At 41.4% G+C, this 72,089-nt stretch overlaps 2 protein-coding genes and 1 long non-coding RNA gene across 6 annotated transcripts in view; all 3 read right to left on the minus strand.

The window, feature by feature from the left end:
- Nucleotides 1-5,613: 5,613 nt before the first annotated feature.
- On the minus strand, nucleotides 5,614-44,657 carry C1H6orf89 (chromosome 1 C6orf89 homolog). 4 transcript variants are annotated; one of them, XM_063140824.1, is made up of 9 exons: nucleotides 44,582-44,608; nucleotides 40,368-40,564; nucleotides 34,574-34,780; nucleotides 33,407-33,572; nucleotides 15,870-16,021; nucleotides 15,626-15,765; nucleotides 13,390-13,516; nucleotides 12,255-12,378; nucleotides 5,614-11,207 (listed from the first exon to the last, which is right to left on the minus strand). In XM_063140824.1, the coding sequence occupies exons 3-9, from the start codon at nucleotides 34,760-34,762 to the stop codon at nucleotides 11,122-11,124; spliced, it is 984 nt and encodes a 327-aa protein (XP_062996894.1). In that variant the 5' UTR covers nucleotides 34,763-34,780; nucleotides 40,368-40,564; nucleotides 44,582-44,608; the 3' UTR covers nucleotides 5,614-11,121. The 4 variants fall into 4 exon arrangements, with proteins under 4 accessions (XP_062996894.1, XP_062996886.1, XP_062996914.1 ...); XM_063140816.1 differs by lacking the exon at nucleotides 44,582-44,608 and adding an exon at nucleotides 42,026-42,085; XM_063140844.1 differs by lacking the exon at nucleotides 40,368-40,564 and having other exon boundaries at nucleotides 44,582-44,657.
- A 7,806-nt stretch (nucleotides 44,658-52,463) lies between these two features.
- Nucleotides 52,464-56,644, minus strand: LOC134393830 (uncharacterized). The gene is made up of 3 exons (XR_010025120.1): nucleotides 56,603-56,644; nucleotides 55,075-55,151; nucleotides 52,464-52,515 (listed from the first exon to the last, which is right to left on the minus strand). It is a non-coding gene; the product is annotated as an uncharacterized LOC134393830 (long non-coding RNA).
- A 4,406-nt stretch (nucleotides 56,645-61,050) lies between these two features.
- RAB44 (RAB44, member RAS oncogene family) overlaps nucleotides 61,051-72,089 on the minus strand; it is an 18,080-nt gene continuing 7,041 nt past the window's right edge. Inside the window, exons 6-12 of the mRNA XM_063138360.1 lie at nucleotides 70,416-70,511; nucleotides 69,935-70,018; nucleotides 68,947-69,131; nucleotides 66,673-66,721; nucleotides 66,483-66,577; nucleotides 63,040-64,217; nucleotides 61,051-61,136 (exon numbers count right to left, since the gene is read on the minus strand). Of these exons, the coding sequence (XP_062994430.1) occupies nucleotides 61,051-61,136; nucleotides 63,040-64,217; nucleotides 66,483-66,577; nucleotides 66,673-66,721; nucleotides 68,947-69,131; nucleotides 69,935-70,018; nucleotides 70,416-70,511 (1,773 nt within the window). The remainder of the gene's footprint in view (nucleotides 61,137-63,039; nucleotides 64,218-66,482; nucleotides 66,578-66,672; nucleotides 66,722-68,946; nucleotides 69,132-69,934; nucleotides 70,019-70,415; nucleotides 70,512-72,089) is intronic.

Consider the following 72,089-nt stretch of genomic DNA (forward strand, 5'->3'; position numbering starts at 1 on the left):
AATACATAAGCCTCAAACCACGGATTGACATCAAACTGAATCCAGCCCATCATTTGCAAAGGTCAATTTGAGAAAAGGGGATCCCAGGGACAGAGCCTTCTTGATGGTGGCTCTACAGCCATGGAATTTCCTTCTGGGGGAGTTCTGTCAAGCCGACTTCTTGCTTGTAGAGACGCTTCAAAGACTTTTCTTATTTCACAAGGCTTAGTAACTTTCTGCTGGTATTTTTTTTTTTATGCTAACATATCCTTAATTTGTTTACATTGTACTATTTCATTGTTTGATGTTTTTATCTTTGTGACCTATCTTAGCAAAAAATGTTTTTAAAGGTGGGATATGAATGACTGGAACAAATACATACACACAAATAAGGTTATTTAAAAAAACCAGTTACACTATCGCTCTCATTCCAGGTCTTCTGCAAAAATCAAAAAAGTAAGTAGCAGTACCAGAAAACAGTGCAGGTTTGCATATGGTGCTAGTGTTTGGAACTAGGTGGTGTGCGGGTGTTTTTGATATTTTGATTTAGCATTATGCATCGGTTAGAAAAAATACTGAATGATTGTAAACTGAGACCCTTTGTACACAAGGGTTTTATTGTACGCTTGTGAGTCCTCACTCACCGTAGTTTCTGGGTGATTTACACAATATCCTCATTGTCCAGGACCTGTCCTGTATTTTGCAACCATTATACTGGGGATGGTGGTGGTTTCCTAATGAGGAAAGTCTGGTATGTTTCTGAATGGCAGCATGAAACTACGTGTATTTGCATAATTCTGCTATACTACAGTGCCACCTAGTGGTTGTGCAATAGAGCATACAGAAAGGTGAAGAAAAAAGAAACCAGAAAACATACATGTCAAGGAACCAATCTTAATCCCACAAAGAATCCAGATGCATAAGCTTGAGTAAAGATGTGGGTTAAAAGCCTCATGTAGAAAAGCTCTAGGATGAGGCATGCAATCATACCCCTCTCCTCATATCGCTTCCAGCAATTCTGCCATGCATTAAACTTTAAAGGATCTAAAATAGCAACATGGGAATCTCCATGTAAACATGCCCCCAAACTTCCCCATTGTGAGAGTTCTGTGCATCTCTTTGTTTCACCACCTAATGCTCATTCTGCATTTCTCCCAAACTACATGTGGGGTCTGCCAAGAGAGTCATGTGCTTTTCAGGGACTGGATGCACTGAAATCAGCCTCCCTCTCATACACTTGCACACTCCAGATATGCCCTAACTGATGAAAATAAGTATTTTAAAACCTCTTCTTTGAACATGGTGTACAGTGAATGGTTTCCAGATTATCAGGAAAAGCATAACCTGTAAAGGGAAGGAACGTAAGGCATTTCCATTCATGTTGCAGCCAGTGTCACTGCTGTATTGCAGTGGGGGCAACTTGCAACCTTCCCAATGTTTTGGCCTACAACTCCCATCAGGCCTTCCAAATGGTGATGGATCTTGGGAATGGTAGGCAAAACATCTGGAGGCCCATAGATTGCCCATCTCTGCTATATTCCATCCCACAAGTGCCCACTGGTACCTCCCCTTAGGAACATAGGAAGCTGCCTTATACTGAGTCAGACCATTGATCCACCTAGCCTAGTATTGTTGACCCTGACTGGCAGCTGCTCTCCAGGGTTTCAGGCAGGATTCTTTCCTTGCCCTACCTGGAGAAGCCGGGGATCGAACCTGGGACCTTCTGCTTGCAAAGCAAGTGCTCTATCACACTGAGCTATGGCCCCTCCCCTTCACTAGTTTCCCATGAGGTTTCAGGGTCCTCCTGACTTAGCATTGTGGGTTTGAAGCTTTGATATGCACCTGAATAACATCAGCACTGCTTATGCTATGGTGCTGAACAAAAATGCTTGCAATGAAAAGTGGTTTGGAACGGCGGTTGCTTCACTCTAGGATCCCATGCACAATTGTTCATTTTGGAACTGGTATTTGTAGCACCACATTATTGAGCACAGATCAACTACCCACCCACAGACTGACGAAAGAGCCTGTCTTCCACAGGACCTGCTAGACAAATATTAGGTAAGCGTACGAAAAATGTGGCTCTCATTATTATTAAATACTTTAACACAGATATATGTGGTCCAACTTTAATAAGCTTGGTTGTAACTGGAGGCGGCGGGGGGGGGAATACAACAATGTGGCTACGTAACAGCTGCATGTGCTTTACGTTTTGACACATTATAGACTCAGAGCCAAGATGACAGGCTTTCAATGAGGCCCTGTGTTCATGCACATAAAACTTTAGGAACATATGAATTGTCCTACTGGCTCAGAGTTGCAATACTGCTATCCCAGTATATCATCTCAACAGACAACTAAAGCCAGATGTTTCAGAAGAATGCCAAGAACCCACACTGGGCAGATGTGGGCTAATCTATATGCAGGGCAGTTTCATCCAAGAGTTTAATATAGTCTCAAGGCCAAAAAGCTTTGTTTTGGAAGCATGGGACACTCTAATTCTAAAAATCCGTTGATAGCTGTCTAAACAAGTCCCTCATTGAATCTTCCTACATTGCACATTCTCAGTATTGTTTCATGTAAGAAGTTGTCCACATAAATATGTAAAGATGCTTGGACCTCACTAGAAGCTCTAAATTCTTGTGCCAGGCAAAGATACCTGAAATTTGATACAGGCATAGTACAACACACCCTGCTTGTTAGAAAAATTGGAAAGTTAGGCATTTGTTCAACCAACCAACCAACCCTCCCTCCCTCTCTCTCCAGGGGGTAATTCAAAATGTACCCCAAAGCTGTTACAGTATTTCCAAAAAAAATCAGCTAGAACTTGGTTCATAGCACCCTGGTTGTTAAAATAGGCTGTAAAAGAGATGTTTCTCTCTAGAAATTGTGTGGTAATCAGCTTACACTCTACTTACAAATTTGGTACACCTATAGTCCTACACACATTTTACTTAAAAACTTTAAAAGGGGGTCATTTTATACCCTGTCGAAACCTGAGACATGAAAAATTACCTCATAATGGTGGTCACCATTCTAGTCAATTGGGTTGTGGGTGTTCTATGGTTCCTTCAGATTTGGAAGGGGCCGCTTTTAGTAGGAAGAATCATTTATCCTTGCCCAATTCAAGTCTCGTTGGCTAACAACCTGTATGTACAACCCTTTCCAGGAATGTCACATTATTAATTTGTAATGATCCTTACAATGGATACCAATCCATGTTCTCAGCTTGGCCCACTGCTGAGCACAAAAGGAATAGTTTTGTTATTTGTTTTTTGTTAAATTGAGACTGCTTTGCTTATAAATTGGAATTGTCATAGTTTCTAATTAGAAGACCACATGTTCTTGCAATGGAATATTAATGAATGAATGAAAAATAATAAGAGGATGGGGCCCCAGCTATTTCGTGATTTTGATCTAACATCACACTGATTTATGCCTGAAAGAGAATAAGGAGCTGGTGCAAATTCTGGGGAACTAGTTGTCTCATTTCTGCATCAACTCCAGCTTTTAACTGATCATCAACGGTACTGTCTTGTGGTGTGTGTTATAGTAATATAACTTCAAAAGTGATGAATAACTTCAAAAGTGATGAATTACTTCAAAAGTGATGACTAGGTATGAATCAGACGTAAATGATTAGTCTTCTCACTAGGTGGAACAAATGAATATTACTATTGGAACTTATTGCAACCTGAGTTTTGTTGCACCTTATCTGTTAGGCTTAACCATTTCAGCTATATCTAAAGCTTTAATCAGCCTTCCCTAGCAGTAACCATTTCTGGAGGACTACTGGTAACCATTCTTGAGGGGAGGAGCCATAGCTCCATGGTAGAGCACATCTTCACATGCAGAAGGTCCCAGATTCAATCCCTGGCATCTCCAAATAGGGCTAGGAATTAATCCCACCTGAAACCTGGAAAGTCACTGTCGGTCAGTGGACCAATAGTCCAATGGAGTAATAGTCTGACTCAATATAAAGCAGCTTCTGTCCCTGCTCTTGAACAAAGAGGAACACTCCAGCATGAAATTTCTATCTGAAGTTCAATAGAGATAATGGTTTTTTACTCCCATATAGCAGAGTTGCACAACCTTGCTGGCCTTGAAGGCTGCTTGTGATGCTAGCTCAGGGTCCACACAAATGCATGCATGTGTACACACACACCAGTGATCCTGACACATGTCCTTTCTCCTGTCAGGAGCAGCAGGCAAAGAGCAATCTGTAAGAGGATTCCTGGGAGAAGGAGTCGAGAACCTTCTCTCGTTCCCTCCCGCAACAATCCTAATACAGATTGCTCTTTCAGAAAGCAATCTGTATGAGGAACACTGGAGGAGGAAATTCAGCAGTGGCAAGCAGATCAGAGCACCCTTGGGGGGCACAATTAAGGCCTTACATGAGGTCTCAGGGCTGCAGATTGTGCACCCCTGGACAATGGGCATTTATTATTATTAATAATAAATTATTTATTGCATTTGTATACTACCCCATAGCCGAAGCTCTCTGGGCAGTTTACATAAGATTAAGACACTTAAAAACAATACGCCAAAATTAAAAACTACCAAAACATACAATATACATATACATTTAAAACCACTCTACCAATAGCTTACCAATCCCAAGATGCTTGCGTTATTATCAACACACTGCTGCGAGAAATACATTTTGCAATTATTTAGTTGCCACTTGATAGTCATTCTCAAAATTGTTCAAAAGAAAAGTATACCTCATCAAATTTAATCCAAATCCATGTTATTTGAAAAAGTGGTACCAGCTGCCCCAGTGTAATATAAAGAAAAGAGCAGTCCCAAAATAAATCTATGCAATCATTATGACATTTCCAGTGTTTGAATACATTTGATTTTAAAACATGTTTTAAACTGGTCTTACATACAATTGATATATTGTATAGGCGAGTGATATATTGTATAGGCGAGTGTTGTAAGAGGCGAGTAAAATGAATTGATCCTCTCCCAATTCTAAGTTTGAAATTATTTTATACAATAATGACAAAAATCTTTTTTCTCTGTGCATTTCTCCAATAATCCTTCCCATTGGCCCCATTCAGAAGACACCTTAAACCACGGCTTTAACCATGGTGAATAAGGCTTTCTGACTTAACCAACATGGTTAAAGCAGTAGTTTAAGGTGTCTTCTGAACGGGGGCCATTGTGTTAGTTTTTACATAATAAATTACCCTCTGAAAGTGCCTATAGTGATAGCAGGATGGCATCCAACCTGTGTTTTCAAAACATCTCCTAATAGACTCATGCATTTGAAACCATTTTGTCCTGTACGTTCCACTGTTGTAGTCAAACTCAACCCACGATGCCTTGGACTCCCTTTCCTCTTTCTGACCCCAGTCTTTACCAACATTTCCAGATTCTACAGTTATAAACACTGTAATCAAAATTAGGCAGATTAATAACCTATATGTAAGTTGGCTTAGTTTTCAAAAAGCAGATTTCTTGGCAATTTTTTTAAAAAAAAAATAAAAAAAAAATAGATAGAATTCATGAATCACCTTGATTCTTCAGACCTGCAGAGAAGGGTGTGCTGAGATTCCTTTAAAAAAATTCGCAAACACTGATTTCATTAACTCATGTCATGAGGTCGCAGAGAGAAAACAGTGGCTGTTGCTAGTGAAACCGTCTCTTTAATAAGGAAGAAAAGCCACATTGGGGAAAGTGCATCAACAGTGGTATTTAATTGCAAAAAGTAAAAATTGACCCCTGACCCCAAACATACAAATCTTACTTATTTACTCTTTACAGGCATTTCCCAAATATTTACAAAAAGTTGCAATATATTACTTTATAATAGTCCATAAAACTCTGCATGAATTGCATATTTACATTCTTTCATATGAAAAGATCCATACTTGGGGGCATATGCTTGTCATACACACACACACACACACACACACACACACACACACAGAGCACTATTTCCCTGTCACCCCTGAGCCATTGTATATGGATAATAGTAAGCCATTTTATCCCATATTGTCTGCATGGACAAACAACATTTAAAAAAAAGACATTTGTTCAAGTCTCAAAAGCATCTGCAAAGCCCAACATTTCCCTCATTCAATAAAAGAGCAAATTATATCGTTTTCCTTAAAAGACCAATCATTTTCTGGAACTATATATTTCCCTATATAAAATATACCAAAAAACAAAAAAAGAAGTTGAAAACTCTGAGATCTACATGCCTTCCATTCAAAGCATTTCTTGACTTCCATGGTAAAATCATACAATCCTGAGAAAGTGGACTTATAATGAGATATCACTCATAATTCCCTAAGTGTTGGTGTAAACCCCATGTTATTATACATTTTCTTAATCCTCATTAAAAATGCAACTTTTTTGTTCTTGAGTATTCTTTCGAAAGTCCTAGTTTTTGAGTAAATCATGATTAAATGTCACACATAACCAAAGCGAACACTGTTTTTATATGTTCAAATGAAATTATCTCAAAAACGAATGGAGTTAACAAAAATGTGTAATTACAAAAAATATTTGTCATTAAATTTGAAACATTTCAGAAAAAAATTCATCTCTTTAGCATAAACGGTTTCGAAGTTATGCATATTTAAATGTGGCAACTACATTATCACACAACCCCCCACCATTGGAATTTTGTAAGACTCACTTTTCTTTGACACTTATGTCATATATAAACAAATAATATTCACTAAGCTTTTGCACTCACTGGGGTAAATAAAACCTTCCTGGCTCTGGGACTAATGGTACTACAGTAGTGATTGATCAGTCTGCAGTGCAGCTGATTGATAGCGAGGGTGCTCTCCGCCTGGCAGAATAGTGAAATCAAGGAAGGCCTAACCCCAACAAGCCCTAATTCACAATTACAGCCTGCTGAAGTTTTAGGTCCAGGATTTCTTTCAGATCTTAAGCTCTCCACTGGGAGAGATTAATCATACATTGTTCGTATCTTCTCCCATCCTGCATCAAGCTTTATGCTATCCCTGCAATTGTTGAGAAAGGCTGAAAAAGCCACTTGGCTCCCAGATCCATTTTGCTCTAGAAAAGTTGCACAGGGCCCTTTTAAAATTTGAAGACTGCCATGGTGGGAGGAGGGGTGCCATGATGATTTGAACACCAAATATCCATGAAATTAGGAGCACATAGGAAGCTGCGAAAGTCTCAGTTTGTGATTAATAGATTTCTCCCATCACATTCACCTCTTCTTGCTATTATGTCATGTCAATTCACCAAGGCAACGTGATTTGCTCATAAGGAAAAATCTTTCATTATTAAGAAACTGGCAAACAAGCTTCATATTTTGGCTTGTGAGCTGTAGCAACCACATGTGCCAACCCTCAACACCATGATGAGCTTGTCCTTAGGATTCCAGTTACAGAACTCAGGAATGCATTGCGAGTTCAGACAAACATTGATCTTTGTAAACACTGCAGCACAGCAGAAGAGACGGTTTGCTTCTCCAAATGAGACTAAGAGCAGGCCAAGGAATACAGCTACGATCACACAGGGAACCCAAAACGTTTTATGCAGGAAGGAATCTATCAAAGGCATGCAACAGTAAAAGCAATATAAAAGATTGCAGAGGTATGACAAATAGCAAGAGCCAATATTTGTATCTTTTCAATGCTGAGATGCTCTATAACAACGAGTGTCAATAAGCATTGTAAATTATAACAAAACTTGGAATTTGTCCAACTTCCTCAACCTGCTGACTTTTAGAATGCATTCAATTCTGATTGTGCATCAAACACCAATTACTTTTAGGGTGTTTTTAGGGTTTTTAAGGCTAACGTGTCTGTAGAACAATTTCTGACTCTTGAAACTTTCTGGATTAGAAAAATAATTCCCATCAGCTTTAAACCTTGTATTCTTGTGATTTCTTTTTCACACTCGTCCACTCATCTATGATCAAAGCTGAAAGGTGACAACACAATTTCTCTGGCCATTGCAGAAAGAGATAAGTGCAGGTGCTAAAACATGCTTTAGAATGTAGTTTGCATTCCAGATCAGGCAAGAAAACTCTGATCCAGTTAAATGTTCTTAATCAGCTGAAAATCAGAGAACTTGGACCTCTGATTCCTATTGAGCAATTACTTCTGCTTTTAATTCCTTGCAGCTTGTGGAAGAGAAAAGAAAATGTACTGGAAGTTTGAAAACAAATGATGCAAACTCCAGAGGGAATGGGGCTTGGACATGAGCACAGCACCTCCTAGACACAGATCTGGAAATCTATGCAAAAGACACAGTGCACGTGGAAAGCCTGTCCGTAAGCAGGATGGATTCATTCTCTCCTGTCCAACACACTAACAATTTTTGATCTGCATTTAAGTGGGAAGAGAGAAAACATTTTTTTATGGGAACACTTGTGCAGCACATGTATAAAATGGCCTTTAAAACCATTGCTCTCTAGAGGCCCTGAGGTTGATTCTAAGACCAATTGATTCCATCACCACCACCCCTGCTATTAAATAGTCAGTATCACTGACATAATTCCCTGAAACACAGGCATTTCACCACTAAAAGAGAAATGGTGTCTATACCTTTGTACATTAAGAAGGCTCTTCAATCTTTGTATTTAAGTCATCTGAAATTCTGCTTGGATCTGTTTCTTGCATTACTTGTTTGAGAAACAAACTTTGACAATGCACAGTTCAATGCTATATTCTCTGTGTAGATCTATAAAGCATTCTCTATGAATATCTACATGATTCCTTAGAAAAAACTTTAAGTACTTAAGAAACTTGCTAGCTTCAAAGTATAAATTAACAACATCAACAACAACAACAACAACAACAAAACAGCCGCCAAAGTATATGAAGTTGTCAAGCATGGAATTCTTGTTAAATCATATAGAATGAAGCCTGTCATCCATTGTCTGAGTAGCAAAGCACTGCTATACATGTCTGCTATTGAGTAGACTATTGCTAATAGCTAACTAATGCTATTGAGTTCAATGGGCTTTCCCCAGGTAAGTGGCTATAGGACTGAAGTACCTCTATTTGGGAGGAAGCTCTTCTAAACAAAGTGGGAGTTTCATCTGAGTAAACATCAATAGGATTGGTTGTGTCTTAACCAGATTAGATCAACATGATATCCTGAAATGGTTATAAATTAAAATTCTCTTAATTTAACACTAATGAAAAAGCAAACAGCACATATTTCTTACTATACATCACATACATATTTAACGATGATATGTAACTCGGATGGAGAGCAGGGGGGAAGGTTTGAGTGTGTTGTTGCTTTTCTTTGCAACCTAAAGCAAGTTTACAAAGTCTGATAGTTTCCATTATAGAACAGAAAGGGGAAGAAAAACTGATCAGCCATCTGGTCAAGGGAAATACTGGGGGATGAGGCAGATTAAATGCCAACCCTCCAAAAACCCAAACCTCCACAATGCTGCTTCCTATTTATATACCGATCTTTTAAACGTAAACAGATCTAACTCTTCATTGTCATAAGCTAGTCTCTCACTACATTCCACAAATCAGTTACACATTTTTGCACACATAATCAGAAACAGGGGGGCTAAAGACAACTTTTGTCACTTTGCATCCTACCCAGGAGAATGAGGCCTTGATTTTCATAGGGGCCATTAGCCGCTACTGTCATACAATTAATAATACATCCAGCCTACTTTTCTAACCAAGGAAGAGATATCGTTCCAATCCTTTCTTTGAAACTGACCTCTATTTACAAATTAACACATTTTTGCTTCTCATTTGGAAAGTTGCATTGTTAGCTTGTTTGAAAACAAAAAAATCCCCAAAAACTCATAAACACGTTAAAATGTATGCCCCAGACATTGCTGCTGGGTTCTGACTTCAGGCTGACACATCTGCAAATTAACTTAACACAGCAGGAACCTAAAGATTCACTCCTGGGAAGCACAACAACTCTAGACAGCACATGCTTGAAACTGATCCTCTCTAAAGACACCGGACAGATGAGCCCATGAGTAGCGAGAGCAAATGCGCAAAGTTTGGAAGGAGTTCAAGAATAATCAGCATGCATTCTAACACATCGATTAAGATGTGAAAAAACACTATCAAAACACAGGGAAAGAGGAGAGGGTAAACATATTCATGGCAACAACAAAAAAAACCTTCAGAGTTTGCTTGTTCCAATCCTGCTCACAAATCAGCATATTTTAAACAAGAGTTGGACAGTATTCAAGCAACATTTGCATGGAAGTTTTCGGCATATAATTTCCTAGGTTCAGGTGGACATGATCACAATACACAAAAATCGTTATTGATTTGGGATGCCCTCCCTTGACGCCTCCAAAAGGCCTGATTTTCAAGGGCGGGGGAATAGTGTTCAGCATGTTCTGAAAGAAAGAAACAGCCAGCCCTCTAGCAAATTTGGCTGCTTCATGCAATTATTAGTCACTTTGAAAAAATCTTGGATTTGGCATTAAACTGATCCAGACCAGGGAAGCAGCAAGAATATTTAAACATTAGTGAAGAGAAATAGAAAAAATAAACTTCCAAAGTGTTTCTCCTTGTCAGGTATATGAACCACACCTCAACTACACACATTTGAAAGATGACTACATAAAGTCACACCAGTGTTTTGTTAGGTAGAGAGATATTACGATTTTTTCATTGGAAAGTGTATCTAAATATTGTGATATTGCAGAACTGTAACACAGAACAAGGACTTGAGCAAACGCCTTCTTCACAGGACAGTTGTGTCCTTGGATCTCAGATGACATTTCAGTCGCTTGCTCCTTTTGTTGAAGTGATCCAGAGCCAGCAGCCCTGACATTACCTCTCCAGGATGTCTGGAAATGTGTATGTTGTGAGAATTCTCCCTGTAATGTCAAAAGGACCGTGTTCACAAAGAACATATTACAGATCTCCCCCTCCTCCATCTGCTTTCAAGAACACATCTACACAAAACTAGAGAGAAGTGACCCCTCTAGTTCCTAACAAGACATATGAGGGAAAGTCCAAAGTTATCTCGAAAGTCAGGAGAAGATGCCTTGTCAAAGTGCATGGCTTCCTTCACTGCAGATGCAAAGAATAAGGGGAACACATTCCTGGAAACTGTGGCTAAACTATCCTCATCTCTTTTGTAGTTTGTTCCTTGCCTTTGATCCCAAGTCCTCTTACATTGCAATGTTTTTCATAGTTTTTAACTGCCAGATCCATCACAAACAACAGTGGGTTCCAATCCCTTGGCGTTAAAGAATATTGTCCAGTAGTCCACATTTGCAAAACCTGCAGGAGGAAAAAGGAGAAGACGTTGGGTGTTTCTGACAAAGACAAAGCTCTTGATAAGGTCTTTTCTCTATGAATTGATCTTATCCTCCAAAACTTATTCATACTTTTAGACTTGATGGTGCTCTGTGGCAATTCTCCCCCTTCTTTCCATAGCATGGTAATTAAGCTAGAAACAGTACTTCCTTCAACTAAATAAAAATAAAAACAAAAACTCCCTGTCTGTATTCTATCTAATAATGAAAAGAAGCAACCTGTATATTTTTCCTGCCCCACACCAATGCTAATATGGCATATTAAAGATTAACACATATGGCATAGGTTATACACATCACTTCATTTCTTTCTTCAGAACACTAAACCTTTACATCAAAAACTCCCTGGTACCGTAAACAAAACAAAAAAAGCCAATGAATGTATTGCGGCAAGAACTTTCATAGGATAGCATCTTCTTCATCAGATGGAACCAATGAAAAATGGTCTTACTCTACAAACATCCATGCTCCAACGTATTTGTTAATCTTTACGGTGCCACAAAAATCTGTTGTTCGTGCTCCAACTGTTCCTCTTCCAATTCTACGCTCTCTTGTTTGAAATCTGGCTAAGAGGAGTGGTGCTCAATCCAGGTGGGTATGCCATAAGATTATTTAGAAGCATAGCGTCACTATGCAATATATTGTGCCCTTCCCCTAAAGAGTTTTTTTGCCTTTTGAAGGCTGCAGGACACAGAGTACAAGCTTCCCACAATGGCAGGGCATCCTTCCAGAGTACGGAAAGCCAATTTAGAACAACACCACATAGTGTATACAGAGTTCATGTTTTTTCCCGATAGACAGGGTGTGGAATGCATTTGCTCCTCAACTGCTTTTTTTAAAAAAAGAAAAGCTTAGAACGTTTAGTTGGGCAAAACTACCATGAGCTGCAAGCCATGGCTTGCCTTTCCAGCACATCGGGTACAATACATAGCACAGAACAGCTTCCAGAATGTTACAGGGAACCCATTTGCTGCAATGTAGCCTCAGCTAGGGCTGCAATATCAGTACTCACCTACATCCCCAGCTTCCAGTTCCACTGTCAGCGTCTCGCAATGTCCTCTGCACAATGAAGAAGGGGTGACATGCAAGGTAAGCCGGCCACTTCCAACCACAAAGACACTCTGCAGCCTGTATGTCTGAAAAAATATAAAAGGAAGGAAGTTCAATTATCTTCTGTGTCCTTTCAGACCTTTATTGGAAAGCAACATTCCCCCGTAAGAATGAACCCAAGGGAAATAAAGATGCAGAAGGACTATTTACCACAGGGTCTCATAACTAACTTCTAAGCACCCTGACATTTTAAACAGACTAGACGCTGGATGCCCACCTCTGTGGCCTGTTTGTACACTTAAATCTCTACTCCTGGTGGTTATTTCTATCTGTAGGGAAGGAACGTGCACATGAAATGCACATCTGGGACCTACGAGCCACCAAACATAAGGCACATTTGACAGTTGCAGGAAGTTGTTTCCTGTGCGCGCGTCTCTCCACATGGAGAGGCAACCACAGAAAGCAATGCTTTGCCTGGCGGTGAAAAACAGCTTGGGTCAAAGACATGTAGTGGGTATTACAACTGCTCCTGTGCTCAACTGTCTTTGTAGGGAGACATGGTTAGAAGAAACGGGCATTAGTGTTGCTTGTCTGGCGGTGCCCCCACCCCCTGGACCTAAGCGGGGTAGTGGGGCAAAATGCTTAGGAAAGGATCAAGGGAGTGGGGTTTGATGCTACTGACTGGGGTAGCTTCAGGCAGCAGTGCCCAACCAAGTACTCTCTTCACATCTCCTTTCCCTGGGAAAGGCAGGGGTGGGTGGGTGGGTGACTACAATTTTTGACTTGGCTAACAAGGCCAGCCAAAAATTACATACCCCTGCAACTGGGGGCTCAATCAGCAGCCCCTCTGGACTGCATCATCCTTACGACAAGTTCAGATAGCAACAAAAAGCGGATAGAGCTGTCTCCATAAAAGCTCCCGTTTTGCTGGGGGTCGTTGTTTTCTGGAGACGTTGCAAGACCCATTTCTTTTTCTAGGTGAAGTTTTCTTGTTGATGTTTGAATTAGTTTTGTTTGTTTGTTTTTTTGTTCTTGACTGCTTTAAATTATTTGGGAAAGCAGTAGAGAAGTATTTTAACAAAGATCACAACACTCACTTTATCCTGAAGTCTTGGGTGTTGGATGAGAAAACAGCTTTTCAGGGAAAACGTCTTTGGAAACATCAGTGAAGTGAAGATGGGGAAAATCTCCTGCAGTATCTGACTTTTATTCATAGGGCTTTGCCTATGGAGCATTTTAGAGAATCAGAATGCATTTAGTATCTTACAAATGACACTGAGGTTAAATATCAAAACGCTTCAAAACATACCTGTATGCATCATCCTGAGTAAGTATTATTGCCCTCATTTGGCAGAAGTGACATTTAAAAAAGCAGAGGCTAATGTACTGGGTGTAGCTTTGCCAGTGTTTGGATTAGAGTCTGGAATGCTAAGTTCAGATCACCTATCCTAACTCAAGAAAATATTATGGTCAAGGAACGAAGAGGCCAGTGCAATGATCAAATACATTTTTTAAACCTCTCTTAGAAAGAATTTCTTTTTGTCAAGGTCATTAGCAAATGAAATGCTGAAGGAGAGAAATAAAAGAAGGTGTGACCTAGTCCAATTTAACTAAAACCACATGGGAAAGTCTTTGGGAATCCTAGCCTATTCATCATTCCAAGAAAAGAGAGGGCAGGGATACATTTTAGAAATCCCAGTGGGAGGACCTGTCATGATTCATACTTAGATATCCTGCACCCAAACTGTCCATCACAAGTAAATAAAATAAGAATAGTACTGAATTGCAGAGAACACTGTATTTCACAGTTATGGAATGCCCAAGTGTGACTCAAAGCACAAACCCTTTATGCTTCTACAACACACAATCACACCGTCTCTTCCAACCTGATCCTGAGAAGGGTGCTAACTGGAAGGTTCAAGTGAATGTCAGAGAAGGAGTGGGGATACTGTATGGATATCAAAATGCTTAAACAGTATTGCAGTGGGAAACACAAGACCTGAACAGAGCTTTAGAACACACGAAGTGCGAAAAGCTATGATCTGATCCAAAAAGCTTTATATTAGAGACGTCAGGCATTAGGGACTATAAAACAAATCCACTTTAGGACAGAAAGACTTAAGGTGATAGATCTTCAGAGCTAGAGATGGAGCTGTACTGTTTTTAAATTCTACTGAAAGGTTATGGCAGTTAAGTAGCAGCGCAATCATGTGCAGTTTTACTTGTCTCCCTGAGTTCAATGGGGCTTACTACCTAGTAAGTGTGTTAAAGATAACAGGCTAAATCTGTCACTCCCAAACCAACTGCCATGCAATCTTATTAGCTGGCTCTGGAGAGAGTGATTTCAAGATAATGACCATGTTGTCATTGTTACCTCTGAAAATTTACTTCTGGGTGACTAAGGAGTCCTCCATTCATTCTCTCTGCAGTGACTCCATTTTGGGCTAAAGATAACTTTTATAATAGGAATGGGCAAAGCTTGCAACCAGAATTCTGTGGAATAATCCAATCCTCAAAATGTGGATTTCTGGGGAATTTGGGGGGAGGGGGGGAGATGTCTGGCAGTTTCCAGCCAAAACAGAAGGTTTATCTGAATCCATGAGTGACCAGGATGCCATAATAAGCCTTGACAAAGGCATCTAGGTTGTGGCATACAACGGTGACATCAATTGCATGCTAGAGCCTGGCGATTGCTGCAAAGCCAGCCATCTGTGCAGAGTGAACTTTCTCTACTGTCCCTGCATGATCATCTGGCACAGGGCAAAGGCCTGATCCACACTGTGCAGGGTACAGGCTTCACAGAGGCCACTAAGTCACAGCATATGAAGTTGTCACTGTGGTATAGCAGCATTTAGCAGCCTCTGCAAAGGCATAATAAGACCTTTAAGTATGGGAGACTCTCCAAAATCAGGAGGAACCAGTTTTGTTGCATCTCCCATCCCGTTTCAAAGTGCACATGTTCCATCGGGGTAACCCACACCCCGAATCTGCTGTCAAACTATATTTGAAAATAAAGTTGTTGACAAACCTATTTGTAATACTTATGGAATCCTACATCAGAAGAGTCCCTCAAAACCATGACCCTATAGGACATGTGCCAGATTACACACTTGAGTGGACCAACTTTACATTTGGGTCAAGATGGAACATCACAAGATAGAATAAGAAGCCTACAGGGACAACAACTCCACTTTACCCTTTCTAGTGGGCTTCCTCTCCCAACTCGTTCCCCCAAGCTTTTGGAAGATGTGCCAATGTACCTCAGCCAGGGTTACAATTGGGTCAGTTCTGGAAAGACGTAGGAAACAACTACAGCGAAGAGCTAAAACTCACCGTAAAATGTGAAATGGAAGTTGCTGCCGCAGATGGCTGTTCCATACCTCAGCTGAATCTTCTCGTATCACAAAATCTGTCAATTCAGGATACAGATACTGAAAATGATTCATTTCTGCATAAGACCGGTACTGTCCTGTCTTATAAGAAAGAGAGGAGATGAAAAGGTATTTTCATGAGCTGTCTTCTTATATGCCCAAGGAGAATGCCACATTCTGTCAGGTATCCAACATTGTGAAGTTACCTTGATCAAGACAGGCTGCGGTTGCAGGAGTTTTTCTGACAGCTGCCCTAAGTCAGCTGTCGCCACTAGACTTTTCAAAGAACAGCAGCAGGAGCAGTTGACAGTCAGAGACGTGTTCCGTCTACAATCTAAGCCCCACCAGTCTTGACACTCTTTGGAGGGGGGGAAAGGACATAAGAGGTTTGTCAACTCCAAGATTTCACTTAAGCAAATAGCAACAGGTTCTAAGCATCACACTTGTCATCATTAACCCTGCTGTGGAATATCATGAGATTAATATCTGAGGTTAATTCAATGAACAGGGATTTTAAAATTTTCATATGGGCAACCTGTAGCCTACCGGCCCATCTGAGATATCACAGTCCCATCTAAGAATAAGGGCATACCAGGAATACCTCCAGTAGGCAATGGTGGCTGCACATCCTACTTCTTTTGGATCTTTGCAGCCTCTGCTAATATTGGCGAGACAACTAAGATAAAAGGGATCTACATTTTTTTGCTAATCAAGTGCAGAGTATAGTTTAAGCTAAAATGCAGACCATTCTTGAGTATCAGGATTTTGGTTCCTAATCATTCCAACAAAAACAAGGAGAGAAAACAAGCACCTCTTTCAATTATCCCCTCCTTAAATGTTCCTATTACAATGCTACATGACACAAAATGAGTAGTTTTATCTTGTATTGGCTCAACATTTTGTTAATATAGCAGTATGAAAATGACTCAGTTTATACACAATGCTTGAGGGACCTCATTTTGATCTCTCCCTTTTGAAAAAAGACTAGTAACTACTCGTGTTATTCAGAACTATAGCTCTAGAGAAGAAAAATGAGGTTTTTGCACTATTACACTTTTAGGAGAGATATTCTCTTAAAACAAAACAAATTACAATGGTTAATTCTTTATAATTTGTTAATCTGCCTCTAAGAGCTGTACTTCGTGTGCTACCATTGGGAGGTGTATTAGAAAGATCTTAAAATTACTTGTTTGTTATTGAAAAAACTTGCATCAGAACCTAAAGGACACTTGTATCAGAACCTATTTATTTATTACATTTTTATACCGCCCAATAGCCGAAGCTCTCTGGGCGGTTCACAAAAATTAAAACCACAATAAAACAACCAACAGGTTAAAAGCACAATTACAAAATACAGTATAAAAAGCACAACCAGGATAAAACCACGCAGCAAAATTGATATAAGATTAAAATACAGAGTTAAAACAGTAAAATTTAAATTTAAGTTAAAATTAAGTGTTAAAATACTGAGAGAATAAAAAGGGCTTCAGCTGGTGACGAAAGCAGTACAGTGTAGGCGCCAGGCAGACTTCTCTGGGGAGCTCATTCCACAACCGGGGTGCCACAGCGGAGAAAGGACACTAGAACCTAAAGAACATCGTATTCTTCTTAAGCACGTGTGTGCACACACTCAAACAAAAATACTTGAAGTTTTAGCAAGAAAAAGTGCTTGTGTGAGCGCATCCCATTCCCCCCCACCAGTCTCCACCATAAACAATTCTAATGGAGGGGGAAAGAATGAAGGGAAACTGTTTGGCAATGACAGCAAGGAGAAGTCCAAAGACTCATCTTGCATGACAAAATTCAACCGCCATTAATACTTCCCTTTTTTTCTGTCAGTACATCCTGGGTCCAAACTATAACAATTTATGGTAAAGAAGGGGCATTAAAATGCTTTTGACACTTTTAAGTCTTTGATGGCCATTTCAGAAGGTTTACGCAGTTTGTAAGATTGAAGTTTAGCCCAACAAGACAAAGGCACACATTCTGTCTGGCTGTACATTAAATCACATCTGCCAAACAGGGAGCAATTTCTTTTTGCAGCCAATCTTGTCATTTGCATTCTCAACTGAACGATTCAGAAGATTTTTGTTTGCCATGATTAACCCACTCAAGTGAGTACTCAAAGCAGTATTCCAAGTGGCCTTTTTAAAAAAATCAGTCTAAGACTTATTGTTGAAGGTGTTCCTTTGCATATCAGAAAGTCTGTGACCTGCATGAAAAGTGCATTGGGAAGGGAGGGTCTAGCTTGAATCTAGACAGAGAAAGAAGGGGTGACACAGAGGAATAATAGACTGAGCAAAGAGCACAGACAGTGCAAAAGCAGGAGTACACCAGAGAATTGAATTGGAGCTTTACAAAAGTATGCATCTCTTTTTTCCAATTACACCCTGCATTCTTTTCAGATTATCACTGTGCCCAGGCACATTCTAGGGCTATTTAGGCCTCTAGCACAGCAGACCTTGTATGTGATCAGTTTGTAGATTCTCAGAACTGGGGCAGACTTGCTTACATGCTGTAGTTAAAGCATACGCATTAAAGTGTAAAGTTATAAAAGCAGCAGCACAGTTCCAAATTTGCCCCCCAACCTGCCCATCCAGTAGGTCCTCATAGGTTCCACAAGCTTGCATGCAAATAGCAATCTTTCTCAACTGTTTTATGACCAGAAGCAGTGGATCTACAAATCTGGATGAAGCTCAGAATACAACCTTTTATAGATTCTGGCAGGCATTATTCAAAAATGTGTTTCTACTTCTCAGGGCTGTAGAACAAGGGTGCAGAACAGAGTAAGTCCCTCCGCAGGCCTGAGGTCATCAGTGGGTCTGGCGATGCCCACCAATATCACCATTCCACCCCCCAGGACGTTTTGCCTTTTCTCCATGCTGGGAGAGTCATGGACTTCCATGCCTCTCCCGGCACCAAGAAAGGGACTCACACGGCATTGAGAGGAGTGGCTCTTCCCAGCACCAGATGAGTCGGGTGACTCCCCCATATGCCTCTCACTAGCTGGAGATGTTGGGAGTTGTAGTCCAACAAATTTGAAAGGCACCAGGTTGGAGAGGCTGGCATAGACCATTCACGCAAATAATTCAGATATGCATCTTGGAAGGCTCCTCTCATCAGAACTAGACGTGCGCAGAGGTCTAGTAGAGCCAGGGCTCGCAGGGATGGAATCCTGGTTCTTTTTGATTAGCATGGACACAGGTGTCATCTGCCATCCCACCAGCTCAGAATTCCCTGTCCTCTCTGAGTTTAGCAGTAATCCTCACAGCAGCTGGGGAGAAATGAATTTTCCCAGAAACAATACATAGTTATGAGTTATCCTTGCTTGCGGGTTCCCATTCAATAGCTCATTGGTGAACAGAATGCTGACTAGTTGGACCCTTGGTCGGATCCATCATGGCTCTTCTTATGTTCTTATCCCTGTTGTAAAGCAAAATATTTGGTCTTGAACAAGCAATTAAGACCCATTAGTTTTACAAAATATCTGCTGCTGATGGGAGATGAAAACTGCTAGAACTGGTTTGTTGATATATATCAACAGAGCAGTGTGTATTTTGGACTCTCCTTAGAGGTGTGGGTAAGGGAATTGTCAGGATGAGCACATGCACTTCCAACATTTATCACTATACTATTGGACAGGCTATTTCTAACTTTAATTCATTTAACATTAAGTTGCAGTGGAGGCACATATCTTCACCTGCTAGCTTAAAAGAGATTGACTCTGTTCAGATGTCATGCTAAGCCACGGCGGTTAAGCATTTTGAGATAAACATTATGGCTTAGCGTGTTTTGTGAACCATGACTAGCATGTTGTGTGAACCATTCCTAACCATGGTTGCTACTAACCATTTGCTGCTAAAGGGTTAGCAGATGAACTATGGCTTAGTGTGTTGTCTGTGCATGCAAGTGATTTGCAAATTCAAGACTAACCTAAAAGTACCATTATAAATGAGCTGCTGTTGCGATGTAGCTGAAGTAATATAATTCTGCCTTTACCTACAGAGACTATAGAGACCATATCAGTTAAAAATCTACTGAAAGAGGATTTTTTGATGTTGTTACTAAGCAGTACACTTCTTTGCCAAAACACAGCTCTCTTCACCATCATTTTGCTGCATTTTATCTGTTCTGGCTCCAGAATTAAAATTACCTTGGCCTGCTAGCCCCCAACAAAACAAAACAAAAACAAAGATTCTTAACTGTGTTGTTTCTTTTCATTTTCCCCGATGTCCAGACGTAGACTGGAGCATGTCTGTTTGTCTTTCCATACAGACCACTAGACAATTTTATACCAAGAACTAAATATATAACAACTTTATTTTTTCTGTAATGTTAGTATTCAATAATTATGAATCCCTTCACAGACAACAACATACGTAAGGCATGATAAGGAGCCAGTTTTATAGGAAAGGTAAAACTTGAAGAGCTAAGGAAGCCATGAACTTAACTCACCTAAAAAAAGATATTGTAGAGCTGGGAAAAGTGCAAAAAAAAAGGCAACTAAAATGATCAAGGGGCTGGAGCAAGTAAAGTGGAAGACATGGCAGAGGTCTACAAAATTATGCATGGTGTGGAGAATGTAGATAGGGAGACATTTTTCTTCCTCTCCCATAATACTAGAACCAAGGGACATCCCATGAAGCTGATCAGTGGGAAATTCAGGATAGATAAAAAATAAGTACTTCTTCAGACAGTGCATAGTTAAACTATGGAATTCACAATCACAAGATGTAGTGATGACCACCAATTTGGATGACTTTAAAAGGGGGGTGGATAAATTCCTGCAGGAGAAAGCTATCAACGGCTACTAGTCCTGATGGCTATGTGCTACCTCCAGTATCCGAGGCAGTAAGCTTGTGTACACCAGTTGCTGAAGAATATGGGTGGGAGGGTATGGTTGCACCATGTCCTGTTTGTGGGTCCATAGTTGGCCACTATGTGAACAGAGTGCTGGACTAGATGAACCCTTGGTCTTATGTTCTAATAGCATGGACCATAATCTAATAGTGCCCCAAAATAGTGTCCGCAACAATGTAGGAACAAAGCCAGACTATAAAACACATGGTCTTCGATGTCTATATACTAATGCCCAGAGCATGGGAAACAAACAGAATGAACTTGAACTCTTATTACATGAAGGCAAATACGACTTGATAGGTATGACTGAAACTTGGTGGGATGACTCCCATGACTGGAATATAGCAATTGAAGGATATAACGTGTTCAAAAAGAACAGAAGAAATAGAAAGGGAGGTGGAGTTGCACTATATGTTAAAAATACCTATCCCTGCACAGAAATACAGGCGGATCAGACTGGGAGCCCCATCGAGAGCATCTGGATTAAAATAAATGGGGCAAGGAATAAAAAGAACATGATAATTGGAGTCTACTACCGACCACCCAATCAAGGAGAGGACGAGGATGAAACTTTTGAGAAACAAATTGCCAGTGTTTCAAGGAAGTGTGATGTAGTAGTGATGGGGGACTTCAATTACCCTGATATCTGTTGGGAGACCAATACTGCCAAAAGCAGCCCTTCCAAGAAATTCCTGACATGTATGGGTGATAACTTTCTCCTACAGAAAGTGGAGGAAGGAACTAGAGGATCGGCAATCCTTGACTTGATATTGACCAATAGGGATGACTTAGTGGATAAAGGGGCAGTTACGGGAACTCTGGGGGAAAGTGACCACGTCATACTTGAATTCTTGATTATGAAGGAGACAAAAGTTGAGTGTAGCCATACACATACTCTGGATTTTAGGAAAGCTGGTTTTAATAAACTCAGAACTATGATAAGTAAGGTCCCGTGGCAAGTGAGCCAAATAAGAAAAGGAGTGCAGGATGGGTGGGAGTATTTAAAAAAGGAAATTTGAAAGGCACAGTTACAAACAATTCCAACAACGAGAAAAGATAGAAGACAACCGAGGAAACCAATGTGGCTCCACAAAAAGCTTAGAGATGACCTGAATACAAAAAAGGATACATATAGGAAGTGGAAGGAAGGCCAGGCTACAAAAGAAGAGTACAGACAGGTGGCGCAGAAGTGCCGAAATTGGGGCACTTTCTCGTTTTTTTTCTCCAGGCTATACCCAGTGTGATTTTTGAATGTTTTCCTTTGAAATGTAGCCAATACATTCCAGCCGCCACTCAGGTCTATAAAGCAAAGGTGGTGTCCCAATTTCTATTTGGTGCCCCGATATGACTTCCTCTTTATAAGAACTCACTGGAAGGTGTTCAATCTTCCTTTCTAAGGCCAATATTCGGAGTTCCAAGATGTGTTGCTAGTGCAATCTTAAATCTGGAAGTTGGGTTGAGTACCCTAAAATGTATAGAGTGGATACATACACTCTATTTCTGGCTCCGTTGCAATTTAAGTCCTATCCCTAATTCACTCACCTCAATGGTCGGACTCTTATAAATCTCCATGGGTGAAAGCAGTTCAGCTAAAACTTACCACCATAGGGCTCTCCCATGACCATCTGTTATCCCTGGACCTGGGCAGCACCAAAAGGATCATTAAGCAGAGACTCCTGGACATTGATACTGAGAAGCTACATCAAGCTGCACAGGGCCCATGTTCCCCGTATGCCTTGGGGCTACGGGATCACGACCAAAACAGTGTACCTCTGTATTTAAGCTGGTTATCTATACCCAAATATAGGATGGCATTTTCCCTAGCAAGGCTTAATGCTGTGCCTCCTAGGGTAATGGAGGGCAGATTTGGGAAAGTTCCACTATCAGATAGATACTGCCCCTGTAACAACGAGGAGATGGAATCTATCTCCCACGTATTATTCAACTGCAGCTTCTTTCAAGAGGCAAGAAAAGCCCTTATCCATCCTTTCACGCAACGATTACCTGGATGATCGTCCGTGACCCTTATGTCGGTCCTTTTACAGGCTCAAGATAAGCATACCACCGAACAAGTTGCTAAATTTCTTAATCAGGCAATCCTTACCAGATCAGTTATGGTGGCAGGACTTTCTTTTGCGTCTAGTACAGAACTTTAAGGAGGCTTCATGAAATCATACTCTGTTTTAAATCCATGTATTTAAAATATTTATTATGTGTTTTCATATGTTTTATTGGTCTGTTAACTGTAATAAAAAGAATTGAATTGAACAAGCAAACTAGTTCCACAAGGGCCTTTGGACTGACATTTCCCAAACAGAGCATCTGTGCCACATGTCAAATTGCTCTCCAAATGGAAGGGACTTTCAAAAGCAGTTTGAGATGTCAGAACTGCCTACATTTCAAAGGAAAACATTGAAAAATCACACTGGGTATAGCCAATCCCTTGGGTGGAACTGAAGTAGCTCTTCAGGCCCTGGACTATTTGAAGAAACTTGCACAGAATTCTATAGAAGTTGGACCGACAAACCGCAAGTGGAAGTGGAATATATGAATCTTGGTTGAATGCCCTTCCCACACAGATGATCATTTGTTCATTTTTTAAAAATATATTTATATGTACCATTCCATATGAGTTAAATCAAGCAACAAATTACCTCACGTAACATCAAATTTAGGGTTTTTTTCATGTCAAGAGCTCTGCAGCTCCAAGCCAACACTAAATGTTCTTTACAGGTTGCCTCATATTTTGATTATCTATTCTGCAGAATCTGCAATATGCATCCACGCTGCTTAGCTTTGGCAACAGCCTACACTGTTTCTTGGCATGCCTAAGTGCAAGTGTCGTGCCTGCACTGGGCTATCCTGTGCCAAATGATTTACTTGATTCAAGAGGAGTACAGTTCTGCTAGCAGATGAGATCATTACAGGGGATGTGTCTACCTTCGCTGGATTTATATCATTGCACAGATTCAACTCAATACTAACATTCTTTAAAGAAGAACTAGCATTATATAGAGGCCTGACAAAACAAAAGCCTGCACCAATGAAAAACAGTTATACTATGTTCTGCAAAAGCCGACATTGCTTTAAGAAAGAGTGATTTTCCCCTGCTAGCAGATATGCTTTAACTCAGAATATGACCATATACTGCTCACAATTGATATCCTCAATGCAGCCACTGCTCTGGAGATCTCTTACAACTTATATGTATACAATTAAAAGAAAAGCACTGGGACTGAAATATAAAGCAATTGTTATAAGTGTGGCTCATTTATTTATTTTTGCAATTGGAAATTTCTGAAAGAAATATAGATTTAATTTCAGGACTCACTCAAAAGTAGCTATGCCACCTCCTGCTTCATTTAGATGTTTAAAAACCACACTGCTAGAACACATTTTGCATCAGCAAGTCACCTAAATTAATCTATGGAGAGAGACCTGGCTGGTATGAATCTCTCACCTTGGAGAGTAGCAGACTGGCTGAGTGATTGAAGCACAGAACTGAGAAACAAGTCCCCTATGATTGTTAGCTTAAACATATACCCTAAGATTTCTAGCTTGTATAACCGGAAGGGAAATACTTCATTGTCCTCTTTATTATTCTGACATATGTCACTGGAAGATTTCAAGGAGTAAGGTTGATAAAGCCAGTGTGGTGTAGTGGCTAAGAGTCGGAAGATCTGGGTTCTAGTCCCCACTCAGCCATGGAAACCCACTGGGTGACTTTGGGCCAGTCACAGACTCTCAGCCCAACCTACCTCACAGGGTTATTGTTGTGAGGATAACATGGTGAGGAGGAGGATTATGTTCCTTGGAGGAAAAAAGGAGGGATATAAATGTAACAAATAAATAAATAAATACAGAACTGGGTTTAGTACAACATATCATGCCTCAGCAGAGGAATACTGTGTTAAATTCAATCAGTAGTTATAACAAGGATTCAGACTTCTGTGTTATGTATATTTAATAACTACTTCAATTTTTTCAGCTTCCATTTTTTGAGGGGGGAAAGGCTTTAGCTCTTAAGACTACAGACAAATGCTTAAAACCGGGCTTCAGCATGGACACAAAAAGCTCAGCCATCAGAAGTTAATTAAAAAGAAACACAATGTTTTTAAACCTCAAATTTCAAAAGTCACAAGAGTTCTACTGTCAACCTCAAATCACCCCAGCTGGCTGGAATAACACTAAACATGGTGCAGTGCAAACCAGATGTCAAACTAAATTTTTTATGCCATATACAAATTTTATGCCATTATTTTGTCTCCTGCACTCTGGGATGATCGAGAAGAGATCCTGGCCCTCCTCTGTGTGACAACCTTTCATATACTTGAAGACTGCTATCATGACTCCTATTAATCTTCTATTCTCAAAGCTAAACATGCCCAATTCTTTCAGTCTTTTCTCATAGGGCTTTGTTTCCAGACCCTTGATCATCCCTGTTGCCTTCCTCTGAACTCCCTCCAGCTTGTCTTCATCCTTCTTAAAGTGTGGTGCCCAGAACTGGATGCACTTATTTTATTTATTCCCTCTCCAAAATGCCTACTTTTAATTGAGATGGGGAAGCACAAAATGGGATCGCAGATGGCAAACAAAGAAAAGCATGCAGAGAGGGTAGGGCTGTAGGACAGCAGTAACTATGGAAAACCCTCACATGCTGACATTTTGGGCAAGTTCAGACCTCTTCCAACTTCTCTGCACTATCAATAAATGTAGAAACATATTTTCAAAACCCAGATATAAAACCATGTTAGAAATCTGTTTTCTGCATGTGTAGTGAACTTGCATCTAATTGCTTAATAATTTAATATATAAATACTATAGAATGCTCAAGAATGTATTTAAAAATTGCTTAGAATGCATCCAACACTAAGCTTTGCATGGAAAATTTTATTCAAGGTGGGGAATTTTCCAAATGTAACACCTCCATATGACCAGCTATAAACATATTCAGGATAGATAAATACTTCCCACAATTCTTAATACTTCCAATTAAAGGAAGCCAGATTCCGTCTGGACATCAGGAAAAACTTCCTAACTGTTAGAGCAGTGCAACGGTGGAATCAGTTACCTAGGGAGGTTGTGGGCTCTCCCACACTAGAGGCCTTCAAGAGGCAGCTGGACAGCCATCTGTCAGGTATGCTTTGAGGTGGATTCCTGCACTGAGCAGGGGGTTGGACTCGATGGCCTTGTAGGCCCCTTCCAACTCTGCTATTCTATGATTCTATGATTCTAAATGCAAAATGAGGGAAGAACTTTTGGCTGTCCAGATTCCCACAATAATGTGGAGCTGGTCTGTCGTCTGAAATTTCAAGCAAACTATTTAACTACTGAACAATAGCCAAAATAAAGCCATATGTTAAGAAGAACTTGCACCACCTATCTCTACAAAACCAGCCTGGCCATTTAAAAATTGTGTCAACACATGTGTCTGTTATTAGTCCTCAGGTTAGAATAATAAAAAGGCTGTTTACAATCAGATTCAGCACATTTGGCAACAATATTATAAAAATCTGATGAGAGCCCCGGAGCATCAGGTTATATAGTTCATTCCACAATGGTGTAGGGATGCTGCAGCTGGGCTGATGCAAAAGGATAACATCCTCTTGAGGCACTGGTATTTTCTGCTGGGAATTAGAAAGTACACAGTAATCTGTAATGGCAAACTTTGTGAATGCTTTCCAGCAGACCCAGTTGAGACTATCCAATGGATTTAAGTCTGAGGGGGCCCTAGAAATTAGCTGGAAGTCAACCATGCCTCAAGCTAAACTAAGCGGCCAAAAAGAGAGAGATTGTTGATGAGAATTTCCCCAGATGAACAGATCGTGCTTACCACACCCTTGTTCGTAAATTACGGCCTAGAGATAGTATTTAAGGGTTCTGAAATGCAAAGACATTCCATGCTGTTTCTATCAACCATTACCTTCCAAATGTCCATTGCCATTTATTGCAGACAAGGCTGCTATTATTATTATCATCATCATCATCATCATCATCATCATCATCATTTATTGCATTTCTATACTGCCCAACAGCTGACGCTCTTATTGATGATGCATCATCTGAAAGTGCCCAATTGCTATTTCTTCCCATCACTTTAAATCATGCACCTCTAAAACTAGCCGAGACTCTTTGCCAGGAATCTATCCTGTTTTCTCCCACAATTCCTATTTCTGTTTTTCCCAAACAATCTCAGATGAGGAGACACACCTGCCTGCATACTAATTTCTGGCCTGTATTTGCTAAGTCAAAGGAGTTTACATACGTGGGAGGGCCCAACATTGTTGGCATATCTCCATTTTACTGTCATCATCTCCTCCTTCACAAAAACAAATGGAGGGACTTCACATTAGAACACAACCTCGTGCTAAGTGTAATCACATCCCTCAAATAACCCTACTTCTCTTGGGTTTCACATAATAACTGTTTATGATAGAAGGATGGGTCTAGTCTTCTGAAATTAAAAAAAATGGCTTTCCATACACATTCCAAATTTGTTTCTCACGCTTTGAATGAGTCAGACTGATGAAACTTTTCACAAGCCGTTTTGGACTATGACATCCATGATTTCTGATTCCAGAATAATGTGCTTTCAACACTTTGGATGAGATGTTCAAAGACAAGGGGAATATACAGGTCCCACTAACTAAAATTAGAACAAAGGATGCTTTCGCTTCAGCCATTACACAATTTCTTTCTCATAAACTGGACAGAATCCAGATGTTACTTTTAATGGCAAAAAAACAGCAGCAATAACAGCTGCTGACAAGTGATAGAGGACTTTTCTTTTTTGATTATTTCAAAGGTGGCTGATGCTATTCCATATAACATTCATCTACAAAGAAGCTGACAGACCGTATAAAAGGGAATATTAATCTATCCCCCAATTTTAATAGCCAAAATATTCTGGATAGTCTTGTTAACTATCTTGGCAGCAGATAATAGTGAAAATGTCAAACTCATGGGAAGGTAAATAGACCGATTAAATATCTAAGCATCTTCTCATACATGCACCTCTCCTTGTGTTGGAATAAAAAAAAAAGAGATCTTTCTGTGGATGCTACTACTGATACTAGAAACTTTTGGGTAGTAGCCACTTGATACTGGAATTCCCATTAGCTCTTGTTTTATGTTGATTGTGATTGATATTAGTGCACTGTGATTGATATTAGTGCATTTTAAAGAGTTAAAATATATTGTAACATCATTTATAAATAAATAAATCCTTGTGACAACTTTTTCCTAAGACAGGAAGGGCCAACTTCTGTATTTTTGAGAGCCAATTAAGTACTGAAGTTATAATGCAGCAACAGACACATATAAACAGTGTTTCCAAGATATTTGACATCTAGCATGAGTCAGTCTCTGAACAGAATTCCTCTCCATCCAAGCAAAGCTGCTTAGCGACATTTGCTTTTTGTATTGTCCTTTATATTCCATTTGGAGCATACAGGTTGATATGGCAGCAGCTTTCACCCCCCTTTTATTACCTCCCAGTTTAAGAGTTGCAGGGAGCGACTATACAGCCAACGAATGCAAGACCCAGGGCAAGGGGAAGTATAGTGAGCTAAGCATATTTAAGATGCAGGCTTTCTGGAATATGGAGTTGCCAAGGCTTTGACAGCTGCCAGGCTAGAAACGATCAAAACGGTCTACAGAATAGCTACAAATATAGAAATTCACATCAGCCCAGGCCAATTCATTATCCATCAGGCTTTTCTTCAAATGTATATCAAGACACCCATGCAAAACTTAACATCCTTATCTTCAAACGACTTGTTTTCCCTGACCCTCTTCCAGAGGAGGCCTCAAGGTCTTTAATAGGACTAGATAACCCTATTCCTTCACATTCCCTTCAATTAGCTTTTGACAACCCTAAGCAAATATTTCACTAGAGATGTGAAGGCCTGGGAGGGGGGAACAGAAAAAATGGAGGAGCAGAACGAGAATATAACCTTTTTTCCAGAATTTTTGGGGAAATTTTTTTGTGGGGGGAGAACAGTTTTTTCCCAATTTGGGGGGATGGAGGGTTCCCCTCCAGCCTTTACATCTCTATCCCTCATGCAGGGCAGCTGTGCTAACTACCCCCACTCCGTGGCAGCTACATATTTAGCATGAACATCTGATGAGAGAACCTGTGGGTGCACAGTAGAAACCTTGACATGAACAGCTCCCAGACGACATCCCTGCGATATACTTGGCCACTGGTGGCAGGGCTAATCAGTGCACTCAATGTGAGGAAGCAGCTAGTCTGTGTAGCCCTGCAGCCCCCTCACCCATCATGCTTTGATAGAACACTTGAGGGAAACACCTGCATGGTGTTAGTGCATGAGTGCTATTAGATAAGCAATTAGTTCTGTGCAGGACACCGTGAAAAGTCATTGCCTTAGTATACACAGCCTTGACAGACAATGTCTGAGCAGAAATCTCATTTCTCATGTAACAATATTTATGTAAAAATACTTAGGAAACTATTTGAGCTGCACTCCTTCGCGTGCCTACTAGGCTATAAGTTCTAATGAACAAAGTGGGACTTGCTACCAAGTAATGATGTATAGGACTAGAACTCACAGTGGCGAACTACACATTACATGTGTAATGGAGCCCCAATGTTTTTGTGTTGTTTGTTTTAATGAAAAGCAGTACTGGAAGGCTTCCATTTCAAACGGAAAAGCAGCATTGGAGACACATAGCTCTTTCTGCGCTGGCCTTTTCCTCACTGCAAATTGCTCCCCAGCTGTTTTTCCCCTGACAGGTTCCAGATGCATATCTACCCTGGTAAACATGCATCTGGAACTGTGCAAAAAAATAAGCAGTTGGGCGGTGTGATTTTTGAGGGGGGAAATTACTGGTGTGGAAAGAATAAAGCACACACACCCTCCATTTTTATGTAACAAATACTTTGTCTCTTAAAAGACATGCATGAGATTTCAGGACATTCATGTTCAGTACATTTAGAGAGTTGCTTCAGAAATGAAGACTCTGAACTTCTCTACATTTTTTTTAAAATCTCACAGCCTTACCAGCACTTTCTGCTTCCGCTTTCTTTCTGGGATTGCAATCAGCTCAATTACATAGGCGTCCACGTGGTTTGAATTAAATAGTTCCTCTCTCTGCGTGCTCTGTGCACTTTCATTGAGACACCACCATCTAGTGGTAATATTGTTGCACAGCACCGAGTTTACACTTTGGGATATCCCACTTTTTGTTTATATTACCACATTATCTGCGCTACTTTTAAAAGTGGGATTTCCAGGGGATATGGCAGGAGACATCCTGTTCATTGACAACATTGTGTAATGGACCCGCAAACTTCTGTGAGTGGCCAATGACAAGTGAGCAATAAATCGCTTTTAGAGGAGCCCTATGAAACCAATAAGGGTATGTTTCTGCAGAGAGAAAAGATTTGAGCCACTATCCTTTGTTTTGTTCCCTGTATATGGTCAAAGCTTAGAAGATTCTAATTTCTGATCAGTTTATGGACAGGGAAGCCTCTGTAACTGGTATGCTCTAAATAGTAAGGCAACCTCTGATGGTCTTATGTGCCTTGGAAATGGGGGATGGAGTGTGTCACAGAGGGTTGCCATTATGGGCAAGATCCTAGCTAGGCAGAAAGATGATGTCAGGGGCAGAAACTACCATCATGGTGGGTCAGGCAGTTGATGCTTGTCACCCACTCCCACACGTTTGAGTCGTCATATTGACCTGCTTTCCCACATGCCAGGTCAGTCCATAAGAAAACATAATAATCATCCATGATCCGATTGTGGATGAGGGGGTTCATCTGGTGTGGGTGACAAAGACCTGGCTAGATGAGCTGGGAAGCCCTGACCATACCTAGCTCTGTCCACTTGCGTATTCAGTTCCACACCAGACCAAATGTGGAGATCAGAAATACACTGTATTCCTTCCATCGCCAGCTGAAGACTTCTTTATTTTCTCAGTATTTTAACACCTAATTTAAATGTAAACTTTGCTGTTTTAATTTCGTATTTTAATCTATATCAATTTCTGCTGTGTGGTTTTATCCGGGTTGTGCTTTTTATATTGTATTTTGCATTTGTGTTTTTTAGACTGTTGGTTGTTTTATTATACTTTTCATGGTTTTAATTTTTGTGAACCGCCCAGAGAGCTTCAGCTATTGGGCGGTATAAAAATGTAATAAATAAATAAATAAAATCAGGGATAGTGTTGCAGTTAATCATAAAAACTTCAATTTGATCAACAGGAAATTAGTCCTCTTGGGCACTGGGTGGAAGGGCTGAACCTCGTGCTGGACCGCAGAGGTGGGGCAGGGATGGTGTTGGTGTACTGCCTACTCTGCTGACCAAGAGCCTCCCTGACTGAGCAGGACTCTGGCATGGTCTTAGGGGACTTGAATTTTCATGCAGAGGCTTCCTTGTCAGGCCCAACTGCAGTTGTTCCTGGATGAAACAGATTATCTAGACCTATTTCAATCTGGTCTCAGCCCTGGATACAGCACCAAAAGAGCCTTGGTTGCCCTTGTTGATGACCCGTACTAGAAGACAGAGGGAGGGAAGGAGGGTGGGTTACCTTATTGACTTTTCATGCTCTCTCAATAGCTTTCAATACCAGCACTATGTTACAGTGGTTCGAAGCCTATCTGCACAGCCATTACCAGAGGATGACATTGGGAGACTGCTCCTCAGCTCTTTGGCATTTATGGTGCAAGGTTCAATTCTATCTCCCATGCTTTTCAATCTCTATATGAAACTGCTGGGAGCAGTTTTGGAGTGAAATGTCATCAATATGCAGATGACACCTAGCTCTCTCTATTCCACCAGAATTAGGAGAGGCTGTGAAAGTGCTGAAACTGTGTCTGGAGACAGTGACAAGCTGGGCAAGGGCCAATACACTAAAGCTGAAACCTGACAAGATATTCTATGAGTCGATGGTTCGCAAATCCAGAAATTAGGGATAGGATAGCACTCCCCTGAAGAAACAGGTTAGTAGCTTAGGGCTGTGCCTTGCTTCCAAGCTGACACTAGAAGTACAAGTGGCCTCAGTGGCGAGGGACACCTATGCCCAGCTACAACCGCTTGCAAACCTGGAGAGCCTGTCCTCTGTGACTCATGCTGAGCCACTGGAATAGACTCAGTCATCCCAGATAGACTATTGCAGCATGCTCTATGTGAGGCTACCCAGGAAGATGGTCTAGAAGCTGCAACTGATGCAGAATGATGCAGGCTGGCTGTTGGTGGGAGCAGCAAAGTAGGATCATATCACCTCATCCTGAAAGCACTGCACTGACTGCCAATAAGATACTGAGGGCGATTTAAAGTCTTGCTTGGCATATAAAACCCTAAACGACTTGGGACCAAAGTACATGAAAAAGTGCCTTTCCTGTTACCAACTGGCCCATGCCCTCCAATCAGTATAAGATGCTTTATTGATCTCCCACCAAGAGCAGGAGCTAGGAAGGTGGTGCCATGAGATGGGGGATTTTCTGTAGTGGCACCCCATTTATGGAACTCCCTCCGTGATGATATCAAGTTTGCATCCACAGTCTAATTATTCAAACAAAGACTGAATACATTTTTTATTAATTCAGTCATTTAGATGCTCTAAACTCCTAGTGAGAGTTATTGCTGCTCTTTTATTGTATTGTGATTTTAGGGATGTTAGTTTTAGATTTGAAGGTTGTTTTGATGGTTGTGTTGTTAGCTGCCCTATGTTCCAGAACTGGAAGAACAACAACAGGATATAAAAATTGTGAATATTTTTTTAAAAAGTTCTACATATGAAATTTTTACTTTGGGTCATTTCTAATTATCTGTAAAAATGCCACTATGATAAACAGAATGTAAAAATATGAGTCACTAAGGAAAAAGTAGGCACATTTATGCTCAATTATTATTATTCTTTGGACAATTTATGTACCACACATTCCCAGGAATAATACAAGTACTTTTTTAAAAGCAACATATGCAGCAATGATAAGGTTTTTAACCAATCTGCCTGAGAAGGCAGCATAGTAATAATGACCTTTCAGCTAGTTACAATTCAGACAGTTTTGCCCCACCCATGTGTGGTTTATATTAAGTCTTGGTGACTTATTATATCAGGATTATCCACTCCAAGACCTCCCTGCAGCAACTGAAAACTAAGTTCTATGAGAAAAGGCCAGGCTTATTTCAGGTTTCCTTGGAGTGCCTTCTTCTCTTTTGGTGAAAGAAATCCGGATTGTTCGTTCCTTAAGTTATACATTTCAATCACTTCAGCAAGGTACAAACAAAGGAGGAGCAATCTTACTCCCTATTGCCATTAGTGGCCTGTTGGTATGATTCACTTTATGTGCACTTTGTTGAACTATTTCAATAGCAACTAGTATTTTTGAAAACATTTGGCTAAGTGGGAGAAGACACAGCAGATCTCCAGGATTTTAACATTTTCGTATACAAATGTGTTAGTATACAAATAATTCTACAGCAAGTGTTAGAGATGTCATTTATGCAAAAGTACTTGATATGGCAGGTGAAGAGGTTTTCTGCATCCCAAAGAAGCCATCCAGAACGGAAGAAAGCCTGATTCAGTTGCCAAAAAGATTTGTCTAAGTTTTCTTTGAATTCAGTTTACCAAAGTGTTATTTTTAAAAACTGTGTAAGAAGAAAAAAAATGCCAGGAAAAGATTCACCTGCTAATCTGTCAGTCGTAAAAGCACAGGGGAAAAAAGCTAGAAACCCTGCTCTGGGGCAGGCTGCTAGAGCCAGGAGGAGGAAAGGAGAGAGACATCAGGAGTGCAGAAAACCTCAATAACAGTGCAATCCTCTGCATGTCTACTCAGAAGTATTTATCATATGTGTCATCTGCAATGGATCCTACTTCTGTTATGGCTAGGTAAATATATAAAAGTTTTCCTTACTCTCAAGCATATACTTCTTGGTAATGGGTAAAGGCAGCAGTCTGATGTGACTAATGAGAGAGCCCCACGCATGGGCTCTGGAAAGTGTAGTTTCAGGTGGTGAAAGGGTATATGGCTGGATCATGAAGTACGCAGTTAGTAAAACTAACCCCACGGTAACCAGTCCCTGCAAGAGAAGACAAGCATTAGATTAATCTCACTACAGTAACTAGGCATGTATACAAAGTGATTTTTTTCCCATTTCAGGATCTCAGGGAGAATGTGCGTGCGTGCGTGCGTGTGTGTGTGTGTGTGTGTGTGTGTGTGTATGAGAGAGAGAGAGAGAGAGAGAGAGAGAGAGAGAGAGAACACATGCACACAAACACTTTTAACACCAAAGTTTACAAAATAAAGGTTTAGAGCAGGGATGGACAACCTTTTTGCCCCCATGGGCTCCAAACCAGTAATCGTGGCCAGAACTCACAGTGGGCTTGTCCTCAGCCAGAACCCCCTGGTCCACCTCACAAACAAACACACATACACAGAGCTGTTTCACAGGCTATGGGAACACAACTTTCATGGGAAAGCCAGCACATCGCAGTGGCAATTTGGGCACTTGTGTGGACAAGCACGAAGATCTCACCTGGCCCACAGGTTGCCCGCACATAATTCAGAGGCTGATCATTATTTACAGTTACACAAAAAAGATGAACAATTCCCAGATGAAGCAGATGGGCCCATTTCTCCCCACCCCTCTTTAGCCCATTTTTGACTACTATGGTGCCCATGTCAGCCATTACATGACTAGCCATATTCTCCATAGGAGACATTTTGTGGGGGTGCCCACAAGTTTCTCAAATTTCTATACACGCCCACAAGTCCAAAAAGGTTGGAGACCCCTGATATACTGAACCCCCTTAGATATTTATGCCATATTTAATAATATGGCAAACATGCAGTAAGCTTTAAGTAATGAAACTAAGTCAGGAAACCAGAGACCAAAACCCTTAACAATTCTAACATTCCTCCCAGACTGCAAGCAGAATAACAAATGTTATTGGTGTGATTCATGCATTTACCTAGCCTGTTACATTGTGACTACTATGTTCCACTTTACAGTGATTTCAAATTCTAGCACACTTTTTGAAATGATTTGGGGCATTACAAGGTCATTCACAAATGACTTACCTTATAGAGAAACATCAGAAGAGGGTAACGTGGGGGTCCTCTTTGGGGCTCATTTTTTTCCAAGAGTTGTCTGATGAATTTTTCAATGGCCTTTTCTGACATACCACATTGATAACCAGTCTGTCTCACCAAGTCAATGGTCTCTGAGAGTTTATCGTAAATGCTGAGTTCACTCGCAGAAAGCTCCATGTCCTCTGGTGAAAAATCCTATTAGGAAAAATTCAAAAGTGTTACAAATCAAAATATTTCAGTGCCACAAGAAAGATGGAAGGAAGGGACAGCAATTTCCCAATCTAAGCAATCTTTCTTTATGATACAATTGCAAAGCTGGGTCTGAGAACTGGTAAGAATAACCCATTCAAACACAAGGGAAATAGTTAAGTTTAGACAACCAGGCTTTTGCATTAATTTTTGTGAACTGCCCAGAAAGTTTCGGCTGTTGTGCAGTATAGAAATGCAATACATAAATACATACATAAACCTTAAACTTTCTAAAATATAGGGCTATTTTTATTAATCTCAGTCAGGGTGGATTTAAATCACTACTCAGAAAGACTCGATTTAATCATGTGACTTTCCCCCCCCCACCCCAAAAGTGCACTCTTCCTCGCTATATTTTACACAACCCATTCTTGCTCGTATAATCTTAATATTTACAACCAGATGAAGGTTTCATTTTTAGAATAGCAACTTTTCAGATTAGTTTTACTGTTATATCAAAAAAATACTGATTTGGTTATACTATTAGAAACACATCATAGATAATTATGAAATTATTGCAAGGTGAACTATCTCCAGTTTAATAGATGAATCATTCATATTTGGACAACTTTTCTGCTGTACTTTATTGGAAGGAGAAAAATATTCTTACAGAAACCTCTGGAAGAGCATGACATTGTGAATGGATTAATGGAATTCATTTACCAAAAAATTTAAACACTCATGCTACATAATTAAAAACTAATCCTTATTTCATGATGAATAACCTTTGGACTATATCTTAAATAGAAAACTACCTTTAGATAGATTTTTCCTCAACAAGCATTTTATTTTAAAAAATCCAATTTAAATAAAAAAAATCCAATTTAAATCAAAAAATCATTGATTTTTATCCACCCTAATCTCAGTAAAATACATAATAGATCCTATAAAAACAGGATTTTGTTTACACCGAAAAGAAAAAGAGTAGGCATAGAAGCTTTGCTTTCTTTGCTAAATTTCTCTTACAGTTTTAGGTGAAACCCTAACCTTTGCAGGTGCTTCACATCTTTGAATACTGGTTGATGGGGAATAAGCCGGGGAGAGATACTGCCCTACTTGTGGACTTCCTGAAAACATCTAAATAGCCATTGTATGAAATAAGATGCTGGACTAGATAGAGCTTTGATTTGCTCCTGCAAAGTTCCTTTTGTATCTAAAGAAAGAAACTATACCATCAATCCTAGGTTTTATCAAAGGCAACAGAGAAATAATGGAAATGAAGAGGCATCTTCAGTTAATGGAATGCAAGGTAACTATCGTGTAGTGAACACAGTGTTATCTATGCCCCCTCTTTACAGATGAGGATCTGACCTACGCAAGCTATTTATAGTCAAGAGATATCAAAAGCAATACACAAGCAATGTTACAGGTCAACATTTGAACTGTCTCAATGTTTAGCATTTATTAAACATTTATTTTCGGAACAAAAAAAACCATTTAGTCAAGTCTCTTCAGTCACCCTTTCTTTTACTGTGATGGTACTGCGTTATTCATGAAACCCTTTACAAATTAACATCAAGGACAGTCTGTTCTTGAACAACAGAAAATGTCACAAAAGGACCCCAAGAGCATGAAATAACCAGAGCATTAAAGCTCTTCCTGAAGTATTCCTTAAAGTTCTGGTGTATGATGGCTCCATGCAACCACATAGTTGCATGATTGCTGTTTTTATGGGCTGGATGAGGAAAAATAAACTGAAGCTGAATCCAGACAAGATGGAGATGCTTACTGTCAAAGCCCCCAACCTGGGCTTGGAGGTGTGTCAACCAGTTCTGGATGGGGCTACACTCCCCCTGAAAGATTGTGTTTGCAGCTTGGGGGTGCTCCAGGATCTGTCGCTCCAAACGACAGCTCAGATAGATGCGACAGCAATGAGTGCCTACTATCAGCTTCGGCTGATACGCCAGATGCACCCATTCCTAGAGTTGGAAGACCTAAAGATGGTAGTGCACGAGCTGGTAACTTCAAGGCTCGACTTCTGCAGTGTGCTCTACATAGGGCTTCCTTTGTGCCTAGTCTGGAAACTTCAACTAGTACAAAATATGGCAGCCAGGTGACCATATTACACTAGCTTTAAAATCACTACACTGGCTGCAAATTAGTTTCTGGGCAAAGTATAAACTGTTGGTTATTACCTCTAAAGCCCTACATGGTTTGGGTCCAGGCTACCTGCGGGATCGCCTTCTCCTGTACAATCCGCCCCGCACACTCAGGTCCTCTGGGAAGAATTTACTCCAGTCAACAAAAACAAGGCTGACAACCATTATCCAGAGGACCTTTTCTTCTGACACTCCCAGACTGTGGAATGGCCTGCCAGGAGAGATTCATCAACTTAAGTGTCTTCTGGAATTTAAGAAAGCCATAACGACTGATCTCTTCCAGCAGGCCTACCCAGTTGAACTTTAAGATGCCTTTTAATAATAGTGTGCTGCTTTTTAATAATGTATTAGTTTTATATGTTTTGATGAATTATATGTATTTTATGGTGTTTTGCATTTGTGTTGTACCCCGCCTCAATCCAGAGGGAGAGGAGGGTAACAAATAAATACATTAATTATTATTAATATCATTTTTTCAGCAGAAGCTGTACTTTACAATTATCTCACTTTCCTTACTCATGAGATGTTGAAAGGATAAATTGTAGTCCCTGAGTCAGGCCTCTAGACCCTGCAAGGGAAGAGCCGCAGCAGCTTTGATATGTCCACAGTGCATAGTCTTATGTTCATAAGAACATAAGAGCCATGACGAATCAGACCAAGGGTCCATCTAGACCAGCATGCTGTTCACATAGTATCCCACCACCTGCCCACAGGTAACTCACAAGCAGGATATGAGTGCAACAGCACCCTCCCAACCATGTCCCCCAGCAACTGGTGTACATAGGCATACTGCCTCTGATACTAGAGGTAGCATATAGGCATGAGGACTAGTAGCATTGATAGCGTTCTCCTCCATGAATTTGTCCAATCCCTTTTTAAAGCCATCAAAATTGGTCCAAATCCAATCCAAATCCAGATTTTTACTGGAAAATCCAAGGAAACAATATCTACTGGATCACCCCCATCCACATATTTATTAACACTCTCAAAGAACTCTAGGTTAGTCAGACAAGACTTACCTTTGCAGAAGCCATGCTGATTCTTTCTCAGCTCGGCTTGTCCTTCTATATGCATACTAATTTTACATTTAGTAATGCTTTCAACCAACTTACCTGGAACAGACATTAACCTAACTGGCCTGTAATTTCTCAGATTCCCCCCTGGGTCCCTTTTTAAAAATCGGTGTTACCGAGGCCATTCTCCAGTCTTCAAGTACTGAGGCTGATCTTTTGGACATGTTACATTTATTTTTCTTTTGGAAGATCATCAATTTCATAACTGAATTCTTTAAGAACTCTAGAATGGATATCATCTGGCCACAGTGATTTATTAACTTTAAATTTGTCAGTAAGGTCAAGAATTTCATATTCTGTCACCACTATTTGCTTCAGTTCCTCAGGCTCCTTTCCTGAAAACATCCATCCTATCTATATCTGCCTTATATCTTCTGCAGTGAAGACAGATGAAAAGAATTCATTCAGCTTCTTAGCAATATCCTTATTCTCTTTTAGTACTCCTTTAACTCCATTATCTTCCAGTAGTCCAACTGCCTCCCTAGCTGGTCTCCTGCTTCTGTTATATGTACAGATTTCTTTACTGCAGGCCTTGATGTTGATAGCAATATGCTCCTCAAAACGTTTTTTGCATCTCTTCTTGTCTGCTTGCACCTCCTTTGTGAAAGTTTGTGCTCCCTTTTGTTTTCCTCATTTGGGCAAGACTTCCATTTTCTGAAAGAAGCCCTCTTTTCTTTCTCGACACTGATCATTAACCACGTTGGTGATCTTTTGGACTTGGTGCTATCTTTCCTAACCTGTAGTATACATTCAAGCTAAGCTTCTGTTATTGTGGCTTTGAGTCACCTCCAAGCATTTTGGAGGGATTTAAGCCTCTTGTCTCCCCACCCCATTTCAACTTCCTTTTTACCAGTTCCCTCATTTACGAGAAGTTTCTTTTTTGAAGTCAAAAGTGACTGTTGGCAATTTTCCACTTAAATATACGGATCACACTCTGGTCACTGTTTCTAGTTGGTTCACCAACATTTACATCTCTTACTAGGTTCTTACTAGGTTTCACTTAGGATTAAATCTAGGTTTGCCTTCCCTCTGGTCAGTTCTATGACCAGCTGTTCTGGGATGCAGTCATTTAGGGCATCAAGAAATTTGATCTCTTTGTCATGACTTGAACATGCATTTATCTAGTCAAGGGGGGGGGGGAATTGAAGTCACCCATTATTACAACAGTTCCTCATTTGGAGGCCTCCCTGATTTTATTTTCCATCTCGAGATCATCCTGAGCATTCTTGTCTCCAGAACAACCGCCTGTTCCTAAGTACTAAATTAGTTTTGGAGCTCAGTATTGTCACCCACAGTGCTTCTCTGGAAGAGTCTTCCCCTTTTAGGTTTTCTAGTCTGCTCAACACTATGCCTTCTTCAAGATACAGAGCAACACCTCCTCCAGTACACCCTTCCCTGTCCTTCATATAGAGTTTATTTCCAGAGATGACTGTATCTTACTGGTTCTCTCTGTTCCATCACATTTCCATAATGCTCACTATATCTACGTTCTCCTTTAAAACCAGGCACTCCAGGAGGCTTCTAGCATTTACATAGGAACACCTCCCAGATGACTCTGGAGTGTGCATCTTCTGCTAATATGGTGAAACATGCTGGCTATCATGTTTCACCATATTCTCATGGCCTTTTTTTCTCCTCTTCTACATTTGGGTGATTGGAAACATTTTCATCTTCATCCCCTAGAGATGACTCAACCTGAACCCGATGCTTCCTCCTATCTCCTGTCAGCTTTTTCCTATCTAGACAGCATGTGATATCCACAACCTTCACACCAGGCAGGCAATTTACCACGAGGACTACACACCCATCATAAACTCAGCGGTCTACTTGTCTAATGACTGAATCTCACACTATCACAAGCTGCCTGTTCCCCTGAGGCACATCCTCGATGTGAGAGGATATTTGGTCATCTTCCAAGTAATGGGTCCCTTCCGAGGGATCTTTCCCTCTTCCTCAGAATAACGCCCTCCTTCCCCGAGACACAAAGGAACTGCCACCCAAGGATTGGAACACTGCTATTAGGTCCCCAAAGGACTCATCCACCAACCTCTCTGACTCTCTTGGCTTCTCCTAGTCATCAACCTTGGCTTCAAGGGAATGAACTTGTTCCCTCGGAGTCAGGAACCCATTACACCAAGCACACACCCATTACTTCTGTCCAGCTGGCAGACAGTCATACATGTGGCACTCAGTACAATACAGTGGATAATCACCACACCCTTGCTAGCTTTCTCCCTTTATAACTTCTTCATTATTATTGCTGTTATTGGCTTTGTTTACCTGGAAAACTAAGTTGTTTAGTTGGGAATTTATTTAGAGTTATTTGTTTATATTTATAGCTATTCATTTACAGTAACTTACTATCAGAAGGGAGGGAAGAGTTGACTGCCCCGGCCTCCTCACACTGTTGCTAAGCTCCCATTGGTGTTTAACTTGCTTGTGGGGTGAAGCTTTGTCACTCGGACTAAGACACTGTCAGTACAGCTCTTCGCATTCAGAGATCCTGATTCAGAGCTGGGAGCTGGGTAGTTCCAGCTGCTAGATTTAGAGATTTAGCCCTAGGAAACAAACACACAGCATGATTTCCAAACAAGATGCAGAAGCAAGAATCTGGTTCAGTTCAGACAACACGTTAGTCAATGCAGTGTGAAAACTCAACTAAACAGTGGAGTTTTTAGGGGGCACTTCCCCACACAACATGTTCTAACTCCACCATTGTATGACTGTGGGCTACTGTGGAGTTAAGTAAAATCCATCACGATGTTTGACAGTTTCTCCACTCTCTCTCTTTCCTCAATCCTCCCTATTGTATCCCATCAGGCATTGCTGCGAAAAAACAATCCTGGCAGCTCTCCTAGAGTGGTACTTGCTCCTTTTGCCGCTCTTGCCAGGAAACTCTGTAGAAAGTGAGAAAAGTCAACTCAACACAACAGAAAATGCCATGGAACCCACCACCAAAAAAACCTCCACCGTTGCGTGGAGTTTTCCCACCAGACAACACATTTCTCAACGGTGGTGTAAAAGCTCTACCGTGGAGTTCTAAAACCACCACTGAGAAACGTGTTGTCTGGACTGAGCCTCTATATCACATCTCCTTTGCTAGACTGGAGTACCTGATGATGTTTGCAAACACAATAATGCAATCTTTTTTCGGGTTAGAAAAATGCTTACAAAATGGCATGGGCGCAGCGACTCAAACTCCTGTACAAATAAAAGACTGGGTTTCAAACTCTGAAAACTATTTCAGAGATGAGAATTTAAAAATAAGTGATAGAGAGTATGGGTGTGTACACCAAGGGCAACAATGCCTGTTCCACAATATTTTCAATTCTCTTCAAGATTATATCCTATCTCCAGTCTCCTTACTAGATGAGACTTACTGGATTTTTAAGATATGGTTAGTGCCATTTTATGCATCTCTGTAAAATACACAGCAGATCCTACAAAGAATAACATTTTATTTCATTTCTTTTACTTAAGCCATTGAAAACCTGAGAGCTGGCAAAGAAAGAGCCGATTTCACTTTCTTATTTAGTTCCCCCCCCCATTATAGCTCTAAGCACTGTTGCAAGTGCTAGAATAAATGAACTGAAAGTCTGTACACCAAGCACAGAATTATATATCCCATTTGTTGAACTGTCAGTTTATAATTCTAGACAGTGTCAAACGGAAGTCCTTACAAAACTGAGCACCGATTTTCTAACTCCCTAGAGCAAAATCCACTGAGCAGCTTATCATATGTAGTTCTAAGGAAAAATATGATATAATTCTACTGGTTGTTAAAGCTCATCAGTGACAAATGAGATGTGTCAGAGCTCTAACCCCTCAGACAGACAAAATATTAGTAATTGAGTATAACACTGAATATTATACTACCATGGAAAGCCAGCCCTTTTTCCACAACGGAACTCAGATATTTAACTGTTCCTACTAGAGAATAGCACAAAATGTTACTGGATTTGTTTGAGCTGAGGAAAGTATCACCCAAGTAAGTCAAGTGCCTTCAGAAAATGCCTTACACAACAGGAGCGGGAAACCTGCAGCCCTCCAAATGTTGTTAGACTCCAGTTCTCATCAGCATGGCCAATGGTCAAAGGTGATGGAAATTGTAGTCCAACATCTAGAAGGTTGTGGATTCCCTGTTCCTTAATTTACAACATGATTTTTTTAAAATACTAGTTGACATTCATGCACATACTGGTTGTTTTTTTACAGTGTATAAATCTAATGTGAGTCAACACAACATTAAGTCTAGTATTATTTCAAGTATCACAGAATTATGCCCAAGACTTTCCCTAAATGCAACTGGCTTGTGATCCTGATATCCTTGTGTTCCTTTCTAGTATATTACAGCATAAAAGAGTAATAATGTCATATGTGGCATAATGGCTTGCTCAACCCAGCTAGATTTGAATTAAACGTATACATAATTTTTGGTTGACATCCCTAATGAACCACACACTGTAGGCCCTACCATCATTTACTGATGCAGGGAAATGGACCATATGACCTTCAGAATCCCTCTGGTCTTACATTTCCACAGACATAATGGATTAAACAAGAGCAATAATCTTCCACTTCTTACAAATGCTTTTAAAAAATTGCCATACAACCTATGCATGCTTACTCAGAAGATTACTCTCGGATGCACAGAATCACGGCCACAGAGGCACAACTCCAAAGTTTTGATTGGAATGGCACATCTAAATTTTGAAGTTAGCTTTGCAAATTTCTACTGCAGTCATTTATCCACAAAGGCTTGCTGACTTTTAGTTCGGTCCTATGGATTATCATGCAAGGGCTCATGTACCAGTGCAAAGTTGCAAGGTGCAATTTTGCAGCAAGAAAGGATGCTTTCCTGGTACAGTAACTCAAGGCAATACAACTGTGCTCATGCACACAGACCATGCAAACCCTTACATAACACGCATGTGGGTGGATAAAAATATAGCACAAACTGTAAAGAGAAACTGTATAACACAGAAGTGCTGAACCTCTTTTAGCCAGAGGGCCGAATTCAATTTTGGAGAAGCTTTCGGGAACTGCATTTCAGTAATGGGTGGAATCAAAGGCAAAATGGGTGGAATCAAAATACCAAAAATAGCTCTTACTATCAGTAATTAATGCTTATGAGTAGCATTTCAATCCTGTAGAATGGGGGGGGGGCTGCACAAAAGCCAAGAAACCACCACATGACAGTTGTTTTTGGAGAAAGGGGTGGGGCCTTCTAGGAACCCCTGGAGGCCAGACTGGAAATCCCCCCTCCAAGCTGGATTTGGCCCCAGGGTCTGAGGTTATACACTCCTGGTATAAACAGACAAGAGGATGGCAATCAGCTTGCATCAGTACATGGGATGATGGCACCAACAAAACTTTACAAACAGTAATAGCATCATAACTGTAATTCCATGAGCTACCCAACAATTCTATTTTTCACAACTGCACTGCAAGAAATCCCATTATGTCCCTTACCTCAACCCTGTAACACTTAGAACTCCCTGCATGCATTTGGTGAAATGTGCTAACATCAGCATCAAATTTCCAAAACCAAAGTTTAAACCATGCCAGATTTTAAGGGAAGTATTTTATCAACACTAATAACTGAGATTGTTTAAAGCAGCCTTCCCCAACCTGGTGCCCTCCAGATGTTTTGGAGTACAACTCCCATAACCATGCTGACTGGGACTGATAGGCGTTGGATGGCACCAGGTTGGAGGTCAGTTTAAAGTAACTCTTAAAAGCAGATGTTCTCTGCAATTTTACTGTTTTAGTTTCTGTATGAGCTAGTAGTGAGTCCATCACTTTCTGGAAAAGACACCAAACATGCATGAGACTGCATAGTTGCAGGCAGGCATTCACCTACATGAAATTAATTGCATACCTAAGACACTCATCATGAATACCTTCATGCATTATGTAGCACTGTTGAGCTGGTAAACACAAGGAATCTGAGTGTCAACACACAAAAATAACAACAACAAAAGCGCACTGGACTGGAGTCATCACTTTCAGATTTGTGCTACAGAAGCAAATATGTTGGAACAAGTGTGGGGCCACAATGTTTGGAATTCAGAGTTACCCTCTAACGCCTCCAGTGATAAAGGGATTTGTATTTGTCAATTCCCCTTCCCCCGCCCAGCTCTTCGCTAACAGTGGAATATGCCCTCAAAAGTAAGCCCCACTGAGTTCAATGGGACTTACTTCCAGGGATGTAAAAGATGACAGGGATATTACACATTTGGTCACGCTAATCACAAGGCAGCCACCAGGAACATGCGGGGGGCGGCAAGGAAAGCCATGGCTACTGACTGGAGCTGCCAGCCGCAACTGCTCGGACTTTCGCCACAAACCCCACGCCCCACTCTGCCCCCGCGTCAGCCAACCTGGAACTGGGCTCCCTTGCGCCTCACACAACACCAGCGACGTTTCCCCCAGTGTTCGGGGCTATCGCCGCCGCCTCCTCCTCCTCCCGCATTTCGCCCTTCGCCTCCCTGGACCTCGAGAGTAACACCGCCCCCACTCCGGTCGCCCGAATTTGGCAGCGCCCCTCCCGCTCCCGTTCGCCAGGCTCTCACCCCATGGACCGCCCGCACGACTGCCACCAGGCTGGAGAGGCGGAAGAAGGGCACATGGGACCGAGGCGCCCGTGCACGCGAGCTCGAACCACAGGCTCGTCGCTTCCTGCTTCCGGGATCTGGTCGGAGCGAGGCCGCACTTTCGCCGCAGCACATTCGCCACGACGGCTTCTTTTCACCGCCAGCTAAAAAGCGGAGCCGCGTATTCATGTGCCGAGAGAGAGAGCTGGCCACCCCTTTATTCTGCCCCAGATTGCGCCGCCCGGCCATGTGGGTGTTTACTCGTGAGGAGGCCCCAGGTTGTCCAGGGGAGCTTATTCCCAAGTAAAGCTGCAAGCTCTGTGCACGCTTAGGCTGCAATCCTTAGTAAGTACACATGTGGGAGGAAGTCCCCAGTGCCCCATTGAATTCAGTGGGACTTACTTCTGTGTAGACATGCCTAGGGTTGTACTCTTTGCCTCCTTGGACTCACTTACTTCTTACTAAACACGCATCTCATCGAGTTCAGTGGAATTACTCCTGAGTAGGCATGCCTAAAATGATGATGATTAAGGTTGTGCTCACTTCTGAGTAAACATGCATAGGATCAGATTATAAGAAAGCCTGAGATTGCCTCTCTGTACACTCACCATATGCACATTTGCGTGGAAGAAAGGCCACTGAGTTCAGTGGGGATAACCCTCTGAGTAAATGTGTAGGATTCCAACCTTAATTGCCGCCTTTTTAGGATCCTATTGTAGCAGAATTGCTAGATGAAAATTTCAGACAATATGTACCCTGGAGCTCATCTATACAATTGGAACTTGGATGGCAACCTTTTGGTTTTTATGCTGAGGTGCTTTAAGAAGAGGTATCCCTTAAAAAAATGGGACCTCTAGCACCCTTCAGTGCAGGCCCTGGAGAAAGATGCTATGAGGCTTGTTCCACACCTACAGTGAAAATATCTGTATGTTAGTGAGCACACAGTTCCTCAAAAGGTGCTTCAAGCCTCTTCTAAATTGGAAACTACAGGCATTGCTCACACACCCAACAACCTAGATTAGGGGATGGGCCTGAGAGGTGTTTCCCCAACAACAATAAAATAATTCTTCTGGTATGGCTACTCATCTCCCATCTTGTGTTGTATTGAGCAATTTCATCAGTTAAGATGATCACATGAAATTGGATATTCTCTAGGAAAGCTCTCCTCACAATAACCTGCAAGGGGGTGTCTAAACGGCACCACTTTTGCTACAAGTCCCCCAGAGACCTACAGCATCACTGCTGTGAACCAGCATCAATAAGGTGACATGGCAGGAGTGCATGCAAGCTATCCAGCCAGGAAAATTTGCAGTGCCATTGTCACATGGCAGTAATGTATAGCAAATAGCAAATGACTGAAAACCTCCAAAAGATTTTTTTTGTTTTCTAACAACTCTGTGCAACATTGAAGCTTTGAAAACTGTAGCTGCATGTCTGCATAGCTATAGTTCATTGAATTTATGCATTATACATAATTGTCCTTACTTTCTTTCCAGAAGCAGACTTTAATGTTGCCATGACACAACCACAAGCAGAACGGTCGCACACAACACTGTTAACCCTGTCCAGTTCCTGGTTTCCTTAACCACACACTAACCACAAACCTGTTAGATGACCACCTGAATCCTTTGAATGTTCCGCCCCATATCCTAGCAATCTTTGTGCTAAGGGAGCTGGAGTTGCGCCCGCCATTTTAGTTCCATCTATACAGTCAGCAGCCATTACTTCTACTAAGTGTGCCTTGAAGTTAGCGATTCCAGTTTTCTGTGGCTCAAACACCATACACCGTTCTGGATTATTGATCCCCCACCCTTTCAGTGGCCAGGAGTTATGCCAGCAGTTTTATTTACACAGAAGGCACTCTCTCACTGCCATTTTGGGAGGGTCAGCTGTTCTGATATATGTTGTCAGCCATTTTGAGGAGTCCCGCTGCCATTTTGAGAGTCCCTCACAATTTCCCTTACTCCTGTTACCAATTTTTCAGGACTGGGTCGTATGGGATAAATGCTGGTAGGAAGTAAAAACTGGCATGGCTTCAGTACACAGCCCAAGGAAATGCATGTATCACTAGAAAAAGTGATGCATGCATTACACAGGGCCAATGACTCGAAATGGCAGCCGCCGCAGCCACACTAACACTGCAGCAATCAGGAGCAGCAAGCGAGCCTGCAGGCTAGAGCGTCCAGGCCTATTGGGGTCACTCTATACTGCTAGCTCTGTGATTTTGTGTCCTTAACCACAGGTGCATTGCACACGACACCTTAGGCCAAAGTTACTGCTGCTAACCCTGCATAACAGGGTTAGTGAAGCCGACCATAATGTGGTTAGCAGGGGTACGTGGTTAAGCAAAATGCATTGCACATGACACCTCAAACCCTGCTGCTTAACAAAAAAACTTAACCAGCAAGGTTAAAGGTGTCATCTGAACGGGCCCAATAAGATAAACCAATATACAACATCATAATTATACATTATGCTGCAGCATTTCTGGCTGCTGCCACCTACAACATGGTGACCCACGCTTATCACCACATTTCCATGTTCCCATGCTACCTATATAGCATCTTCCACCATTGCTCTCTTCAATTTGATCTTTCACTTATCACTTCCCACATTTTTGATGACCTACCCAGCACCATCATTTAAAATATGTAGCTAGTGTTTATCTCCCCTCCCCCCCCTCCCCCTCTTCTTTAATGACATAATCATTCATTTATCTTCATGCCAGTTTGGGGACTTTGGTTTCTGCAGCATTTTTATCTCCCTGTTAGGAATCCATGACAACTACAAAATTATAACCCTAGACTAGAACATTTTAGAGCCATAATGCTGCATAAATTGTTTAAACTAATGTTTCTTGTAAAGTGTGATAGTTGATAATTCCTTGCTTCTATAAACTCAAATGAAGTAACATTTTAAATCCAGCATTCTTGGTATTATTTATGCTCTATAGTAATTATCTCTGTGTTTAGTCACTGAAACACAGTTTCACTCTAGTTTATAAGTTGATTAATGATCAGTGTATAGTTTTTCTTCATACTAGTGCAATTTGCTTATAAACAAACAGCTGTTTTCATTAGAAAACTAATTTCATCGTTGTTGCTTTTTAAGTTGTTTACAGATTTAAATTCTGGAAGAAATACAAATTGGCCGAGCCTTGTTAATACAATTGATGAATTTTAAATTGTGTTTGCTGCCATCTTGTGGAGAATATTCAACCAAGAACAAACAACCTGTAAGGCACACTCAGCCTCTGCTGTATTATTTGGAGAAGAGTAGACAGAAGCAAGAAAAGCGCCACCTTCTGTATACAACTGAAAGAGTTTACTAGAAATCCTTTTTTGCCTATGTGCAGCCATGCCAGGACTTTGGAAAAACAAAGAACAGCCAGACCAATAGATAAATCACTGGAATTTGTAATTATAATTGTTGAATTGAATTTCCATGTGTTTACAACTCATTGAATGTTGTTTAAAGTACTTACTTTTAAAGAGTGCCTTCTCCTATATCAACTTGCCCATCCTTTTAGCCATGTTGGCTGGGGATGACCAGAGTTGTAGTCCAACCTATCTGGAGGGCACTGGGATGGGGAAGGCTGCCTTAGTTCAACTTATGAGGCCCTTCTCAAGTACCACTCCTGACAGAAGTGAAGCTGGTATAACAAGGGAGAAGACTCTTAACTATGGAACACTCTCCTTGAGAATCAGAGAATCAGAGAATCATAGAATAGCAGAGTTGGAAGGGGCCTACAAGGCCATTGAGTCCAAACCCCTGCTCAATGCAGGAATCCACCCTAAAGCATGCCTGACAGATGGTTGTCCAGCTGCCTCTTGAAGGCCTCTAGGGTGGGAGAGCCCACAACCTCCCTAGCTTGCTTGATGTTCACATTGCTTTCTTTTAGCCACCAGGCAAACCACTTCCTATTCATCCAGACATTTCAACTTGAAGTTTTTATCTCGTGGTTTACTTAAGTAAATTGCTCTTTTTATATATTAAAAAAACATTCAATGTGAAATGCCCTAGAATCATTTTAGAAGGGTTGATGTTTAACTCAATCAATAAAATATTGGCTCTGAATATACTATTGATCTAGATTTTCTACTTTTTATATGGTGTGTTTTGAAAATGGGTCACAGAATTATTTTTTGGTTTGAGATGTTTTAGTAAATACCTGATGATGAGCTTAAGAAGTTTCTTCAGAACCCCTTTGGGCAGAAATTTGGAATTATGACAAATCAGTCTATAACCCAGTTCCTGGCTGAACTTTCACTAATGTAAACAAAAGTACATACTGTGTACTTGTGATTCCTATTTTCTAACGTAGATTGTGGACAGTTATTTAAATTTCTTTAACAGATAAATAATATATGTGAGAAAAAATCTATATGAGAAAAATAAAGAAGGGTAAAGGTAATTGTTAAATCCATTTTAATCATAAAGACACAAGGACTGTACATTAATAATATATGGAGTTTTTTATTTAAAGAATGTATAAACCAGACCTTCATTCAAACATAGATTTCAGGGTGGTATACATAAACTTTTGAAATCAATACAATATTTAAAACAACATTAAACAGCAGTACAATAAATTTGCATTTTATTCTGCAGATCAGATTGGTATTTTGATGCCCTTAGCTTCTTAGTTTCTTCTAGGTGTAACATTAATGATCGGATTCTTTGTTTATATATGTAAAGTGCAATCCTATGCATGTCTACTCAGAAGTAAGGCTCATTGTTTTCAGTGACATTTCTCATGTAAATGTGTATAAGATTGGAGCCTTTAAAATTAAGAACTACTTCTGCTTCTTACCTTACCAAGCAGCAGCTCTAGATGCTATAGATTAGCTCTAGATGTTAAGCAATTAAATTAAGAAGACCTGCAGTTCTAATTGTCTCTTTAACTAGCAGCCAAAGAGAGAGAGACTGGGCCTCTTCTTTCCAGCTTTTTCATTTCAGATTTCTTTTGTGTATGGGTGTGTAGAAAGGAAAAGAAATTGTAAGAGTTTGAGATTTTAAATGTTATGAATGGTTAAATATTTGTTCTGTTTAACACAAGGAAAAATCCAATGGCCGCATGAGTGAACTTCTGCTTGTTCAATGGGTCTTTTTTCTCCTTTCCTCTCCTCTGCATTCCCCTGTCCCACCCGAAATCTGCTCCAAAGGCTCCCCTAGCCCTTCAGAGCAGATTTTTAGGACACATGGGGGCTGCAAAGGGGAGGGGAGCGGTCCCCTCCCATTCTGCTGAGAGAAGCATTTGACACTGCAATCTTTAACACATGTATTTGTTTTCAGTAAAGCTTACTTTCACATAGTAGCCATAGTAAAAAGGCAGCTCTGTACCCACAAATGAAGGACCAAGAGTCCACATAGAGGACAGCTTCATCATGTAAACCTCTCTAAATGTTTAGGAGGCATTTGATATAATATGACAAATATGCACGAAGCCAATGTTAGCTCAAAACATTTTGCTGCCTGAAGTAGAGCCCAAATGGTCTACCTCTGACATCACCCAGCTGGGCCAACAGTTTAAAATGTCCTGCCACATCATTCAAGCACCAGTTCCTGCTTTCAGCTTTCCTCCCACTCATGGTGCTGTCCTGAAGCAGGTGGCTTCACCACTTGCTGCATGGCAGGGCCTACCCTACAAGAAACTAATCCAGGAAGGCACGATAACGTCCAGCTCATAATGGCAATGCTAGTGTCATTATGAGCTGGAAGTTATCATGAGTTATCCTTAATTCACCCAAGCAAACTGGACATTTTTGTTTGCCTTATTGCCATCTACATCCTACTGAAGTTCATGGCCAGATTCCTGTAGATTTGAGTGGCATATTTTGAGTGGAAATTTGCTCAGAGCATCACTTAATACTTTGGTCTGTCTCATGACTTATAGAATATAAATACTTCACATTCCCCCCATGAACAACCAACAAGTTCCATTCCATTATGAATTGGATCATCATGAATTGCCTTCTTTGAATGTGTACAATAGCCAGTGATCTGTCTGACAAAAGTTATTAATCACACATGTGCATGCATGCATATGAAATGGAAACTGAGAAATTATGATGGCTTTTTTTAAAAAAAAAACCCACTATAATATAATTCAATATGTACTCTTATGCCAATCATATATTTGCTAGCACAAGAGAACTATGAACAAGAAAATGCAAACCAATGATACAATAATATGCATGGTAAAATTAAAAAGCAATAAAAATGACATTCCATTATTAAGATGTTTATAATCCAACTGAAATTACTGAAGGTTCACAAACCCCTATGCAATAAATGGGCGTTGGGTTTGGGGGAGTTGCCTCTTATTTTGGGGAAAGCTAAGCTGGTCTCCTGAACCATATACATTTCCCTGGGCAGTTCAAGAAAATGAAATGAAACAGAGTGGGGCCACCCAGCAAGAGGGTCTTTGCAGTTCATGTGCTGAAATGGGTCCAAGTGGGAATGAATAATACTCTACAAGGAGAAGGTGTGTGGGAGTTTATGAATTGGGATTGCTGGGACAAATGCTGAACTCTGTAGGTGATGGCGGGGTGCCAATAAATATAGGCTTCTCAGTGCTTTTTCAATGGCTGTATGAGTATGGGCCCAGTACTACCAAATGCAGAGTGAGGCAGCCTCAGGTTGCAACAAACTGACAATTACTTAATTTACTGTTATAATGTTGGGGAGCCAACTTTTTGATGTTTTGTCTCAGGCACCAAAACATTTTGGCCGTCAGCAAAAGGGATTGGGGGTGGGGGGAATTAGTGGTGTGTGATTCATTGGTGACTTTTCTCTGGCTTGTTGTCAAAATGGTGTGTAGAGCAGTGGTTCTCAATCTTTTCCCGCTTGCAAACTACTTGAAAATTGCTGGGGGTCTTGTTGCTGGGGGTCTTGATGGACCACTTAATTTTTATTTTATTTTTTTGTTCTACAAATCAAAGCACATACTTAACTCACATTTCAAATTTTTTTAGAAAAAAATCAGTGCCGGCATCATCATCAAAACCAATGATATATTATAAAAATAATAGGTCCTGTGCCATGTCAGTGAGATAAGCCCCTTTATCCAGTACACATTAAGGGGGAAATTAGTAAACTCCACCAATGCCATATTATGAAAATCATGGGACCTAGGCCAAGACCTTGGCCGGATCTACACAACGGCTTTAAAGCGCTTTAAAACTGTTATAAAGCGCTTTAAAGCAGTAGTGTAGATCCGGCCCTTGTTAGCCTGATGGATGATCTGGTCCTGATCAAAGCAGCCTCAATCTCTGGCATAAAAATAAAAATAGGAAAGTGCACAGCCAAGTACAGATATTCTCAACTATTCTGCAACCTTTCCAAGCAGGGCTGGTCCAGGTCATTTGCTGCCTGAGTTAGAGCAACAAAATAGCACACCGCACCCACCCCAAATCAAGGTACATAATACACAAGGCTGCTCAAATGGGTTTGTCACCTGAGGCAGACAATCCCAAATCTCCCCCTCCACTGCAACGGTAATACATTAAATAACACACATTTGACTGCCTTTTCATGACATCCAAACCATTCTGCATAATAGGGACCAGCCTGTTTCCAAGGTCCACATTTTGAGAACCTCTGCTACAGAGAATAGGAAACAGATCTTGAGAAGTTTAAGGTTTGAGACCTTTGATATGATGGCAGAATTCAATGTAAAAACTAGTCATGTGAACTGGCAACATTCCATGCTACACAAGTTGGACTCAACACCCAATTTCAGAAGGTACAGAATTAGCCACATAGCAGAAACAAGAACCTTCCAAAATATACTAGTTCTTAACACCTCATGTTCACCTTTTGATTATGAACAGCATCCTCTTTTCTTTTCAGGTGGCACTGGTAACTGCAGAACCTCCTGTTTTAACTGGTCTTCATGCACTTTCAGCAACCTTACATTATAAACATGGAAATAAACAGCCTGCTTACTCTTTGCACATGTCTAGAAAAAATTCAAACATTTCCAAGACCATTTTAAATGCTTCTCTCACACACACTTTCAATCAAATCCCGACCATCCTTAAAAATACAGTTTACCCAAATATGGAAGGACAGCTTCACAAGTTGTAACATTCTTATCCAGAAGGAATTTCTGTGTAAGAATTTAATGTACAATCTATGTATAGAATGTTACATATTGAATGTACCATTTTGTGCCTGGGTAATTCATTTTCCCCTTCAAGATGTTCCATCTGTAGCTATTGTAATTATTATATGGAATGCAGCTGCATGAGTGTTAGAGGTTACAGTCTGATGTCTTTCATGACAAGCAAAAACAAAACCATCACATTCACCCTGATGGTATTTCATGAACCTGTTTGGAATTATATTTATTTTTATCCCCAATGGCTAATCCAGCATTACCTTTAAGAATGTCTTTTTATAGGAAGGTTGAAAGCAGACTTCACTATCCATGAACAGAATGGCTCCTTCCATTCAGAGAAGAATTTTGATCCCATGGAGCGCCCCCATAGGTGGAAAGTGGGAGGGGACTTTTGGTTATTCCTCCCTCTACAGCCCCAAACACCACCACCCACCGTGTTCTGGAGAGACCCCTGACATTCCAGAGCAGAGTTTAGGAGGGCACAAGGGGCTGCAGGAAGTGGGAGAAACAACCTCCCTTCCACCGGTGGGGAACGCCACTCAGGAGGTGCTAGGGTGACCATATGAAAAGGAGGACGGGGCTCCTGTATCTTTAACAGTTGTATTGAAAAGGGAATTTCAGCAGGTGTCATTTGTATATATGGGGCACCTGGGGAAATTCCCTCTTCATCACAACAGTTAAAGCTGCAGGTGCCCTGTCCTCTTTTAAATATGGTCACTCTAGTATAGCTCCTGCAGCCTTAACTGTTGTGACGAAGAGGGAATTTCACCAGGTTCTCCATATATATAAATGACACCTGCTGAAATTCCCTTTTCTATGCAACTGTTAAAGATACAGGATCCCTGTCCTCCTTTTCATATGGTCACCCTAGGAGGTGCTTGTGAATCCAACTCTGTTTTTATTATTTTCTCCCTGACTGCACTCTTCCTATGACATGCTAATGGTGTTTTGTTTTTTTGGTGTGTGTGTTTTTTAAGATATTTGATGTTTGTATCTGATGCACACAGAAACATAAGAACATAAGAAGAGCCCTGCTGGATCAGACCAAGGGTCCATCTAGTCCAGCACCCTCTTCACACAATAGCCAACCGTCAACCAGGAACCAATAAAGCAGGACATGGTCCAACAGCACCCTCCCACCCATGTTCCCCAGCAACTGGTGCACACAGGCTTACTGCCTCAGATACTGGAGATAGCACACAACCAACAGGGCTAGTAGCCATTGATAGCCTTCTCCTCTAGGAATATATCCAACCCCCTTTTAAATCCATCCAAATTGCTGACCATCACCACATCTTGTGGTAGTGAATTCCATAATTTAATTATGCGCTGTGTGAAGAAGTGCTTCCTTTTATTTGTCCTGAATCAGCTTCATGGGATGACCCCGTGTTCTAGTATTTTGAGAGAGGGAGAAAAATGTCTCCCTATCCACATTCTCCACACCTTGCATAATTTTGTTCACCTCTATCATGTCTCCCCTTAGCCTCCTTTTTTCTAGGCTAAACAATCCCAGCTGTTGTAACCTTCCCCCATAGGGGAGATGCTCCAGCCCTTTAATCATTTTAGTTGCCTTTTTCTGCCCTTTTTCCAGCTCTATGTTATCTTTTTTTAGGTGTGGTGACCAGAACTGTACACAGTATTCTAAGTGTGTCCCTCACTCCCACCACACACTTTTTTTATTATGTGGAAAGTATCCTAGTTCAGCTTGTGGCTATGAGCTCTATACATGTAGCTAAGGCCCTGTCTACACGCCGTACTGAAGGCGCATGCATGCGCCCCCAGTACGACCCCAAAACGATGGTGTAGATGGCAGCCAAGAAGAGACGGAGGAGGCGGCAGCTGGGGAACCGGCCGCTTCCTTGCCGCCACCCGCCGCCTCCTGCTGCCGGGGTAAGAGCAACCCGGGTCTGAGAGCTCGGCTTCCGCTTCCGCCGAGCTCTCCGACCCGGGTCGCTCTTACCCCGGCAGCAGGAGGCTGGCGGGGAGGCGGCGGCGGCAAGGACGTGGCCGGTTCCCCAGCTGCTGCCTCCTCCATCTCTTCTGGGCTGCCGTCTACACCATCGTTTTGGGGTCGTACTGGGGGCGCATGCATGCGCCTTCAGTACGGCGTGTAGACAGGGCCTAGGTCAGAGCCAGCTTTCAGTAAAGCTATACTAATTCATCCACTATCAGTTGAAGATGAGGATCTCAGCTGCTACAGTTGTTCTTTTTTAAATGAGACATTTATTTATTTCTATTCCAGATACAGATTAGATAGAAAATCTTGTATCTACTCTTATATATTCCATTCCGCCATGTGATATATTGATGTCTACAGCTTGAAGAAGAGCTGGGACAGGTTACTCACCTGACTAATTCGACCATAGATTCAATCACATTGTGACCGGAGGCAGCACTGCATTCATAAAATGAGAGTCCATACTCCTAGTATGAAAGTGTAAGAGACCATAATGACATAAACAACACTCATTTTATACAAAATCTGGCAACTTCTGTTTCTATACTCAACCATAGAAACCTGACCCAATTTCCAGTCCCACCACCTGATTAAATTTACACACTGAACAGCATTTTCAAACATCTCTATTCCTGTTTTAGATAAGAAAGTTGGACTAAATCAGGGTTTTGTCTTCTGTCAACAAAATATATTAAAGTGGTCTTATCATCAGCAAATGTTTCAAATGAAATTGATTGTGAGAAGCTACTAGTTCTTTCCAATGAGCCCCAAGAGACCAAGAAGAAATTAAGGAAATGCCATCACTGATTAGAACTACCATGAGATGAACCCTCTCAGGGTTGTATTCAATGTTAATCTAATTTAAATCCAATTCATTTCAATGGGTCTACTCTAACTGTAGATTAGGGATTGCCATTTTTTCCCCAGTGGTATTCAATAAAGTTGCATGCAAATGGGAAGAAACTTTGCTGAGAGCAGGAGTTTTTCTTTGTCCTTGAGCCAAAACATACTGGCTAAAATCCCTTTTCCTTTACTTCCTTCCTTTTTGTCTTTCTTAGTCTATCTCAGGCTACTTCAGAGGAAGGAATTCTGTCACAACTAATTTTAACTGAATTTTGGTGAGGGGAAGTCTAGAGATGTAATGAAGGGATAATCTGTGTGAAAAGAAAAGAGGCACAGTAATTATCACTGTAGCAACCAAGCAACCTAAATTATTCCCTCACAAAAGAGGAGATTGTGAATGCATTCTGATGGCCCGCCCCCTAATAGCAACAGTACCTGTATAATGGGAGGGTGGTTGCACAACATGAAGGCCAAAATTTAGTGATTTGAATGGTACCCTCATTCTACATTCTGCGGGTTAAGAGCTAAGATAAGAGTTGCCAGGTTGTGTGAAAGGTACTACATTCCTCTCTGTCCCTAGAGCTTTTATAAGCTGTAGTAATTTATTCCCTACTCCTCTTATGTATTGCCCCCAAAACACCCTTCTGTTTTACACTGGGTTAGTGAAGGATCGTGCTGGTACCCTTATTCATGAAATTTGACCCGTCTGTGGATATGTAGCAGCAATATTTGGCCACATAATTGGCCCAAAGAATACAATTGAGCTCTATGGAGGGATCCATGCCCAAAGAGAACCCCAGAGTCTGCCACAGTCAGATGCTGGGCAAAACACTAGTCCTGTTCACCTCTATCCCACCAGAATTACCCTGGGAGAGAGAGGGTACTATGATTATGTGATCACTTCCTGGTCATAGGCGAACACATGACTTATGGGCACTTTTTTCCTATACAGCTAACTGAAATCTATCTCAAAACACCCACCTTTTTATATTAATTATAATTTGTTCTGACTTTGGCTTGTTTTACCATCCATGGAAAAGGAATTACAAAGATAGACAAGCGCTAATGTGCGTACCTTGGCCAAGTATGCACCATCCTTTATAGGTACTCTCCTTTCTTTAGCACAGTCTGTTTTGTTCCCAAGCAGAAGGACAATAACTTCATCCTTTGTTCCTTCCTGTGAAGAAGAAAAACACACTTCTACAAACATAAACTGAAACCAAAAGGCCTCACGTGAACCTAATGACAGATATAAATAACCACTTTGTTTCTATGGGAGCTATATCCTTCCCAGTTCCTGACCATTAAAGGAACTATAGTGCATTTCCTTAACTTGGAAAATGAGAGAGGTGGTATACTTCTATCTATCTAACACATTTTTACATCCTTCCTTCAAGATAATGTATTCTATCTATCTAAAATTATTCCTAGGCTGCCTTTAAGGCTGAAACTTTCTATTTACATGTCCTGGGTGCTGTATCCCTTAGTATGGGGAAAACCTTTGCCATATCTCATTAAATGTTACATAAATCCTGTGAGGCTCATCAGAACGGCTCCCATTTTACAGACAGAAGAACTGAGGATGTCTTTCCCAGGATTCAATCCTTCCAGCTCCAACACTCTAGCCATTGGGCCACACTGTGTGTTGTTCTGAGCCCGAAACATATATGTGGCCAGCCCTAGCCCCTAGGGCCATGTGTGCCTTCAGAACTGATATTAACTACACTGCAGCTCAGAGTCAGTGATAAGAAACATATGGAAAATCAGCAGTTCGTGGGCAGGCAAGCAGCTTCTACTGATAAGCACTCAGCAAATGCACAAGGGCTACTAGTTCAGCTGATGAGTGGATAGCAGTACCCACTATAAAACAAACTGGCCGTTACTGACTGTTATCCAGTCAGCAGCTGTGTGCCTCTATAACGCTGAAGTAGCAGCTCCTGCGCTTCTGCTGCCGCCGCCTCATGATGTCTTCCAGTAAGGTCACTGGGTTCTCTTTCCCTCTTCAGCAATGGAAGCTAGTAGTTAGTCAGCAAATTGCGGCACAACCCTTTGCTGGTAAGATTCCAGCCCCAAATAAGGATGAGTTTAGCCCAGAAGTGGATTTGTCTATTCCCTCATCCCAACTACCTAATAAGCAGGAGGTATGAATTGTTCTTATTTGTTCATGACACATACTCAAGAGGTCAGGTTGTCTTGTGCTTAAAAACAAACAGAGAGAGAGAGAGTGTTCTCCCCATTGCTACTTTAATAATGCAGTGGGCCTGAATTTTACTTCCAGCAAATGTAGTTTAAATAGACATTGCTATTGTGTTGTTTTCATGAGTCAGGAATTGTATCTGCTGTTACCTAAGAATATAAGAAGAGCTGTGCTGGATCAGCCCAAAGGCCTATCTAGTATAGCATTCTGTTCACACAGTGGCCAACCAGATGTCCATGGAAAGGCTGCAACAGAACAAGAGGACTCTCCTGCTTGAGTTCCCCAACAACTGGCATAAAGAGGCATATTGCCTCTGAAACTGGAGATAATATATAGCCATCATGACTAGTAGCCACTGATAGCCTAATCCTCTATGAATTTGTTGCATCACCTTTTAAAGCCATCCAAATTGGCAGCCATCACAACGTCTTATGGTAGTGAATTCCATAGTTTAACTATGCACTGTGTGAAGAGGTCCTTCCTTTTATCTGTCCTGGCTCTCTGATAATTTAGCTTCATTGGATGACCCTGGGTTTTGATACTATAAGAGAAAAATGTCTCCCTATCCACTTTTTCTACACTATGCATAATTGTGTACACCTCTATTATGTCACCCCTTACTCACCTATTTTCTAAGCTAGCTGTCCCAGTTATTGTAATCTTTCTTCAAAGAGGAGTTGCTCCAGCCCCTTGTTCATTGTGACTGGACTTTTATGAACTTTTTCCAACTCTACAATACCATTCTTGAAAAGTGTTGACCACAATTGTACCTAGTATTCAAAGTTGCACCATAGATTTATATAAGGGCAGCATGATATTGGCAGTTTTATTTTCAACTCCTTTTCAAATTATGTCCAAGATGGAATTTGTCTTTTTCACAGCAGCCACACGCTAGGCTGAAATTTCCAGTGAGCTGTCCACACTGATCTCTTGGTTGGTCCACACTAGCTCAGATCTCATCAGCTACCTTATTGTATCACCACTGTAATAACACTATGGAGATTAAGGATGCAATCCTAAACACATTTACTAGATAGGGAAAGAATCTCATTGAATGCAGTGAGACTTTCTCCTGAGTAAACATGCATGCATAGGATTGTGTCAGTATATCTATAATTAGTTAAGCTCTATTGCAATCATCAAGGGCGTGAGAACTAAAGCTAATCAATAATTAAGTAGTGTTGCTATCTTTACCTCAATACAATTAAGCCAGTACCGCATATCTGCAAAACTGTATTCTGAAGTGATGTCATACATCAGCACCACTCCATCAGCCTTTCGGAAGAACTGCTTGGTGACACTCTGGTATCTGTCAGAAAAGCAGATGTACATTTCCCACAACATTTATATCTGTCTTCCAGAAATATGGTGCATGCGCATTTGTGTGAGCACATTTTTTTAAAAAAAAAACAAACCAAAAATTCCAAAAAGTGTGTCATCTTTTCAAAAGACGATTCAGGATTGTTATTTAATTTCTTTTATGTATTCAGAGGTCATAAAAAATTCTCAAAGCAGTTTACATAGTAAAATAGTGCAACGATTAAAACATACTAAAATAACTTAATTAGAATCACATTTCCAATGTTTTATAAATTAGTAAAAGCATGGGGAGAGGGTCTGTAGCTAAAGCATTTTAATGAGGAACTGAAGAGGAATTTAACATTGTGTACTGCTCTGTTCTGTCACGTATTGAAACACGAATATAAACAAATGCAGTGGAGGCTGGTGGCTCCAATGTTCAGTGGGGCTGTGAGTCTGCACTGGGTTTCAGTCAGAACTCTCAAGGACCTGTCCAAGGTGCTGAACCCACTTGGGGCTTGGCTTCAGCACTTTGGATACCTCCTTTAATGTTCTGGCTGGCTCTGACTGAAACTCAGAGTGGATTCACAGCCCACTGACATCAGAGCCATCATCCTCCACTAAAGAAATACAAATGTATGTGTGTCTTAATGTACACAGGTAGGCAGTAGGTATATCTAGACCTACTCATTCTATGATGCAATTACATATATATCAAGCTTTAAGCCAAATCTTAGAATGGATTCTCATAACCATTTGGCTCCATGACTTGCTACCTTCTCATTTTCAGCATAGATTGCACTGTATGCGTATGGCCAATGGGGCCATCCAAATAGACCTTCTCTGAAGTACCACAAACTGTGGGCCTCTTCTCAAAACCCTCTTTCACACAGCAATTGTCACGTGTACTGGCTTCCCACCGCACTTGTTATGCATCAAGCAAGACATGGGAAAGCTGGTGAACAATTCTTGACAGGAGGGCAAATCACTTTTGCATATATAATCAATATGCAGTGAATTCTGTGCATGACAACAGTTTTTGCAAGACTGGACATGAGCACTATGGCAGCCAGATGATCATGAACATCTTCTCATGTGGCAGCCATGCTGCTGATGCCAAGTCTTGCAAAAAATGTGACTAGGATTTGGCATGCTACCATAAACCTTCCCAATGTGAGCTGGAACCTGGGGGAGCAAAAGCACAATTTCCATTTATGATGAATGACTCAAATGCCCTGTTTGCCACATAACAGTATAAGCCAGATTGGCGCCACGTCCCTCGGAAACCCCGTGCTTTCCCTCCCCCAGGGTGGTGACTGGTAATCCTGACACCAAGGAGGGAGCATGGGGTTTCTGTGTGGCCATCCAAGAACCAGAGCCATTCTTGCCCTCTTCCTGGTGGAAGGCGACCAATCACAAGTTGCCTTCCACCAGGTATCACCTGGCCATGCTTCCACTGCAACTCTGAAGCGAGGCTTTGGGGCTGTCTTGATGCTATCTTGCGCATCCTTGCTTGACTCCGGAGGGAAAAGTTGGGGTAAGTTCCTCACTTTTTTTCTCTGCAGCTTCAGCAGAAAGCCCTGAGGGAGGTGCGCAACTGCAGCAGTGTCATCTAATCGAAGACACATCACCACGCACGCACCCCGGGGCTTTCCAATTGCCATGTGCAATGGTTGTGTGGATTAGCGGACATCTTCTTTTGCAAGTAGAAGTTTGTTTCCATGTTATCTAGAGCAGAATTTTGTTGTTGGTTTGTTAAGGTTTGCTCATTTTATATCCCGCCTTTCCACCAAATGGTGTCCAAGATGGCAAACAAATACATCAGCTATGTAACAGATCTGGGAACAAATGCCCTATCCCTAAATGCTAACCAGTGACACTGGTTTTGGAATAAAATACTTTTTCTTGACTATGTAATATCACATTCTTTTCCTGATTGTGCATTTTTTTAGATCTATTTTTAAATAATCCAAATTCACAATCACCAAATATTCCTCTCCAGTTTTTCTTAAATGCAGCACCTTACACTACCTTTCTTGGCCAGCTGTGTCCCACAGACGTAAAGCAAAGCACTTGTTATCCACAAAGAGGTTTTTGAGCCGATAGTCCATTCCTAGGGAACACAATGCATCCATTTACAATGTGGTTCAGTTCATGTATCAAACTGTTTCAAAGAGCTGAAGAGCACAAGCTGGAGTGCTACTGATAAGAACAGAATACTACACATCTCTTGTGCTTCCACCATTGACTTGTACAGAGATTAATAAAATCAAGGCTAGCATAAAACAGAGAAATTTGCTCAGTATCATTATCTAATTTTTGCAGGCAGAAAACCTGACATGGAGGAGTGAATTTGCCTTTCTTCCATGTTAATGTTGAACATTATGTCAGATATGCCACAAACACACACACACACACACACAAATAGGAGCACAGTCAAACTAAAAGACCCTGCAAAGAGGAAATGAGCTAGAAATCCCCCAGTAGGGAGGGAACGGGGAGAGCTCATCCTGCAACTGTAATATATTCTTTTTAAAGTCTACTGGGACCCTGTTCAGTTGACACATTGTTAGGCTTCTAACCCTTTTACAGGAAAAGGTTAGTGAGCACGTTTAAACCATAGTTAGGAATCTTTCATATAACACACTAAGTCATGGTTCACATGATATGCTAAGCCATAATGTTTAGCTCAAAACGCTTAACCACCATGGCTTAGTGTGTTGTCTGAACAGGGTCAATACATGCTCAATTTACAGTGTAGTCTCCTTACAGTGCAGAGGAGCATCATAGAGACAAAAAGACAAGAACCGCCCAGAGAGCTTTGGCTATTGGGCGGTATAAAAATGTAATAAATAAATAAATTATTCATTCCCATTTGAATGCCCCCATTTAGGTCACCTCCCAAAGAGCTATCTTCAGCTAGAAACAGGAAGTACTAATCGAACTGCATTAAGACTGGCACCACTGTGGTCTTTAAAGAACAGCCTGCTGAATGAAGTGGGCACAGCCCATGAAAGCTTAGACCTTAAAAAAAAAATTGTAAGTTTTTCTGGTGCCACAGGGTGCCTACATCTCCAACATGGTGCCTACAGACACCAATGTGCTCATAGAAACATCTCTTGGTGCCCTCCAGGCTCTCTGCCCCTTCTGATTTTTATATAATTTTTAAAGATTTATTTAAAAATTGAACTTTTTTTTTCAGATGGAGGAAACGTATGTTCCAGAGGCATTCTTAGATAATAAACATGGTGGTTGCGTAATAGGGAGTGTCCTGCAGGACTGGAGGAGGTGATGGGGAGAGAAGGGAGGGTATTTTGCCTGTGCTCTGTGTCTCTCTGTGCATGTGTTTGTGCTGTGTGTGTGTGTGTGTGTGTGTGTGTGTGTGTGTGTGTGTGTGTGTGTGTTAGCTGGTCTGTTTGTTTTGGCATGTTGTGTGTTTTGCCTGGGTTTTGTGTGTGTATGTGTGTTTGTCTGATGAAGGTATGTGATATTGGTGGGTGTTTTGCCTGTGTGTTTCTCTGAGTATCACCACTTTGCCTTCTGTGAAAATAGTATTGTGTTTTATATTATGGGGGCAAATATGTGATTTGGCATTTGAGATTCAGATGCCTTGTACTCAGCTTCTTGGACAAGTTACTTGTCTCTGAGCCTCAACAGTTTACTTTCTGTGAAATAAGTGTTGGAGCAGAAAAAATGTGGGTTCAAAAGAGGGTTTTAGAGCTTAGACCCCACCTCTGCCTTGTATTCAGGTGTTTGGGCAAGTTACTTTTTTTGAGTTTGCTTTCTGAGAAATGGGTGTTTTGTGACTAGCCATGTCCTCCATAGCAGCCATTTTGTGATTGGACAAGCCCCAGCATGGCAGCCATTTTGTCAGAGCATCCACAGATCCAAGAGAGGCTCAATTATAGCAACAACAAAGAAGCAAGCAAGCAGAAGCCAGGCTTCCCAACAGCAACGCCTAAAAAACTATCCAGTGTTATCATGTTACCTCCCAGCATAAAATGATGGATTCATACCTACAGTTGCAATCATATTTGCGCTGAAGGAATCATCTTGAAACCGGTGCAAAAAGGATGTTTTGCCCACATAAGAGTCTCCTACAAAGAGCACATTATACACGTGGTCTGGCTGGGGGCAGACAGCCGTGGTGCCTTTAAGAGTTTCCTTTGTGCCTGCATTTCCTTGGCAATCTTCCCATTTAGCTTTTGTTTCCTCACCCATTTCTGCCCTGCCTTGTTGATTCTTCTCACACTCAGATCTATCAGCCCATTCTTCTGTTCTGTCTTCTAATGACAGTACTCCTCTCCCATCGGTGGTCTGTGCCTGGATCTCTATCTCGGGAATATTCTCTAACTGGCTGTTTTGGAAAAGTGAGATTTTGGGCTTATGTCCTACAGGCAACTTGGGCAGAGCTATCCTGAGTGGGAAATGAGCTGATGCCATATCTTTCATTGGGGGGCGTCGAGTCTCAGGCATTTTTCTATCTGGTGTTTTCATGACTAGAGATTGCTTTATCACTTCTTGCTCAGAATCAGCAGATGGCCATGGAGTCCTGATGATATCACTGTGCTTTAAAACCGGCTTGATATTTTCAGGTTGGATTACCTGTTCCGAAAGCAGAGTGTCACCTTGTAATGGGTCCTCTTTGTCATTACTGACTTGTGTTGCCAACGCTGAATAACCAGGAGATTGAACCCCAGGAACACAACTTTCTTCATGGATTCGCTTGGGAGTTTTGACTTCCATTCCTGGCTCAAAAATGTTAGCTTTCTTCTTCTTCAGAGCACTGGCCTGCACATGAGCTGGTCCTTCTTTAAGAAGAATCTCTGCTTGTGATGTAGCCAGGCTGGTAAGAGTTTCAGAAATCCCCTTCTGTGGACCACCATTTTTTGAGGGAGCTTCATTCTGAGGTACTTCTCCTGGCATGATACCTTGCTGAGAATTTCCATTGTGTCCCAAGGATTCCTGTCCTTGAAAACCAAAGTCATCTATTTGTTGTTTGCGTGATTCAGACTTGCTCAGTGCTGCTATGGCCTCATGCAGCTCTTTAAACAAAGAGCTTTGACCTGAAGTCTTCTGGGGGAAATGTTGTTCTTCTTCAATAGCTCCTGGCAAAGGATCCTCTTCAATGGAGATCACCCTTTTTCTGGATTGTGAGTCAGCATTGGCCATTAATGCCTCATTATCAGGTGCCCTATGGGGAATGATTCATAAGATAGTGCTTATTTGGTACATGCACACAAAAGAAAGGGAACAAGGCTTTAAAAGGAGACCAATCCTGTCACAAACTGAGATCTCAGGGACTTACAAGATGGAAAGCTCTCCACCAGGGGAAGAACAAGGCTCCTACATTTGCCGCTTATGCAGAGTCAGAATCGAGTGTATCTGTTTCAAACACATATTGTATAAACTTATAAATCCCCTGAGGGATGAAATAAGTAAGGTATATTAAAAAACAAAACAAAAAAGGAAACATACTGGTAAATAAATATGATGAATGTACCAAAAATAAAGCAATATTCATTGAAAGAAAATGGTACCAGGACATTTATGAGACAGCTAAAGAAGATTAGGATTTTCAAAGTCAAAGTTCATGCCTCTACCTCTAGACCAACCTGGTGCCCTCCAGATTTTTTGGACTACAACTGCCAGCATTCCTGATAATTAGCCATGCTGGCTGGGACTGATGAAAGTTGAAGTCCAAAATAGCTAGAGGGCACCAAGTTGTGGAAGGCTGCTTGAGACGAAAGGGTTAGCATTGCCAAACACAATACCCAGAGGACCTTCTCTTCTGCCGCTCCCAGACTGTGGAATGGCCTGCCAGGAGAGAGTCACCAACTCAGCAGTCTTTTTGAATATAAAAAACCTATAAAGACTGATCTCTTCCAGCAGGCCTACCCAGTCGAAGTCTGGCTGTTTTTAACAATGCATTAGTTTTATGTTTTAATCAGTTTTTTGTATTTTATAATATTTTTGTATTTCATGTTGTTCCCCGCCTCAATCTAGAGGGAGAGGCAGGTACAATATTATTATTATTAATAATAATAATAATAATAATAATAATAATAATAATAATAATAATAGTAATAATAATTTGCCATTTTCTATGAGGAAATAGAAAATGGCCTGCAATCACACTTATTTAAGAGTAAGCCCTATTGAACACATCTTTTTCTGGAAATTTAATGTTGCGTAATGGCTAGGGTGACCATATTTGGGAAACCAAAAAAGAGGACACCTAGTGTGCGTGTGGGGAAGCAGCTTTCTGAGTCCTGCAGAAAGTACGTTATTCCCCCGCCACCTTAAAGAACCCGATTGGAGTGGAGGAGGGGAAAGGATTTCATTCTGCACCACCACCATCCACTCCAATTGGGGCCTTTTCTATAATGTCCACGAATGACCCACTTTCCCCTTTAAGACCTCAATTGGAGCTCGGGGTGGGGGAATGATGTGCCTCAAGAAAGCATGTCATTCCCTCCTGCCATGCTAATGGTAGCCTTAAAGAGGAAGGTGTATCATTCCAGGACATTATTGAAAATTATAGAAAATCCCCCCTGACACCATGGAAAGAACAAAAACCAGGACAAATCCGGGGAAATCCTGACAGTTGGTCACCCTAGTAATGGCAGCACTTGTAATGTTTTGTAAATGGCTCCTTTACAGCTGCCATTTACATAACTAAATTTCTGGGGAAAGACGAGGTGCCACTGTGCACAAAATGGCGGCTTAAGTGGACAGGTGGCCCTGTGGTGCTCACGGACTGCACAGCACTTGCTGAGCAGGGTCCAGAGGGTTGCATGGGGGGAGAGGGTCCGGTGAACTCCACACACACATCCCTAGCAGACTCCCACATCATCCCTAATCCCATGCTGCTGTTGTAAGTGGAGCAATGTTGAGCACTCACCACTACCAGGAACAAGCACCTGTGGCTTCCTTAGAAACCAAAAACATCACCGTTCAACAAGCAGCAGCATCACCCACAGCTGCCACAGCACTGGCCCTGTGATGGCTGCCCACAACCATCTGCACCACTGAGGCCGCTGGGATGCAGGATAGAGTGGTCAGAGGACTGAGGGGGGGTTGTTGGATGGGGAGTGCTTAGGGAGTGGTTAAGGTAACCATGCCTTGGACTGTGGTTCCGTCTGGCAAGCGCACGTGGCATGGTTAATGCTAACCACCATGCAATGTCTGAACAGAGCCAATCTCTCTCTCTCTCTCTCTCTCTCATACACACAAATACAGAAGGCTGATCTAATCTGTCCCTGGAGTACTTCACAAACATGCCTCTAATTTTCTAAATGCAGCACCAATGGAAGTTCATGAGAATGTCAGGGACTCGAAAGCAATGATGTCACTACCTCCGTGCCAGAGCAAGGGCCCAGCTACACAGAAAATCCACTGCCATCCTTTCAATCCCAACCTCACGTCAATGCAGCTATAGATACATTTTGGTGCTTACTGCTGAGCAGAGCTGTCCAGTGTATCCTCGCCCAGACTGCATTCCAGGCTTATCTCCAGTTGAGAGTTGACCATCTTATTTGTGGGCAGAGGGTCCTTAGAAGAACCACAAGGGAAGAAAAAAAGAAGGACCACTTAAGACTAATTCCAGCTCTGAAGGAGACATGGCTAGGCAAGCAAAAAAGAAATACCTGTGGTCTTTGAGGATTCTTCTCAGAGTCTTCCTCCAGGGATTTGTCCCTGCAAAGAGGGGAAAGGATTCAAACATTGCCGTTTCCCTAATACACATATGTGCTGTCTCTGTAAGGTTGCAAGCCTAGTAGAAGCTGTAATAATGCCGTAGGATGGATGGAATAGCATGCATGGAGGGTGGTGGCAGAAAAGATGGTGCAAACAGGAAATGAGTGTTTCTCAAGGGGCCAAGGACAGTAGAATTATTGTCCTGGTTTCATGCAACAGGTGGGGATGGGTGGGTGAAAAAATGACAAATCTTGAGAGCTCTTCTACAAGTAATATCCTGTCAGGAGCAGTGGCTGGAATAGCATGCCCCTTCTACCCTGCCTCCCATGCCTGTTCCTGCTGATAGACTTTTTGCACAAGCTTTGCTAGGGAACAGGAAACAACCCAGTGTTACTGAGTTATTCTGCTTTTATCTTGTTCTCCTTATGGAGCTAGTTAATGGATACTGCTGGTAGCAATAAATTAGAAGTTCTAAGGAAGCAAGTACTTCTCCACAGTAGAAAGGCAGGTGGTGGGTGTGAATACTCTCTCTCCTCCTCCCCACAAGTAGAGGCATAGCTCACTCATTGAAAAGCATCCTTATTGTTATTATTATATCCTGCCTTTCTTCCAGCATAGAAGCTGTACATTGATTGATTGAATTTTTAGATCACTGAGTAATCAAACTTTACGTGTAATCAACACAGGTAAGTAAAAAAAATACTAGACTAGAAAATCACAACAAAGCAATGATAATAAAAGAATCTAAAATAAACCCAGCAGCAAGGGCTAAAAACAATGCAAACTTAATAAAAACAAGGCAAAACTAGCATCCAAAACAAAACAGTGCAAAGATCTAAAAGCCCTCAAACACTTCTTAAAATGCCTTGGAGGATAAAGGTATCAGAACATAGGTCTTAAGCAAGGCTTTCTGCAGAGGGCATGCCTCAGAGAGGACACCACCACTGAAAAGGCCCTCTCTCTTGTAGCTCCCTGACATGTGTCTTTTGGCAGGGGCAACTGAAAAAGAGCCTATGGGGTTCTTTAGATTAAGGGAAATCACATTGCCTTACCGGAGCTTTGCTTCCTGCTTCTCTTGCACAATTGTAATGGGCTGAATTACAAGGGCAGAGGAGAGTGACCATGTGATCTATAATGGAAAACTTTCCCTCCTCTTGGTGCTCATAGCTCTGAATGGGACAGCTCCCTTTAGTGGGTGCTTTGTAGCGCAACTTCCCCTGCACAGGGTAGGAAATCCCAAGACATTTCAGCAGAATCGGGTTATCCAGGGTTTTTTAAAGTACGGAATTACTGGTGAAAGGCACAGGAGACATGCAGGAAGTTAATGACGTTGTCAAAAGGACCTGTGGCCAGCCATGAGCATGCTTTATTTCACTTGTGTGAAGAAGCTTGTAGAGTCCAAGTAAGTAAATATGGGAGGATACATTTCTTCAGGTAACCTGGCTGGCCCCAAACCATTTGAGGACCTTAAACACTAAAGACAGCACTCTGAACTGAGCCTGGAAATGGACTGGCAGCCAGTACAGATGACAAAGGACTGGCAACAAATAATAATAATAATAATAATAATAATAATAATAATAATAATAATTGTTACCCGCCTCTCCCTCTGGATCGAGGCAGGGTACAACACAAATAAAAACACCGTAAAATGCATAAAACTAATTCAAACATTTAAAACCAGTGCATCATTAAAAGCAGCACACCATTAAAAAGGTATGACTGTATCAGCCAGTCCTAGACAGTTAACATGTTAACTGTCCAGGACTTGTTAATTCAAAACAGTTCTGTTTTGGATTAACAAGTTTCCAGACCATTTTCAAAGACAGCCAACATGTAATGTGTTGCAGTATTCGCAATGGCAGTTTACCAGAATGTGAGTAACAGTCACAAAGCTATCTCTGTCCAGGTAGGATCGTAGTTGTAATATCGGGCTAAGTTCATAAAAAGCACTTCCGAGCCATGGAGGCCATCTATGCCTCAAGTGACAATGGCCAAGAGCACTACCAAACTACAAACTTGGTCCTATAGTGGGAGTGTAACCCCTCCCGAATTCCCAGGTGGCCTCCCATCCAGACAGTGCCCAGAGCCAATGCTGCTTAGCTTCAGCAAAGTGGTTGCGTTATGGGTCCTCAGACCATGCCCTGAACTGTCTCAAAGGTGTTTCCCACAATATATGCCTCCGGGGAAAGGTGTGGCCTTGTGAATTCATGATTGGGACTCACCCGCCTTGTTTGTGCATCTGGGACACTCTAGCCTTCATGGTATCCAGCTGCTTTTGAGTCTTTTGAAGCTGACGGAGGGTTTGTTGTAGCTGGTTCTCAAGGACACTGTTGGTTTGCTTGAGCTGCTGGGTTTCGGTATTGGCCACCTGCTGCTTTTCCTTGAGACTGAGGAACTGTGTCTCAAGCTGAGAAAGGGATTTAGAAAATCATTCAACCAAGCAGAAGATTTCTTCAGTCAGCTGTGGAGGCTGGACTCTTCTGCAACTAAATTTACAAAACTCGTAGCAACCTGGAGCCTTCCAAATGTTTTGGGTACAACTCCCATAACCCCTCACATTGGCCATGCATCGGATCTATGAGAGTTGTAGTCCAAAACATCTGCGCCTGTCATAGTCTTGGCTGGCAGAGGTGAGCCATCCACATGCAGCAGCATCGCCACAACTTTTTTAAATAAAGACTCCTCTTCCTTTAAAACCATGGGACAAGCAGAAATTCAGCTGGCATCATCTCCCTCAGCATAAAGAGGCAGTGATGGAAGAGAACCATTTAATTTCTGCCTGCCGTGTAACTGTTAATGGAATAGGAGCCCTGTCAAAAGAGACCTGAGTACATTTGTCTCCATTGCAGGCCATTTCGCCACCTCTGTTTGGAAATGAACCTTGGAGTTTAGTTACATTATTGATAGCATATAAGTAGCCGGGCCAAATCTGAATAATATCTCCCAGGAAGCAGTGACTGACTTGTAGCCAGGTGGTGACAATGGTTGTTGGTGGGTTTTATTTATTTATTTATTTATTACATTTTTATACCGCCCAATAGCCGAAGCTCTATGGGTGGTTCACAAAATTAAAAACATGAAAATCATAATAAAACAACCAACAGTCAAAAAACACAAATACAAAAATACAATATAAAAAATATTAATATTGTTCTGGAATGACCAGAAACGGTGACAAAATTATTTCTCTCAGGTTCCCACATAACAGACCTCTGCAGCACATTCCGAATTAGTTCCTTGGATGGAGTTTCTTTTAGTGACCGTGGAGCAAAAGCCAAGAACGTGCCAAGGAGGCTGGAACAATCAGAGCAGGGGTCTTATCTCAGGGTATATCCAATCTTGAACTCCATTGTGCATGGGCTGGGGATCAAGCGTTTCATCAGTTCTGTCAAACAAGGCCACTGTCCTTGGGTCTATAGGAACTATTTGGTCATCAAGCAACTGCGTAAGGACGAAGATTTTGTGGGTTGGCCTACAACAAACCCCATTTGCCGCTTTAGCAAGAGGAGACGCTTCCAAAAGGTGGCGCTGTTTCCTTTGCATTAAACCGGCAAGAAGGTCAGGTCTACCCATTGTTCTGAAGGCCACAGTCTTGGGCCTCTCCTCTAAGGATGCCATGTTGCTGTGGAAAAAGGAAGAACAGGTCGGAGACACGCTCTCTTGCCTGGCTCACGTCACACCAGTATTTTACCTCTTTTTGAACACTGAGGAAATGCTGTATTTCCTGTTCCTTGACATCCAATGCTTTCTTCATCTCCGTGCTGAGCAACTGGTTTCTGGTTTTACCCTGTAGTAACAAATATAGTAAAGCTATAGCTTTCCAGGGCGTGTCAAGTGAGGGAGATACAAAAGAGGGCAGGGCTCCTGCAGCTTTAACCATTGTGATAAAGAGGGAATTTCATCAGGTGCTGCATACATACAAGTGACACCTGCTGAAATTCCTTTTTCAATACAACTGTTAAAGATACAGGAGCCCGGTCCTCTTTTCCATATGGTCACACTAGCTTTCCATTGACCACTCCTCATTCCTGGTTTTGTGTAGCGTCCCTCAAAGGTTGAAATGCCTCTGCTAAGGCTTAGCTACTGGCAGCGAGAGCTTAAAGCAAAACACGCTGGTATTTTTGTCTTTGCCTCTTTTACCTTTGGCCATGTAAACTGTTGGTATGCTGCCCCTGAGAGTGGACCTATTCTGACAACATGCTAAGCCATGGTTAGGCCACTAACCCTTTTGCAGCAAATGGTTAGTAAGCGTGTTTAAACCGTAGTTATGTAGCCACCATGGTTAGGAATGTTTCACACAACATAAGGTTTAGCTCAAAATGCTTAACCACCATGGCTTAGCATGTCAACTGAACAAGGTCAGTTTCTCCAAAATGGAATTCATCCCTTGGGCTCAAAGAGGTTCAACACCCCTGGTATGTAGGTAATGCAAATATAAAACATACATTGGCTAGAATAAGGAACGGTGAATGCAGAAGACCAAAATGGTGCAGCTATAGACTATTCTAAACCACATTCCTTTCTTTCTTTTTTATCCTGTATATCAAATTCTCATAAGATGGTACAGAAAATAAGAAGAAAGGGAGTAGTCCACTCAGGGAAAGCAGCCACACTGAACTCACAGGACATATTTATATACAGTGTGGGTGGGTGAGAAACGGTTTTGGTTTCGGCTTTTCATGTTTGCCAGAGACCTAAGAGTCTCCAAATTTGTTCTGTCCACAGGGAAAATAGTTATTATAGTTAGGAAATAAAAAGAGCTTGTTATAGCTCTACAGAATCATATCTCTATCGAGTTTAGGCTGCTTCAGCTGTGAGTTGAGCAAGGGAAGTCTTAAGTATTATAACAAAAAGCACCACCTCAAAATCCTTCAAAGGGAAGATGCCCTGGAGAAAGCAGAATTCGTGGCCTCCAACTCACTCACCCATCACCACCAGACTGCTTCCCCCTTTCTCCATCTGCAGGACTTCATTTTTCCCTGCTTTGGGCTCTACAGGATGACCATCTCCTGTATCTTTAACAGTTGCATAGAAACTGGAATTTCAGCACGTGTTATTTCTATACATGCAGCACCTGGTGAAATTGCCTCTCCATCACAACAGTTAAAGCTGCAGGGGCTATGCTAGAGTGACCAGATACAAAAGAGGGCAAGGCTCCTGCAGCTTTAACTGTTGTGATGAAGAGGGAATTTCACCAGGTGCTGCATGCCTACAAATGACACCTGCTGAAATTCCCGTTTCTATGCAACTGTTAAAGATACAAGAGCCCTGTCCTCCTTTCCAGATGGTCACCCTAATATTGCATCTCCCTCAGGCAGCTTTCCCCAACGTAGTGCCCTCCAGATGTGTTGGATTGCAACTCCCA

The sequence above is a fragment of the Elgaria multicarinata genome, chromosome 1, assembly GCF_023053635.1.
Source record: "Elgaria multicarinata webbii isolate HBS135686 ecotype San Diego chromosome 1, rElgMul1.1.pri, whole genome shotgun sequence".
NCBI lineage: Eukaryota > Metazoa > Chordata > Lepidosauria > Squamata > Anguidae > Elgaria > Elgaria multicarinata.

Coding starts and splice junctions, on each gene's coding strand:
- C1H6orf89 (XM_063140844.1), bottom strand. CDS start 34,762: ATGGAGCTTTCTGCGAGTGAACTCAGCATTTACGATAAACTCTCAGAG. Junction 15,766..15,869: donor CGCAGCCTGTCTTGATCAAG/GTAACTTCACAA, acceptor CTTTCTTATAAG/ACAGGACAGTACCGGTCTTA. Junction 13,517..15,625: donor CTTCCATTTCACATTTTACG/GTGAGTTTTAGC, acceptor AATGCTCCATAG/GCAAAGCCCTATGAATAAAA.